This window comes from Lipophrys pholis (assembly GCF_963383615.2).
Source record: "Lipophrys pholis genome assembly, chromosome: 21".
Lineage (NCBI taxonomy): Eukaryota > Metazoa > Chordata > Actinopteri > Blenniiformes > Blenniidae > Lipophrys > Lipophrys pholis.
Window position 1 is genome coordinate 764575 of NC_137649.1, and position 72089 is coordinate 836663.

The 72089-nt window shown below is 42.7% G+C and overlaps 1 protein-coding gene across 2 annotated transcripts; it reads left to right on the forward strand.

Moving 5' to 3' along the window:
• The first annotated feature begins 4677 nt into the window (after positions 1 to 4677).
• On the forward strand, positions 4678 to 50179 carry ube2j1 (ubiquitin-conjugating enzyme E2, J1). Of its 2 annotated transcripts, XM_080490772.1 has the most exons (8): positions 4678 to 4970; positions 21506 to 21579; positions 23933 to 24064; positions 25022 to 25106; positions 28620 to 28725; positions 30957 to 31086; positions 37365 to 37469; positions 49275 to 50179. In XM_080490772.1, the coding sequence occupies exons 1-8, from the start codon at positions 4940 to 4942 to the stop codon at positions 49545 to 49547; spliced, it is 936 nt and encodes a 311-aa protein (XP_080346898.1). In that variant the 5' UTR covers positions 4678 to 4939; the 3' UTR covers positions 49548 to 50179. The 2 variants fall into 2 exon arrangements, with proteins under 2 accessions (XP_080346898.1, XP_080346899.1); XM_080490773.1 differs by lacking the exon at positions 37365 to 37469 and having other exon boundaries at positions 4685 to 4970; positions 49275 to 49953.
• Positions 50180 to 72089: the final 21910 nt, after the last annotated feature.

Consider the following 72089-nt stretch of genomic DNA (forward strand, 5'->3'; position numbering starts at 1 on the left):
GCACAGTGGGGGGTCTTCTGGAGGAACTGAGAGGGAAACATCTAATAACTGAAGAGCTGGAAGAGAATATGTCATATAATATGGAATAATAGATAAATGTGTCACAATAAATAAATATGTAATAGGTAAATATCTAACTAGTATTTTATATGTAATATTAAAGGTAACTATGTAAAAATAAGTGAAGTATAATAGGTAAATATGATATTGTGTGTAAATATGTTAAAACAAATCTAAATTTGTTACACAAGAAAGTAATAACTTTATAATGTACATGTTCATTGTACATAAATGTCCCATTGTGTGTAAATAAAGACTTTACATATTGTTGTCATGGCTCCATCATGTTGCTCTAAAAGGAGAGGACAGCGTCCCAATGTCCCGTCTGCAAACTGCTTCCATGTCCTCTCTAGACTTTCTATAAGTATGCTACATTAAATAAATAAATAAATGAAATTATTTTTAATTTAATAAATTAAAAATGAGAGCAATGATTCCTCACCGTCATGTAAATATATATTTGCCTGGTTTTCTTCAGAAAACACTTCGCTGTCACACAGACTTCTTTAGGCTGACGAGTCAGACTTGCCCCTCTCAAGATGGCGGCCGCTCTGACGTGTGGGAGCGGTGGGCGGAGACAGGCTGCGCGGCGTCGAGTGTTCATGTCTATGTTCTAGTGTTTATGTCTATGGTCTAGTGTTTATGTCTATGTTCTAGTCTTTATCTCTATGTTCTAGTGTTTATGTCAATGTTCTAGTGTTTATGTCTATGTTCTAGTGTATATGTCTATGTTCTAGTGTTTATGTCTATGTTCTAGTGTTTATGTCTATGGTCTAGTGTTTATGTCTATGTTCTAGTCTTTATCTCTATGTTCTAGTGTTTATGTCAATGTTCTAGTGTTTATGTCTATGTTCTAGTGTTTATGTCTTTGGTCTAGTGTGTATGTCTATGTTCTAGTGTTTATGTCTATGTTCTAGTGTTTATGTCTATGTTCTAGTGTTTATGTCTATGTTCTAGTGTATATGTCTATGTTCTAGTGTTTATGTCTTTGGTCTAGTGTATATGTCTATGTTCTAGTGTTTATGTCTTTGGTCTAGTGTATATGTCTATGTTCTAGTGTTTATGTCTATGTTCTAGTGTTTATGTCTTTGGTCTAGTGTTTATGTCTATGTTCTAGTGTTTATGTCTTTGGTCTAGTGTTTATGTCTATGTTCTAGTGTTTATGTCTTTGGTCTAGTGTTTATGTCTATGTTCTAGTGTTTATGTCTTTGGTCTAGTGTTTATGTCTATGTTCTAGTGTTTATGTCTTTGGTCTAGTGTATATGTCTATGTTCTAGTGTTTATGTCTATGTTCTAGTGTTTATGTCTTTGGTCTAGTGTTTATGTCTATGTTCTAGTGTTTATGTCTTTGGTCTAGTGTTTATGTCTATGTTCTAGTGTTTATGTCTTTGGTCTAGTGTTTATGTCTATGTTCTAGTGTTTATGTCTTTGGTCTAGTGTATATGTCTATGTTCTAGTGTATATGTCTTTGGTCTAGTGTTTATGTCTATGTTCTAGTGTTTATGTCTTTGGTCTAGTGTTTATGTCTATGTTCTAGTGTTTATGTCTTTGGTCTAGTGTTTATGTCTATGTTCTAGTGTTTATGTCTTTGGTCTAGTGTTTATGTCTATGTTCTAGTGTTTATGTCTTTGGTCTAGTGTTTATGTCTTTGGTCTAGTGTTTATGTCTATGTTCTAGTGTTTATGTCTTTGGTCTAGTGTTTATGTCTATGTTCTAGTGTTTATGTCTTTGGTCTAGTGTATATGTCTATGTTCTAGTGTTTATGTCTATGTTCTAGTGTTTATGTCTTTGGTCTAGTGTGTATGTCTATGTTCTAGTGTTTATGTCTATGTTCTAGTGTTTATGTCTTTGGTCTAGTGTATATGTCTATGTTCTAGTGTTTATGTCTATGTTCTAGTGTTTATGTCTTTGGTCTAGTGTGTATGTCTATGTTCTAGTGTTTATGTCTTTGGTCTAGTGTTTATGTCTATGTTCTAGTGTTTATGTCTTTGGTCTAGTGTATATGTCTATGTTCTAGTGTTTATGTCTATGTTCTAGTGTTTATGTCTTTGGTCTAGTGTTTATGTCTATGTTCTAGTGTTTATGTCTTTGGTCTAGTGTTTATGTCTATGTTCTAGTGTTTATGTCTTTGGTCTAGTGTTTATGTCTATGTTCTAGTGTTTATGTCTTTGGTCTAGTGTTTATGTCTATGTTCTAGTGTTTATGTCTTTGGTCTAGTGTTTATGTCTATGTTCTAGTGTTTATGTCTTTGGTCTAGTGTTTATGTCTATGTTCTAGTGTTTATGTCTTTGGTCTAGTGTTTATGTCTATGTTCTAGTGTTTATGTCTTTGGTCTAGTGTTTATGTCTTTGGTCTAGTGTTTATGTCTATGTTCTAGTGTTTATGTCTTTGGTCTAGTGTTTATGTCTATGTTCTAGTGTTTATGTCTTTGGTCTAGTGTTTATGTCTATGTTCTAGTGTATATGTCTATGTTCTAGTGTTTATGTCTATGTTCTAGTGTTTATGTCTTTGGTCTAGTGTGTATGTCTATGTTCTAGTGTTTATGTCTATGTTCTAGTGTTTATGTCTATGTTCTAGTGTATATGTCTATGTTCTAGTGTATATGTCTATGTTCTAGTGTTTATGTCTATGTTCTAGTGTTTATGTCTATGTTCTAGTGTATATGTCTATGTTGGAAACTCAACGGAGGCTCATAGCTGTCCTGGCGAATGCCTGTTAAGCGCATTCACAAAAAATTTTCAAAGTATATTATCTTACAAACAGTGCAAATATAACATAGATTAAATTTTTATCCACTTAAATTAACCACAAATATTTTAAATGATTAACTTATTACATTATTGCACATATGAACTGAAAATGCCTGTAAATGATCCTCCTAATTCCTTCTAAATCAATTAACTGAAATTACTGCTGTTTCAGATGAACTTAAATTGTTATTTACCCTTTTAACCAGCATCAATGAGCTGCATTTAGGCTCCTACAATTATTGTACTTCTATATTTGATCTATATCTATCCGAATTGAGGACTATATACACAGAGATTTTCAATATGCAGAATAAGGGATATGTAGAAATGTAAATTAACAGAAGAAAGACTTCCTTTATTTTATTAGAATTTGGTCAAATGTGTAGAAAATACATTTAAATGTTCAACAATTTTCTTCAAGTCAGAGACAGTTGCATTTAATCTACGTTTAGCATGATGCTATTTACATAAAGTTAAAAGATTAAATTAATGAAACAAGTTCAGACAGCCCCGCCGGCCCCTAATGACCAGTCGCCCCTGGATGTTTCCTCTTTGTTTAAAGGGGACATATCATGCTAAATCCACTTTTTTAGCCCTTAAATGCATGTTGTTGTATATTTAGAGTGTTTAGAAGTACAGAAAAGTTCAAAGTAGTCTCTTCAGGTGCTCCGTTGATATCTTTATATTCTGTTTTGGTCATATTTTGCGATCCGTTTCGATTTTTCTATTCTCTATTACGTTTTTTGAACAATGACGTCACAGTATTCGCAGCGGAACTGCCAAATTAGGACATCGACACTTCGAGCAATCCGCCATTTTTGTTTCTCGCTGCGATTTTGTAGTCCAACCTAAGTTACGAGAGGATAAGTCGAACTGTTCGGTTGTTGGATGTAGTAACCCACAAGCTTCGTTACACCGTCTCCCAGCATCAGAACCTTTTCCAAGTGCCTGGTTGAGTTTTATTTTTCACAGAAATGTACCCACATCTGTGGGTAAGGTCATTTTTGTGTGCGCGAATCACTTTAAGGACGACTGCTTCAGCAACCTCCGCCAGTATAAAGAAGGATTTGCCGAAAGACTTGGTCTGATTGAGCGGTCAGTTCCTTCTATCTATGGAGACGACGAACAGAGCACTTCGGTAAGCTGTATATAACGCTAAAAAGTGTGATGATAAGACGTCCCTGTCATTGTTTTGTTAGCATTAGCAGTTGCACCGTCTTCATATGTTAGCGCTGTGTGCTCGTTTTAGATTAGAATGTAACTTCTGTGTTAAATAGTCGTTGTAATACAGGCAGTATTGTAGTAGTGGGCATGGATGGAGAAGTTAGTGTAAATATAGTAACACACCATTGCGTTACATCCATATGAAGACGTTGTTCTTCAGGTGCATCATGGTCATTTTCATCTCGCTCCGCCGGGTCCGACTCTGGCTCCAACATGTATGGCTGGATGGACAAATCTTCCGTTGTTGACATTTTGTAAATAATGTGTGAATATAAAGTTTCTGCGCCGCTAGATAATTGTATCTGTTCTATCAAACTACAAAGATGGCCGAACAGGGTGGAGTTGAACCGAGTGTCACCTCTGCAACCTGGAGAGGAGGCGGGGTATGAAGAGACCGCCCCAAAACGAGTTGCTCTCAGAAGCACATCAGAAAAGGGGTAGAAAAGGGGCCTGTGGAGCTCTAATAATGAGGAATTCAGACCCAAGCATTGCAGTTACGCTTTATATAGACCACAACTGTATGATTTATATGTAAAAAGGAAGGATTTAAAAGCATGATATGTCTCCTTTAATGACGTGCTTAAAAAAAAATAAATAAATAAAAAAAAAAAAAGTATTGGCCTTAATGCGCACGCGCAGCGTCATTACGCAGCGTCATTTCCTGTTTACGTTCCGGGAGTGACGTCTCTCTGATAACATTTGACCAACAGTTTGAAATCGGTTTGAAAAGGATTTTAAAAGCTGGGCTAACTTGAGGAACCTCCTCCAGGTGTTCGTGGGACCCCCGCTGTCAGGCTGTCCTGTGACCGCCTCACAAGAGCCTCAGCCCGGGCTGCTAACCAGCTAACCTGTTAGCCTGTTAGCTCCAGAAAGCCCAGGAGTTACAAAGAGCGGCTTCTGTCAACATGGAGAGCAAATACAACCTGAAGAGCCCCGGTAGGACGCTTTCCCATGGTTTTCTGTCCTGCGTCCAGCTGTAAACTGTTGTTCTACTAGTCTCCAGGTCCTCGGTGTAGACATGCTGAGACCCAGCTCCCCAGGAGCTCGTGAGGAGCTGGGTCTCAGCATGTCAACACCGAGGACCTACTGAGGAGCTCCTGATGTCTGCTCAGTGTCATAAACTCATCATTAACTCATCATTAACTCGATGTCTGCTCAGTGTCATTAACTCATCAACACTTCGACCTGTTTAATCTTTAGCTCACCACACTTAGTTTTAGTATGTTTGAAACAGACTCCTCGTCCCCCAGCTGTCCCGCGCTGTGTCTTCATTAAGGACACGTGTACAAATGTCGGATCAGAGACATTTATATTATTCCGCGTTTGAATTTCCTTTTCCTAAATCTGGGGGGGGGGGGGTCTATGCATGAGCCTAACTGTAGGTCTTATTATTGTCCCATTCATACCGGAGTTCAGCACATCACTTAAATCTTCTCCTTTCTGTCTCAGCTGCACCAGAGGCTCCGTCTTCTGTCCAGGCTCGAGTCCTGGGGTCCTCACTCAGCGCCCCCCCCCCCCCCCCCCCCAGGGCCAAAATGTAACCAGCAGGCCAAACCAAGGGCCAAAACAGCTGCAGGTTTTTAGCACAATGTCAGTAAAAGATGTTTTAGCTGATATTACTATTATTATTGTTGTTAATATCATTACTATTATGAGTGCTTGTAGTCAAGGTGGTTGTAATAATAATTCAAGCCTGGGATTTTCAAAACTTCAAAACTTGTGTTGAGGATCATATAAACAAAATGAAAGATTAAGTGCAGAACCAACTATGTAATTATTTACAGACTGAGAGAGACAGAGACTGAAATACAGGAGAGATTTACAGTTTTTGACTTTTTAAATTCCATATTTGTTTCTGTTCTCATTTCATCCATTTATTGTTTTTAATTGTGTTCTGTTGCATTTGCTATCATTCCCATCATTCCTGCCACATTCCTGACATTCTTCATGTGACCCAATGCATCTGAAGATGGTTCTGGAATGGGCCTGACGTTCCTCATGTTCCTGAACATCTTTTATCAAGAACCAGCTGTACTGGTGAAGTTAGTAACTGAGCGTGTGGATTAGTAGTGATGTGTTGATGTGTTCTACAGAGTGTCAGCATTCGCTCCCTGCAGCATCCTCCTCTCTGATCAACTCCATGGAGGTTCTCTGAATGCTGAGCGCTCTGGAGTGTGTCCACTGTTCAGTAGCTGCTGGGAGAAGAACTGGGGGGGGGTGGAGTCATGGGGGGGTGGAGTCATGGGGGGGTGGAGTCATATATATATATATATATATATATATACACACCCAGTTACTGACCTGGCTTGTTTTACGCCCTGGGCGAACACCCGCACCCCCTCCAGACGCATCTGAGATCCATGTACCTTTCAGCAATTCAATTTTTCTTTTGATGTCGGAAAACAGGAAATCGGAAATCATCCGATCTTCGTTTTCCGATTTGAGACAAAAAACGTCAGACAGCTGTCCCGTTTCTCCTTTGGAAATTGAAAAACGGCAATCAGGTCGTTTGCCATTTCTTGTTATGCGTTTAAACAAAATTCGGGAACTAAAATACGACCGTAATTCTTTATTTCAAGCTTGATTTGCTGGAAAACCTGGAAGTCGAGTCTCTTCCTCTTCCTCTTCTGCTGCTGCTGCTGCAGCACCGTCCATACTCATCTGCCTTCATCAGGCTTCTCCACCTACATGGATCTCCAGCAGAGCGAGGCTTCTCCACCTACATGGATCTCCAGCAGAGCGAGGCTTCTCCACCTACATGGAGCTCCAACAGAGCTTTTCCACCTCCATGGATCTCTAGCAGAGCTTCTCCAGCTACATGGATCTCCAACAGAGCTTCTCCACCTACATGGATCTCCAGCAGAGCGAGGCTTCTCCACCTACATGGATCTCTAGCAGAGCTTCTCCAGCTACATGGATCTCCAGCAGAGCTTCTCCAGCTACATGGAGCTCCAACAGAGCGAGGCTTCTCCACCTCCATGGATCTCTAGCAGAGCTTCTCCACCTCCATGGATCTCCAGCAGAGCTTCTCCACTTCCTCGGATCTCCAGCAGAGCGAGGCTTCTCCACCTACATGGATCTCCAGCAGAGCTTCTCCAGCTACATGGAGCTCCAACAGAGTGAGGCTTCTCCACCTACATGACGGATCAACAACTCCAAGCTGAAGTTGTTCAGCTGCTGCTGAGGCCTGAGGCCTGAGGCCTGTCTCTTCTCACTGCGCCTCATCGTACTTCACAGCTTTCATTGACTGAAGTGGCCCTCGTGATGCCACCTTCACATGGGAGCCAAATGTTCTGGAAGGTGCAATAAAAGTCACTCAGACTGTAAAGGTTGTTTCCCTCTCTACCTTTCACATATTTGATGTTGCTGTTATGCAACAGTGTCTCCTCTGTCCCTTCTGGACCTGTAGTGAAACATCAGCAGTGGCAAACACTCAGATGTGTGTTATATAAGATGATTTGGGCCAGAGGGATTGTCACCCCCATTGCCCTGGGCGAGTGACTGGACCTCTGCGAACCCAGCAGAGCCCACCAGCACTTGTGTGGGAAAGGGCTTTTCCTTGTCATCTCTGTTCACCGTGAACAGGAAGGAGGAGCCAAAAATGGTCATGGGATGTGAATGTGAGCAAGGCGATGAGGACTGTGTCCATGCAGAGGTGTTAGAGGGTACTGTCATGAGAGCTGGAATCCTCCATGCTGCTGTTCAGCTCAGCATCCCAGGGAGTAACTGCCCGTCCAGGAATCTGCCCATTGCAGAGCAGAAGAAAGATAGAAGCATTGTTTCTTTGTGTTGAAGCACAAAGGGTCCACTCCACATCTTTAAAATGTGTTTTTCTCCTAAATTCACCACTTCACCATCCTGTTTGCTTCCGGATAAGATAAGGCTGAACTGCAATTTGTGTTTCTTGAAGACAACCACACAGGACTCGGCCCACTCCTGCTCAGTTGAAGTTATCGGATGGTTAATGATTAAGAACATGTGTTTATATTCATGATGGTTTAAAAATGTATCTCATATATTATAGGCTTTGTAATCACTTCATTGCAATTAATCCCATTTTAATCAGGCCTCTATTTGATATATGAGGCAACTTTTTTCCATTTAAACCTGATTTTGGAAAGAATCCTTAAATAGGCCTACATATGTATACAAATCATTTTTTAATTTCTTCAACTTGTCAGAAGTTACGTGCCATTTAATGCAGACCGGCTGAATGAGCCAGGCTCACGGCTACAGATCAGCACTGCGTTGACACCAAGGGACCGGATCCAGGTCCAGGTTGTGATGCATGCAGTTACTGTGAAACTACAACTGTAAATCATTGGAGTGACATCAAGCCTTTTGTGCTTTCTAAGATTATTGAGAGCAATAAAATCAAAATGAACTTAAAGGGGCCATGTTATACAGCTTTTACACACTTTCTTTTTTTAATTTATTTTTTATTGTTGTTTTTACAGAAAATGTAACAAATACAAACGATAATGGAAGATCGCTACGTCACGTGATTTATGTGTCACTCCCCATGTTGCAGTCGTTTACTCCACCTTCGGAGCTTCATCAACGCTGGCTGACTGAAATCAAGTTTAAAAACAGAACCTCAGCCTGCAGAGCCAGGTGAATGGAGCAAGGCGGAGGCGGTACAGTAGAACCTGTGAGGACCTGGTCAGAGCTCCACCCTGTACTGGACACGTCACTGCACCGACACATATTTACCTGTTAACACACATTAATGAGGACTATTCAGACATTGTGGTGTCAGGAGATTAGTCCAGACATCTGAATCCTCGCTGCTTCCCTGCAGCACAGTGCTGCTCTGTAAAGCTCCTCTACCTTAGTTTAACTTTCCCTTTCCAGCAGAGAACATGAGGCCCGAGGGCCAAAACCACCAGGAGGCTCCACCGTCACCCAGATCACATTGACCCATTAAGAACCTTCCTGCAGGTGGAGAGCCCACAGGAAGGTGGAGAGCCCACAGGAAGGTGGAGAGCCCACAGGAAGGTGGAGAGCCCTCAGGAAGGTGGAGAGCCCTCAGGAAGGTGGAGAGCCCTCAGGATGGTGGAGAGCCCACAGGATGGTGGAGAGCCCACAGGAAGGTGGAGAGCCCTCAGGAAGGTGGAGAGCCCACAGGAAGGTGGAGAGCCCTCAGGAAGGTGGACATGAACCCTCTACCTTGAGACTGAGAGTCTCATGCTCTACCTACTGAGCTGGACGGGGGACATGAACCCTCTACCTTGAGACAGAGTCTCATGCTCTACCTACTGAGCTGGACGGGGGACATGAACCCTCTACCTTGAGACTGAGAGTCTCATGCTCTACCTACTGAGCTGGACGGGGGACATGAACCCTCTACCTTGAGACTGAGAGTCTCATGCTCTACCTACTGAGCTGGACGGGGGACATGAACCCTCTACCTTGAGACTGAGAGTCTCATGCTCTACCTACTGAGCTGGACGGGGGACATGAACCCTCTACCTTGAGACTGAGTCTCATGCTCTACCTACTGAGCTGGACGGGGGACATGAACCCTCTACCTTGAGACTGAGTCTCATGCTCTACCTACTGAGCTGGACGGGGGATTTGCACAACAATCTGTCATTAAAATGGACTTTATGTTGAGATTGTAGTCATTGCCAGTACTAACTGTTTGATCTTTCAAAAATATAGACGATTCCATCATGTACACTGTGACCAGTGTAAAGTTAAAGGTTATTATAGTAATATCTTACCAGTCTGGTCCACTCAGGATGAAACTGGACTGTATGTGGTCCCTGAAGTACATTAAATCTTATTTGAGAATTATTTTGTATACATCTTATATACATGCGCGTGTGTGTATGTATGTATGTGTGTATATATATATATATATATATATATATATATAAAATCATTGTATTGGTTCAGTTATGTGCTTTTAAATAACCAGAACATATTTGGTGTTTGGTTCCTTCAATATCAACTGGTCCTACAATTTGAGATGTTTTTTTGTTTTTTTTTATCCGATTTCATCGATTAATCGAAAAAATAATTAAATAATTGACAGATTAATCGATTATCAAAACAATCGTTAGTTGCAGCCCTAGAAGACACATCAGTGCGGACTCCTTCATATTATGGCAGTTAGGTTACCTTTGAGAAGTGCTTCTTGTGGGGCAGCTTATGGTGGGGATCAAACGCTTTAAGCACCTTTGTAAAGGTGCTCTGCTGTGTGTCTGACGGGTGAAGACCAAACCAGTTCCACTCCACAGAGGTTGCACTTTCTTTGCAGACCAGTTCTCGTTGACCCGGGTCAGTTAATGCTCTGCGTCCGCCCTCCTCGGTCGCCGCCTTGCTTTTCTCAACATGTGCTGCAGACCAGATGAAAACAACAGCATGGCACATGCCTGATTCACCCAGAGCCTTACATGATATTTCCTTTCCATATCATCCCCTAACATTACACCTGTACTACTGTGAAACATATGATATGACCCAGCCCTCGGACGGGCACATCTGGACAGCTCAGGGTATTTACCCCTGGACAGGGCAGGTGAGGGCATATGAAGACAGGTACACTGGTGAGGAAAGGCACACTTGGACAGTGAGCAGACCCACACACACACGGAGAGAACATGCAAACTCCACACAGAAAAGTTTGGCTGGTATTTGAACCTATGGCATTCTCTCTGTGAGGCACGTGTACAAACCACTGCTCCACCAAGCAGCTTACATCTTTTTGGAAAAGTCTGCATGTCATTGTCCAAATCTGTCCTCGTGAGAGGTGGGAAGCATCACAGTACATCCAGAAGTCCAGTAACTAACTGGATCTCTGATTTTCAGAAACAGCCCAAGTTGACACAGTTTAGAGTTCTGTGTTTTAAACATTGCCCCGACAATCTGTTGTGTATATTAAGAGTAGTTATTAGCAGTAGATGTTTGTTGCAGTCAGGTGCTCCAGCACCTTGCAGTAATTAGCAGGTGAGCATTTTGGTTCTTTAAAGCGTCGGCTCAGTGGATGCAGATCTTGTGGGATCACTGTGGTGAAGAACTGTCTTATTTTGTCAGCAGGTGAACCTTAATGATGTTAAACTTATATATAAAAATAAATAAATACATTAAAAAGGTTTAAGCCGAAAACCTACAGTTGTTGCCAGGGGCGTTTTTAGACCTCCTGGGGGCCCCGGGGGGTAAGAAGGACTATGGGGGGGCCTCCCGGCCCCAGAACAATGATGAATAAAGTCCAGCACCACAGATTAGTAAAGAAATACGTAATTAAATAATTAACATATAAAATGAATAACATAACTATCTAAACCGAATGCAAACTTTGCACACAATATATAAACGCCAGAAAAACAAACAGAACTGAAATGTGCAAAATTTTAAGTACGATAAAAATGCAACCAAGCAAAAAAACGACAAATACTCAACATTTGAGATATGTATGGAATAATTGGACATTCATTTGCAGTAACAACTTTAATGCTTCATGTTAACATTTTATTTAATATAACATTTAGGCTATAGCAGAAAATGTATGTATATATTGCTATATTACTATATTACCGTTCAATTCTAAATACAAATTAGCCAGAGTGGAGACTAAACTGACAGCAGCATTGATGCTGGTATTAGTTTTAGCATTTGACAACAAATACTTTATCCTGGGAGAAAATATCATCGTCAGCAAAGGACTAAGTTATGAATTATGTACACAGCCAGTGGCAACAAGACTTCTGACAAACTGTGTGAGCAGTGCTGGACTGCTTCTTAAATAAAGCTCTTAAAACTGGTGTAAAGTAAGAATAAATATGTGCTCTAAGTTTGTCATACTGAAGAAGTGTGTTGTAAACCACACTGTCAAATCTATTTGAATGATTACTATATACATATATACACGCTTTATGAATGTGTTTAGAAGAAAATGGCTGAATTCACTTCCAGGTTTTCTGACAAATCAAACTTGAAATAAAGAATTACGGTCGTATTTTTTTCCCGATTTTTGTTATGCATATTGGAGAACCGGAAACCATATGATTTCTGTTTTTCGATTTTCAATTTCAAAATGAAAAATGGGAGATGGCTTGTCTCCCGTTTTTCGTTTCCCAATATCAAATTAAAAAACAAAAATTGGATGGTTTCCGGTTTTTCGTTCTCCGACATCAAAACGAAAATCGAATGGCCGGAAGGTACAAGGACCAGTGGGGCCCCATTAGGGAGGTTCCCGATGTGTCATTGTAATTCCCAGTTAGAGTATTTTGTTATTGAAATTGACTTGATGTCAGCCGTCCCTCGGGGCCCCCTTCTGCTCGGGACCCTAGGCAATTGCCTGTGTTGCCTACCCTGTTGCGGCGCCTCTGGTTGTCGCAGGATAATGAAACAGAAAGAGCCCGTCGCACCGGGAAGCCAGGAGGTGAAAGGCCCAGACCCATTGTGGTAAAAGTTTTAGGTATAAGGACAAAGACACCATTTTACAGAGTACCAGGAGACTGAACTGCTCCAAAATCTTCATGGAGGAGGAGGAGGAGGAGGAAAGAACTGATGCCTGAATTAAGACACGATAAACTTCTTATTAAATTATTAAAGATTAAATAAGTACGTCTTCTTCCTACTCCTTTTCGTGCATGTGAAAGACACGGGCACATATGGTGTTGACCTTCTATATTGTTTATGTAATTGGATGTTCTTGTTTTCTTTACAGTTGACAGCGTTGCTCCAAGGGAATGATTTAACCAGTTTATTTTTCTAAGAGCCTGCATGCTGCCTGCTTTTCATTTTGGAGATGAACATTCAGACTTTAATGACACAGTGCTGTGTTTAAGTTTCACTTTCCTGCAGTACTGCCATAAGTTTCACTTTCCTGCAGTACTGCCATAAGTTTCACTTTCCTGGAGTACTGCCATAAGTTTCACTTTCCTGCAGTACTGCCATAAGTTTCACTTTCCTGCAGTACTGCCATAAGTTTCACTTTCCTGGAGTACTGCCATAAGTTTCACTTTCCTGCAGTACTGCCATAAGTTTCACTTTCCTGCAGTACTGCCATAAGTTTCACTTTCCTGCAGTACTGCCATAAGTTTCACTTTCCTGCAGTACTGCCATATGGAGGCAACATTTAGATGGCATTGGAGCTCCAACTGGTGGCAGGCATGTACATGTAATATGATGGTTTAACAGCCGTGTACATGGATAAATCTCCAACCAAAACTAATATTCCTGGTATCAATTAGTTTTTAGCCTGACAGTGGCATGCAGCCATTGTCTTCCTGCTCCTGGTCATCTCCGAGTTATATCTGGGGTTTTGGACTGCAGTGAAAGTAGGCTTGATGGATGGGACTTCCTCCCTCCCCCTTGAGGTGTGTTGGTGCTGCCGCATGCTGCTAACCGCTCACTGCACAGGTAAGCAGCCTGTCTGTTATATGGTGGTAGGTAGGGTCTGCACTGGGCTACAGATCTGGCATGTTGTGGATTTCTATTGAAGAAGAACCTTTTCAGCACACTGTCAGGGATGAAGGTTCACACATGCAAGACGAGAGGTTCTGGGATTGAAGTATGTTTAAATGATGTGGACGAGATTTACCATAGAAGAGCTCTAATAATCTACTATAATAAAGGTCTCATGTGGTTTGTAGGGCTGGGAACGGTATCCAAATATTTGGTTGTTGTGGGGATTCTAGATGATGATTTTGATATTATTAAATCATTGCCCGTTCCAGCAGCTCACGAGGTCTATTAAAACATGTACTGTAAAATGACAAAAGTATCTGTTGTTAAAAAAAGAAATGAAACCCTGCACCTGTAAACATTGTAAAATACAAGCAATGCTGTTCCAGTGATGCGTGTTCTCCATGGTTAATATATGACATATTAGTTGAAGAAGCTTTTTTCCACAAATTTGCAGGAATTCATGGTCTGGATTCATATTTCATGGCAATAATTCATCCACACCTTTCTAAAATGTTATCATAAACATGTACCTGTTATTTGTGAGAGGGTTGGTGTTGCTAAAGTCAAAGTTAATAAATAAAACAAGTGAATCAAGTACCACAGAAGTTTTGTTTTTTAAATGTATACTTCCAGAGATTCTAGATTCATGGCTTGTGACAAAAACCAGCAGGATATATTGCAGAGAACTTTGAACCCAAAGTACGTACGTAAGGGTATAATCTACACAAAAATGTATGAACAAAGTAATGCCCAGACATGAGAACGCAAATAACCTTCTGGCCACTGTTTCATGGTTCACCTGATGGCCTGTTTCTCTCCCCTCCCGCCAGCAGTCACACTCTTGGTTGGTTTCCAAACCAATTCTTCCTCAGTTCCTTTTCTTTTTCACAATTACTTTCCAATTTCCGTCTCCGTCTTGTTTTCTCTAACTGATATGTGGAGTGCTGCGAGCTGCCAGCTTGATAACGGAGTGACTAAGTGGGAGATGTGATGAACATGTTAACATGTGGTTTGCTCAGTGACCTGCTGCACAGACTGCTGACCTCGACACAAATGATTATGGGAAAAGAAGCCCCCGGCCTCTGCCTTGTAGTTAGCATTATATCATGAAGTGTCCCTGTGTCCTCTGCTGCCAGGCCAGTGAGTAACCCCCCAGCCCTCTTCACCCCCTAACCCTTCGTCATCACCAGCTGGACCCCGCTCCGCTCTCCCTCAGCCTTGTTTAGTAACGCGGTCGTGCGGTGTTGAGATTAACGCGTCCTGTCCCGAGCCCTGTCCTGACACAAGGGTTAATATCAGCGGACGTTGGCGCGCTGCCTTGTCCGGAGCAGGACGCCACCAAGGGTCCTGATTGACCTTGGTTAATTCATCTCACCCATTATCTAATCACTTTCTCCAGAGGACAGATTCACTGCAGCAAAGCATTCATTTATGATGAGTCATCTATCTGACATGTAATCTCATTAATCAGCCTATCATCCAATAGTTACAAGGAGTGAAAAACAGAACATTCACATCATCAATTCAGCTTTAATTAAAGAACTGAGAGGAAATTAGACACTTAAATTCTCTTTATTAAATTATATATTATATCCATGCAAAACCATGAACAATTTCACTGGTAACCATTTCATTGTCATCTCTCAAAAATATATTCAATTCATTACATTGTTTGGAAATCTTTGGAACAATAAGGATTAAAAAACTACTAATCAACAATAAGGTGTGAGGCAGCACAACATCAGTTTTCTGTCAAAAAACTCACTTCCTTCAAATGTTTCCAGAGCTATTGTCCCTAATGGAACCAGGACCAGTACTACATTTTGGGGGAATCACTTAATGGGCAGCATATTGACCACAACAGTACATCTTAACTTGTACTTAGACTCTGATTGGAAAAAGTGTAAATTGTGCCAAAGACATGGGGAGAGCTGTGTGTCAGCCTGTTTCTTAAAACAACCTAAACACTACTGTGGTGAACGTGACGAGCAGCCTCTCAGCATGTGGTCAGCTGGTGGGATGACCTGTGGCTGCCTGTGCAGTGGCTGGTCCCAGCCTGGCTTCTCCACCCTCTGAAAACCTTCCAGTCACATCGCTGAGTCAGGATATTGACTTTGATTTTGTCTCCATTTGAAGTATGTTGAAAACACTGATCTTGGTGATAATGGGAATATTAAAGAAAATCAGGAAAAATGAGCTTCACTGTGAAATGAAACACGCAAGACTTAATTATTGAAGTAAGAACTTCATGAGAAAGCAAAACTAAGTGGTTAGTGTGACCTGATGTGACACGGCCTAAGTTAGTCCTGACAGCTGATGAGCCTGGAAGACGTGTTGAGTTTACAAAATAAAACTAAAAAGTAGTGCTTATGACATCAAAATTCAGCTTTGATTCCTCCCCTGAAGTCATAGAAGCATCTTCTCAATTAAAAACTTCCAATTGAACCGTGCTGGGTCACACAGCAAAGCTTCTGAGGGAGACTATGGACGGACGTTTGTCTTTGTGAGGAATCAGCTCAGATCAGCTCGGTGGTTTTAAACACCTCAGATTACAGGCAAACCATTGTTGTTTGAGCTTTTAACACTCGCTGTTTCACTAATTGTGACTCTCAGTGGTACTTTTAGCACTGTCCTGTCCTTCTGCAGCCAAGAAGCACATTGCGTTCCTCTGCTTCTGGAAATGCTGATCTCTTTAGACTTTACACCACAGGGGATGCTGTTTCCCATTAAATACTACCACTGGAGTGGCCCACTATATTGTAATTTGTCTACCTTAATTTTCCTATTAAACAGGAAGTATCTTCAGGTAGGTAACAAAGCACTGTCAATATATATGATATATGTAAGCCAGTCTGAATAGAGTATAACTGTCTCTGTAATTACAGATAGAGTGGTGACCCCTCATGGCATGAGCCAGAGACACTAGTGCCCGTACAACTGACAGCTTTAAAACATAGTTATTATACACACATTAGCCTACCTTAGAGGGTGACAATAGTAGTTTCTCAGAAGGTTTAAGAGCACAATTTGAAGAATTTAACCCTCAGTTGGTTTGTTTTTCTATATGTCCACACGTTCAAGTGAGTATACAGATAAACCATAATAATCCATTATATGATCAACTCTCTCGTAAAGTGGTGTCAAACTGAGAAATATTTCTCATAGCTCAATGTGCTAAAAATGTCAAAATGTCCTTTAAGATTTCAGGTTGCTGCTTTTTGATTATTACTGCCCTCCAATGTGTCATTTGCCAAAGAACTGTATATAATGGGTGTGTGTTTAAAAAGAACTGCATATAATGGGTGGGTGTTTAAAAAGAACTGCATATAATGGGTGGGTGTTTAAAAAGAAATGTATATAATGGGTGGGTGTTTAAAAAGAAATGTATATAATGGGTGGGTGTTTAAAAAGAACTGTATATAATGGGTGGGTGTTTAAAAAGAACTGTATATAATGGGTGGGTGTTTAAAAAGAACTGCAGTCACTTGCAGTTGCTTTCTGTCGACGGTGACCTCATCAAGCACAGTTTTTCTCTTGTTTTTATAGCAAAAATGATCATTGCACAAACTTTGAATATTACTTCCTCTGTACGCTTCATGGGCCAGTCTACACTAAGAAACACTACAGAAGTTAAAGCAGCAAGCAGCCTTGCTCCCTGGCCTCTGCCCCTCGGGCTCGGCCCGACCATGGCCTCTGGTCTTTCAGTCTATGTGAGTTTCGTAGCAGTCAGACGTAAACTTCCTCACGTTGGGCTACTTTTCCTCTGTGAGTTAGGGGTGCTCACGCTCTTTCAGCATGCGAGCTACTTATAAAATGACCCGGCTAAAAAGATCTGCCGACTTCAAAAATGCAGAACTTATATTAATTTATAGACATATTGAGAATTCTTTATACGCACAATGTATGTTGATGTCCCTTGCATAACTGCATGAGCCCATATTGCACAGCACATTGAACGATATACAGTTGTGCTCATAAGTTTACATACCCCGGGAGAATTTATGATTTCTTGGCCATTCTTCAGAAAATATGAATGATAACACAAAAATCTTTCTTCCACACATGGTTGATGGTTGGGTGAAGCTATTTATTGGCAAACAACGATGTTTACTCTTTTTAAATCAAAATGACAAAAGAAAGCACCCAAATGACCCGGATCAAAAGTTTACATACCCCAGTGACTTTGACCTGATAACATGCACAAAAGTTGACACAAACAGGTTTGAATGGCTAATCAAGGTTCCCACCCTCACCTTTGACCTTTTTGTTTGTAATTAGTGTGTGTGTATAAAAGGTCAGTGAGTTTCTGGGTTTCTGACAGACCATTGCATCTTTCATCCAGTGCTGCACAGACGTTTCTGGATTCTGAGTCATGGGGAAAGCAAAATAATTGTCAAAGGATCTGCGAGAATTAGCCATTGATTAGCCATTCAAACCTGTTTGTGTCAACTTTTGTGCATGTTATCAGGTCAAAGTCACTGGGGTATGTAAACTTTTGATCCGGGTCATTTGGGTGCTTTCTTTTGTCATTTTGATTTAAAAAGAGTAAACACAGTTGTTTGCCAATAAATAGCTTCACCCAACCATCAACCATGTGTGGAAGAAAGGTTTTTGTGTTATCATTCATATTTTCTGAAGAATGGCCAAGAAATCATAAATTCTCCCGGGGTATGTAAACTTATGAGCACAACTGTACGTACATTTTTTGTCATGACCTGAGTTTACTGTGATGCATAGTCCGGACAGCAGCTGCTGACCTTCAGCCTCAAGCACACTTCCATCATCAGTTCATCAGTCATGGTGGAACGGTACTTTGACTTCATGGTCTTCATGTGGGAAAAGGCCGACGCACAGAAAGAAGTGGAGCTGAATAATGCGGTGAAGGAGGAGGCAGACTTCCTCACGTTGGGCTACTTTTCCTCTGTGAGTAAATTCCAGAAGTGTCCATGAGCTCTGGACTTCAGCTCAATGTCGGCTTGTCGTGTCATAATCTCCTCTTCCACTCCAGAAGAGTTCAGGTGAAACAGTTTTGTAATTTCTGATGCGAGTGCATCAACCGCAGCCTCTCCTGAAAAGGAAAGCACATGAATGTGGCCACTGGCTCCAGCAAAGACCCGTCTGGAAAGCTTTTGTCAAACTCTGACAGACGGTTTCCAACCTGCTCTGTGGAGCGTCCACTGTCAGGGTGCACACAGGCCTTCCCTGGCATCTCCAGCTCTGACGCCAGCTTCAGGAAGTTTGCCAAATCATGGTGCTGCAGCTTTGAGGAGAGGTGTTGGAGCTTTGGTTTGAAAGCATTAACTGGACTGATCATATTGATCAGCGTTTTGTCTTTTCCTTGGAGCTCTAGATTAAGGTCATTCAACATGTTTGATTGGTTCAAAATGCCAAATCTAACAGCCACTGAGCGTCAGTTAGTTGCTTGTATTCTGCATGAAAAAACTCCTTAATCTCCAGACAGAGCTCTCCAAATCGTGGCAGGGATTTCCCCTGACTAAGTCACCTCACGTCAGTGTGCTGCAACGACTCGGAGTGGGCGCAGTCGGCCTTCTCCAGATGTGCAGGGAAGAACTGTCTTTGAAGAGATCTGGTGCAAATAGAACAGGCGATATTCGTTGTGCATAATGCTTGTTGATGGATTATACAGTTCAGGAAGTCTGGGAAAGCCTTGTCCTCCCTGCACTTGGCATTAAATCCGATCAATCGGCCAACCATTGCAGGAGCTCCACCCGTGGTGATGGACTCTGGGAGCACACTGGGAGCTGGGTTTTCTCCAGAAAGTTTCTGAATGACTGAACTATGTCCTCTCCTCGCGTCTGTCCTTTCATGGGCAGTACTCAAAAAAGTATTACTGTTCAGTACTTCATTTAGTTAGTGAAACATTTTTACACTTAGAAATTTTAAGTAGAATTTAAAGCTTTGACATTAAGTAAAACAAACCTTTATTAATGAGCAGAAGTAAGTCATACTTTCATGTCTGAATGAACAGATTCAGTAGATTTACTAACTAAGTACAGTAAGTGATCAATGGACTAACTTATCGAGCGCCTTTCCGCTGACAGCAGCACTAAAGCGCTTTACAAAGCTCATCGCATTCACCCATTCACACACCATCGGAGGCTGCAGCCGTGCGAGGTGCTGTCACTCCAATGGGGGCAGTTTGGGGTTCAGTGTCTTGCCCAAGGACACTTGGGCACACTTCGGCAGGCAGGGATGAATCGAACCTGCGACATTCCGATTGGGAGACGACCGCTCTACCAACTGAGCTATGCTTGTGTAGTCATTTTTACTCGAAGTCAAATATACCTCAAGTTTATTCAAAAAACAATCCCAGAAACACATTACAGTGTATTAATGTACTGCGTGAGATCCCTTAGGAAATGAGGTCACTTCCTAACTTACGCTCCACTAACTCCTTTATTTTGAGTTGTCCTGTCAAGTCGCCAATCATTTTAAGTTGAATTAGCAAATAATTTCACTTCTTAAAAAGGTTTTACATTCATAGTTTATTCTCACAGCTATTGTTGAAACATGCAGAAATTATTACACATATTTAAACCATTTAATCTGTCAGTCAAGTCATCATTTATTTCTAGGAAACAGACTTACTTAATATGTGTACATTTTAAACATATTTATCTTTGAATTTTACTTATGAATTTCAAAATAGTCAACCCAGATACATATTATGATATCCAGCAGTTCTATTAAGCAAGAATACCTTTATATAGCTCTTACATTTACAAAGTCCTTGAAATATTCTTGAGTGCTGTTAATAGCTCCTCTTAAGCAGTCATATCAGTAAGCACCATACCACATCTGGGCTGTGTCACTCACATCTGTAGACTCATCACACTGGCAATCGGCCAAGTCCTTCCAAAGTTGCTGGGTCAAATCCTCAGCCATGGCTTCATTGCGCCGTGTAACTGTACTTCTTGACAGCAGGAGCGATTTGATCCAAGATAATGTTTCTGCCTTGTTTTTAAAGTCTTGGAACACTGAGTCAGCCTGTTTTACCATCTCTCGGTCCTGAAAGCACTTCTTGTTCCTAACGATGAGGTGACTCACCCGGAACGATGCCTCAGTGGCGGGTTTCATTTTAGAAGTTGGCTGGGAGAAAAATGACTGCTGGCATTTTAGTTATTTCACCTTTCTCTTTCTCCACTCGGAAAGTCTGTGTTGTATGTTCTATGGACAGTCCGATAACGCCGCTCCACATTTCCCTTCTGCGCTATTGCCATGGTAACATGGCAGATGAGGCAGACGCATTTCAAAAATTTCCTTGTGAAAAACAAGTCCTCCTCCCATTCCGTATGAAAGTGACATGTTTTTGTCTTCTTACTTGGTCCAGCTTCCCCACTCATTTTTATACCCTTTTAACAGAATTTTAAGTTTAGGAGAATTTACTGAGGGCTACAAACTCACCAGTGTTTGCTCATGCGCAGTGACCTAAATGTGAGATGTCATCTGACTGGCTGGACTGTATATCAATCTAGTGACGGGATGGATGATAGGCTGACGTCTGTTTTTTTAATGCCATGCGATCTACCCACACTACCTTTGCGATTGACTGGTAGATCGTGATCGACGTAATGAGCTTTACACACTGCAAGGATCAGTTTGACGTAAACGCACGATTTTGCGCCATCTGATTAGATGATAAATTGCAGGATGAAAAAAGATGACAGCATTCTTCTCTCTCATCAAAAAGGTCATGTTTTATGGAATTATCCCCACATGTGTTACATTGTCGTGTTCGGCAGCTTCTTGTCGTGATTCTGATCTGCTCACTTTGACGATCAGAGTCACGGTTTAGCCACAGTCGCTACTTGTTCGAGATGTTTTATCACGGCCTTTTTTGAGGAGATATTTTTGTTTTCCCATGTATTTAAATAAAAGGAGGGAGGCACCGGGATTCGGCCTTTGGAGCTTTGACGGCTAATAAAACCGTCTTCTCAGAGACCAGTTTTTTGCACGCTCCAACGTCTCTCAATGTTTTTTTGTCAATCTCTGAATATGTTTTTGTCTCTTTGTTTCATTGAAATGACCAGCGGTGAAGAGACTGATGAAAGAAGCTGCTGAACTGAGAGATCCCACAGAGCACTACCACGCACAGCCACTGGAGGTAAGTTTACTACAAAACAGCAGTAACCCACGATCCTTCTCTCTTCTATACCCATTCTTTCCAGCCGAGGGACGCCTGAGGCGATTCCAGTTAACAGTGGCTGACACACACTCTCTTTACAATTCATGTGTTTGGTCTGTAGTAGAAAACCCCCAGATACAGAGGGAGAACATGCAAATCATGCACAGAAAGGCTAGGCCCAAAGCTAACAACTACACCACCACATAGTGCTGTAGTAACCTGTCCTAAATCTCTACCTTCAAAATGTCACTTTGTCTACTCAATGTTTTTGGTAAGCCAACCATGTTGAAAAACTTAAGTAACTTAATAATAAATGTCACAGAATGCAAATGCTTATGTTTGTAGTTGATCTAACATTTTTTAGAAAGACCTGAAACATCTTATAATAATAATAATAATAATAATAATAATAATAAAAAAAACTGCAAGCAGCCTTGATCGGGACCTTGCACTTTGGCCTCTGGCCCGTCGGGGTCGGTCCAATCATGGCCTCTGACCACCACCTAAACCCAACCCTAAATTGTTCTGGTTTCCAGAGATAAGGATCTACAATAGTGGGCATGGATGGTTGCGGATGGTTTTTAGATGAAGCAAAGCAAGCCACTTTAAGCTAGGGTTGGTCCTATAACCCTAACCCTAGGGTGGGGTCAAAAGTGGGCGTGACCCAGCTAATTAGCTTGTGATTCATAACCCGAGAACCCCCTTCAGGCCATCCCCATAATATCAGCTCAATTGAACAAACTTTGTGAGCATGCTAACTAGCATGCTAGGCTAGGACCTGCTATCTATCTGAAAATTACACAGGTTACTTGTCAGGTGTCCCTGACCTGGAATTTGGTCTTAGCTCACATGCTAATATGCTAAGCTGACTAGCCTAGCATTAGCCTTCAAAACCATTGAAAGCATTAGCATTAAACTAACCAACTAACCTCTAATCTATCTAATCCCTAACTATCAATTATTTTAGGGTTGTGGTGTCATTTTTAAAAAAGGACTTTTATTTTGAAGGAGTTTGGGGCTTTGACATTTTGCATGTTAGCAAGTCCAGAGACCCCATGTTAGCTCTTCCACTAACCGCATGTTAGCTAGTCCACTAACTGCATGCAGGCAAGTCCACAAAGTGCACATTAGCATGTTAGCTAGTCCACAAAACGCACATTAGCTTGTTAGCTAGTCCACAAAGTGCATGTTAGGATGGTAGCTAGTCCTCAAACCAGACATTAGCATATGAGCTTCTTTATGTAGCACAGATTAACATGTTAGCTTGTTTATGTAGCACATGATAGCAGGTTAGCTCATAAACAAGGACTTTCATGACGTAATCCTGGTGTGCATGATAGGACGTCCAACCTGTCTGCTGTCCGCTTTCGGCAGGTTGTCCTCATTAAGGTGTGTTAACAGTTAAATATGTGTCGGTGCACAGTGACGTGTCTGCCCGGTACAGGGTGTCCGGTCTTTCCGGGTCCGCTCCTCACAGGTTCTACTATAATCCCAAACACACAGCCAAGGAAACTCTCAGTTGGTTTCAGAGAAGGAAAATAAAGCTGCTTGGCCCAGACAATCACTTGACTAAAGTTGAGAGTTCATAGAAGAGGCCAAGCACCTTCAAGATCTGGAGACTGTTTGTCTGGAAGAATTGGCCAAAATCACACATGAGCAATGCATGCGATTAGTTTTTCCATCCAGGAGGCATCTTGAAGCTGTTATTGCCAAGAAAGGCTTTGGTACCAAGTATTAAATCAATTTCAGTAAGCGTGTTCAATAGTTTTTACCTGAGTCATGTTATTACACATAACTTAATTTATGGACGTCTCTGGTCTGATTTTTGTTTTGCATATATCAAAGACTTGGGTTGTTACCAACATCTGGTGAAACTTTTATGTCAATAGCACCTTGAGAAATATATTTGCTGGGAAAAATGGTGTTATGTTCAATTGTACCCGCTCTATGTTTAATATTTCTGTATAGTTTGAGATTTCTTTATTCATATTTTTGAAAATGTTTGGCTAACATTTGTTGTTTTCCTCCAACGGTTGTACAAGTCAGTTTATATCATTATGACTCCAGAATGTTTTGAACATCATTCAGCAAATCTGTATTTTTCACATTTCACGTATGTTCTTGACTTGAAGTCTTTGGTTTTCTGCCTCAATGTGACACAAATACACAAAGTAAGTTGCATCTTAAAGTTTCCTTATACAAACTGTATGATCAATAATAGAATAGTGTTATTTCTATCAAAGACTTGAAGCACTCTGTTGTAATGGAGCTTCTCTGAAGTCTCTATACTTCATCAACTCGTGTTCAAAGTGATTGCTTCCTCCTTCCACAGGACAACCTCTTTGAATGGCACTTCTCGGTCCGCGGGCCCCCAGACTCCGATTTCGACGGTGGGGTCTACCACGGCAGGATCGTGCTCCCCCCAGAGTACCCAATGAAGCCCCCCAGCATCATTCTCCTCACAGTAAGTCACGTCTCATCACAAGACGGCCTCAGATCAGATGATTACAGGATCACATGTTCTTCAACCCTCGGCTATCGCTGGTTCTGTCAGGTCTGGCGGGCCGAGGTCAAGCCCATTGGAGCAAAGTCTGTCGGCCCGTTGGCGTGAGGTCTGGTCTGTTGGTGTGAGGTCCTTTGGCCTGTCGGTGTGAGGCCCGGCCCGTCGGGGGGAGGTCTGGCCTGTCGGTGTGAGGCCCGGCCCGTCGGGGGGAGGTCTGGCCTGTCGGTGTGAGGCCCGGCCCGTCGGGGGGAGGTCTGGCCTGTCGGTGTGAGGCCCGGCCCGTCGGGGGGAGGTCTGGCCTGTCGGTGTGAGGCCCGGCCCGTTGGGGCGAGGTCTGGCCTGTCGGTGTGAGGCCCGGCCCGTCGGGGTGAGGTCTGGCCTGTCGGTGTGAGGCCCGGCCCGTTTGGGGGAGGTCTGGCCTGTCGGTGTGAGGCCCGGCCCGTCGGGGTGAGGTCTGGCCTGTCGGTGTGAGGCCCGGCCCGTTGGGGGGAGGTCTGACCTGTCGGTGTGAGGCCCGGCCCGTTGGGGGGAGGTCTGACCTGTCGGTGTGAGGCCCGGCCCGTCGGGGGGAGGTCTGGCCTGTCGGTGTGAGGCCCGGCCCGTCGGGGTGAGGTCTGGCCTGTCGGTGTGAGGCCCGGCCCGTTGGGGCGAGGTCTGGCCTGTCGGTGTGAGGCCCGGCCCGTTGGGGCGAGGTCTGGCCTGTCGGTGTGAGGCCCGGCCCGTCGGGGTGAGGTCTGGCCTGTCGGTGTGAGGCCCGGGCAGCTTTATGACACCTTCGCTCATGATGGTCTGAGGAAACTCACCACCTCACGTCAGCCATTGTGCCAGAACTTTTGTTTGTTTTTATAAATGTATCTCCACCAACACCTTCTATCTATGCCATGTCTATAATAACATCTGTGCCTTTCCTCTTTTCAGCCCAACGGAAGGTTCGAAGTTGGGAAGAAGATTTGCTTGAGCATCTCAGGCCATCACCCAGAGACCTGGCAGCCATCTTGGAGCAGTGAGTATTTTCAAACACTCTCTCTTGGGGCTTTTCCACCGGAAAGAACCCGGTGATAGTTCGGGGCCAGGACCAGACTTGGCACCAGTTCTTTGTCTTTCCTCTGCCAAAGCCCGGCCTATCAGGGGCTAAACGGGTGCTTCGCTGGCCGCACATCGTTGCTGGACCAGAGCGGGGCCTGACACGTCATCAGCTGGGGCTGGAGTTATGGCTGGAGTTATCTCTACCGACAAGGCGGAAGAGATGCTGAACCGGAATTTGCAATCTACAGTGAACACGGAGCCCTGGAGTGGTTATAGAGAAAAAGTATAAATAACTCATGTGAACGATATAATGTCGCTCCCTCAAGTTAATAGTATCAGGGAACGAGATCATTTAATCTGCGATTGGCGGAGCCGTGGCTCTGGAGTTGTAGAGCTCCTCCTGTCAGTCAGCTGGTTGGATAGAATCTAGAAGCAGTTTTCCATTGTTGTTGTTTTCAGGCTTTTCATGGTGACATCATTGTAATAACTTCACTTTCATGTCTTGTATGGAGTTCTGACCGCAGGCTGAGGTCTGCATGAGGCAGCAGGGGGCGCTCCGCTATGGCACGCCCTGCTATTATTTTCCACCCAAAGAACTTCTTTATAATGAAACGATACTTTTTCTTCATCAGCAACTAAAAAACAAACTACAAACTACTGTAAATGAAAACTTGGAGTTGTTAGAGCTAAAATGAGCTTTTTAATGACTTCATGTGAAAGAGAACTTTAATCAGAGTGGTTACCTAGGTTACCATGGAAACGGCTGTAGAGCAGCGTTCTATCATTCTACACCTCCATTCCTCCATGTTGAAGCTTTTGATTCAGACACGTCCAGAAATAAAGTGAAAGGAGCAGAAAGTCACTATGGAATGTTGGAATGGTGGAAAATAAGACCCAAACTCATTCAGGTTGTTGTTGTTATTATTTTCTCTATGTCCACTCCAGGGCTCTGGACTAAAACAAGACTGACGTGATAAAACACCAATAGAGCACCAAGGAGACTCAATGTTTTCATCAGAGGTTCAGGTCACCTAGATGGAACGACCCGGACCAAACCACTGGTACAGTCCGTCTCCTGGTTCTTGTATGAGCGCTGTCAGCGTGAAATTGGTGAAATCAGTTAGGGACGTCCCGATCACACTTTTTCCGATTTTTCAGAATTCAGTATCGGCCGAAATCAATACTTTCCCAATCCGATACTTACATTGTTATTGCGAATATACTCAATAGTGTATTTTTGGATCAACTAAGATGTCTGAAGCTAAAAGCACTATTGGCAGAAGCTTTGTTTACCTAGAAATTATTGTAAAACTCACTTATTGAATCAAAATTCTTCTCAGAACGACTTAAGAACTTATTTAACCTTTATTCAGTCAGAACAACAAAAACCCAGTTACACTCTGCAGTCTTGTTTCTCTTATTTATCTTAACTTAAACTACTTCACCTGGATTTTGTGGCAAATAAAAAAAAATAAAAAATGAAACCCAGTGAATCAGTTTGACTAACATATAAAGTATAAAAACTACTACATAAACAGTATTCAGTAAAACCAATCAGAAGAACCCAATTCTACTTCAAAGTGTCTTTGGCTGGTTGGGTTCATATAAATACTCTCAGGCTCTAATGTAACTTCTTTGTGTATTAAATTCCAGTTTACCTTAAAGCAGTATGAGAGGTTTGACCTGAATGTCACTAAACATTTACATTTCAATGTGAAGTATAAACACTTCATTCTACTTCAAAGTGATAAAACCTGTTTGACTAAAGTATTCTGAACATAGTACTCTCAAAAACTTATTCAGAATATCCCAGTCTCCCTTCAAACTAGAGGAACCTTCTGGGTTCTTGTTTCACCATATCGCTGCCCTGTGGGGACTGATCCTTTATTTAGAGTGGAGAGTTTGCTGCTTCAGTGCGGCTTTTTCTTTAGTTGTTGTTGTAAACTGAGCGTCCTGTTTACTCTTTAGATGTCTCATCAGATTAGTTGTGTTAAACGAAGCTCTGGTGCTCCACCTCTCGGGACTGTGGTGAAGCTCTGGCGCGCTGGACACGAGGGCACGCTGGACACGGGTGTGCGCTGGACAGGGGTGCGCGCTGGACAGGGGTGCGCGCTGGACAGGGGTGCGCGCTGGACAGGGGGGTGTGCTGGACAGGGGTGCGTGCTGGACAGGGGTGCGTGCTGGACACGGGTGTGCACTGGACACGGGTGCGCGCTGGACAGGGGTGCGCGCTGGACAGGGGTGCGCGCCGGACAGGGGTGCGCGCCGGACAGGGGTGCGCGCTGGACACGGGTGTGCGCTGGACAGGGGTGCGCGCTGGACAGGGGTGCGTGCCAGACACAGGTGCGCGCCGGACACGGGTGTGCGCTGGACGCATGTCCACGTGCGCATTAGTAGAAAAGAGAGAGAGAGAAAGGAGGAAAGTTGTAGTGAGAAAGCGTGTGGACACGAGTCCCCCGTTCCTTCACTCAGAGAGCGCAGGGCTGTTTAGTAGATGAGATCACCGTGTTAGATGGCGTTTGCTACTAAGGGGTGTTGGTTTATGAAATAATTCGTGAAATGATTTGTGAATTATTGCATTTTTGTTAATTAACTGCTGTTAGCTAAATTGAGCAACTCTTGGTGATTATTGTGTATTTATTGTTGGCCTGTGTTCTAATCTCACACCTTCCCTTTTATTTAGGTTTCATTATATTTTGCAAAGAACTTAAATAAATCCTTTTCAAACAAGACTGATAGTTTGGTAATTATTCATTTCTGTATTCAGCCGCGATGCCCCCTTTAATTATTAATGAATAAATATCCAATTTTTTCAAATTAATAATTGGAAATTAATACATTATTTTTAATAATTTATTAACGTTAAGTAATCAGTTACTTTAGGAATTCTTCCTGAGTTTTCTTAAATTGATAATTTCAATGTTTCATAAATTACTTCCAATGATTTATTACTTTTAGTAATCTATCAGAGTAATTTAATGTTATTGACCAAACCTAAATCCCAACAGCACCAAACTAGGATTTTTGTTTAAATATGATCAACTGGAACACATCAATTGTACAATCAATCCTGCACTCTGAAGCCACTGCAGTACTGCAGGGACTTGCTTCTAGTACAAACAGCCACCTTGCACTCTGAGGACGACCCCTTCTGCCACCTGAACAAGTGACCCCTCCCCGATGTGTGTAATCTTTAAAGTGGAGTTATTTCCTGAAAACGGAGCTTTCCTCACTGCTGGATGGACTGGAGCGCAGACCAAACAGGCCCAGTCACAATACAACACAGACACCATCACATCCCTGACCTGGACCCATTGTAGAGACCAGCTGGGGGTCTGTGGGTACTGATGTCCTCACAGGGGCTTTCTGCTCTGAAAACCAATGATGAGTCCTTCTTATGTAACACAGCCACATGTGTAATTTAACCTCGGTTTCATCAAAGTTGAACCATGCTCATGTTTATTCTTTGTTTCTCTCCTCTCTCCTCTAGTCCGCACCGCCCTCATAGCCATCATCGGATTCATGCCAACAAAAGGAGAGGGGGCAATTGGTTCACTTGATTATACCCCAGAGGAGAGGAGGGCCCTGGCCAAAAAGTGAGATTTGTTTGATGAAAATATTTTCCTGCTGCTCAGTGTTATTAATATCACCACTGGTCCTTTAAAGGTCTTGAGCTCACTCTCCATGACTGATTTAATCACTGTTAGTATTAGTGGCTTTACAGTAAGTATTGCATTACAACATGGACAACATAGGTTCATGAACTTACACCGACTCACACACACATATGTATGTATATATATATATATATATATATATATATATAGTAAAACCTCTGATGTAGGGACACCCTAAAATCCAAAGGCAAGTGTCCCCTGATGTCCTCTCTTCGGATGGATATGCCACGAGGACATATCGTAGGACCAGTTGATGTTGAACGAATCAAACACCAAATATGTTCTGGTCATTTAAAAGCACATAACTGAACCAATACAAAGATGTTTACTGATGCTGGGCATCTGAACGCTCTGGTCGGCCTGAGAAATGGCGGCGCACACGAGTGCTGCCGCGTTTGGCTCGCCCTTTGTGTGCTTTCTTTTGTGCTTTCCTCCTTGTCTTGCCTTTTTAACGAGACAACATGGATTGTTGTCGGGTCTGGCCGGCGCCGCAGGCGGCGGAGGGAGCGCAAACAGAGGAGGGGCTTTAGAGCTGGGCTAATGGCTAGGCTAGTGATGTGGCAGGGAATCCAGACCATCACTAACTTCAGAGACCGTGTCATGACATCAGCAGATCCAGATGCAGGACTTGCAGAAGAGCTCAACAGTTTTTTGTACGCTTTCAGTCTCCAACACCCCACCCTGCCACTCCACTGCAGCCCCTCCCAGCTACCAGCCCCCCCCCCCCCCCCCATTGACTCTAAATGTACAGGAGGTCACTCGTGTGCTTCGGTCAGTGAACCCTAGGAGGGCTACAGGTCCGGATGGAGTTCCCGGGAAAGTGCTGAAAGCCTGCGCCCTACAGCTTTCTCAGGTCTTTACAGATATATTCAATCTGTCTCTGGCCCAAGCTGCTACTCCGACCTGCCTGAAGACCGCAACCATCATCCCGGTCCCCAGAAAGTCCTCCAGTACCAGCCTCAACGACTATCGCCCCATAGCATTGACCCCCATCATCACCAAGTGCCTCCAGAGACTGGTCCTGCATCACATTAAAGACTGCCTCCCCCCTAACCTGGATCCCCATCAGTTTGCTTACCGGGCAAACAGATCAACACCATAGCCACCACCCTCCATCTAATCAGCATGACACATCTAGTTAGCAAACCCCTGGATGATCCCTGACTGGATGCACGTGTGTTTGTTGATATGAGCTCAGCTTTCATCAACATGCAGCCGCATGAGGATCAGGAACCCTCCTCTCCTCCGGATGCTCTATCAGCAGTCCATCGCCAGACATGCACAGAACATGATGTGTGACCCTACTCACATCTTACACCATGGGTTCCTGCTCCGGCCTTCTGGCAGGAGATTCAGGGTCTAAAACCAGGCGGAGCTACTATAAAAACATATTCCTGCCAACATTCATCAAACTGATAAACAACCAACAAACAATAACTTTCATGGGTGGGCGGGCGGGCGGGCGGGCGGGTGTCGTTTGATTCCTTTTCTCATTGTTTTCTATCTTATCTCATCCTAATCTTTATAATGGTTTATGGTCAATGGGGAAATTTACTGGGGAGGTCTGCGTTTTAGTTTTAATAATGCAGTAGTCAAATCCAACATCCTGTAAGGGTTTAAACTTAAAAACTTTCTGCTCGAATGCTTCATAACATTTTTTTCTTATTTCTTTTTCCATTTGCATTTCACTGCACTTTGAACCAGGAGGCCTCAAAATTGAAATAATGCTCTGGTAAAATTCAATGTAATTAAATGTGAATTTAAAAGATATATAATAAAATTCAATAACAAATAAAGGAAATGTGAAATTTGTTTCACCAACATTTCTTTGTAGTAGTAGCTTGACTCTACTGTCACCACACAGAAACACAAAACATTGTGATTTCAGTTCTGCAGTATTTATTAAGTGCTGAAACTGCATATTAACTGGTAGTTTCCATGTGCTGCAGCTCAGTGTGTTCTACTCAGTACTCAGCCTTTTGGTTCATCCTTCCTCTGAAATCAGCTGGAACAGCTTCCACCTCTTTAAGGTCGCCTGATCTGAAGGCCAAGCTTCTGTAGATTCTTCCATTAGGTCATTTCTTCTGTAATTCAACTTGTGATTAAAACCAATAAAGTGGACCTGATGTTCCTCCTCTGTTCATTGGCAGGTCCCAGGACTTCTGCTGCGAGACGTGCGGCTGCTCCATGCACACCGCCCTTATGGCCCTCACCCCCAATAGCAACCCCAGCGCCGAGGACCACCAGGCCAAAGAACTGGCTCAGCAAATCAACTTCAAGGTACACACACTGTCTGCTGCGTGAGGCGAAGGGTTCAGGAAGCTGTTCAACTGTGCAGAGTCTGTTTACGCTCACCGCCTCGCTCTCCAAAAGATGGACACTCATTTCACTTTTTACAGGATTCTGCAAATGCTATGTAATTCACCAGACTAGACTGTGAGACATTAGATATGACTGCAGTCACAACCAGGCTGCAACCGCGGTTTCTTCTTATGGCATCATCACTGTCCCCAGACACCATATTGAACCAATCAATTCACTTTGAGGAGTTCAACTACCTTCAATTACTTATGTCTTTAGTTTGTCCCAACACAGCCCCACCATGCTAAACACCATATCAGAAAAATATTCTTATTTTCATGCAGAATTATTTCACATCTGTTCATCATGAAGTTCAGTGGTACACCAAGCTGTGGATGAAATGAGGATTTGTGTGTGTTTACGTCACGGAGCTCCAGTCAGCAGTAGGGAAAACAGACATAAAGCAGATGTGGACAGACACAGCTCATTAGCAATTAAAGGTACAGACACCGTTCCCAGTAGAGCTCACTAGAGGGACTTTAAAGCCTCTTTTCCACTACAAATTATGTGCCAGTAAAGGGCGATTTTCATCCGTTTCCACTGACAAAAGTACCCAACTGCAACCATTTATCGTAACCCCTCTGTCAAGGTATCTAATGCCATGGTCCCACTGCGCAGTACGAGCGGAAGGTTATGGTACAAAGGAAGACAAACCATGGAGCAGGTTTAAAGCCCTTCGTTAGGGCATTTATTGATACAACTCATCTGCTGTGTAGCTTTTTATTCTTATTCTTATTGTGTGCTGTGGGTACATGTTGCGGGTGTTGTCAGTAGGATGATGGGTGTAATGGAATAAAGTGTTGTAGTGCAGGAAGGTGCAAAATCAAAAAGCTGGCAGCGGCAACCCCGGGGTGTTGGCTGCATCCCGGAGTCGCGGATTGAAGGAGCCACACACCACCAACAAACACGCCACAGTGGAAGCTGCCTTTTGCAGTCGCTCCTTGCGCCTCATTTGCATAAAGTTGGTTGGATTCAGCTTCATGCAAATGAGCAGGGGGAGCTCCGGGGCAATGCAACTCAGCTGGAAACGCACCACACCACACCCAGCGTGCACCACAGTGCCTTTCACACTGATAATAAATGGGAAACGGTAAATTGACAGATCCTGTGGACCTGTACCTTCATTTTGCACTGCAGAAAGATTATTTGCAATTTTAATTGGCTGATGAATTAATTCAATTCAATTCAATTCAATTCAATTCAATTTTATTTGTAAAGCGCTAAATCACATCAACAAACATCTCAAAGCGCTCTTACAATGATAGAGTACAACAGGACCCAACTAAACCCTTCCAAAGCAAGCAGGTGTAACAAGCAACAGTGGCCAGGAAAAACTCCCTCGCATGGAGAGAAGTTCATAAGAACTCCCTCTTCAGGAAGAAACCGTGGGGCGGACCCTAGACTCTGGAAGGACGGCCATCCGCCTTGACCGGTTGGGGGGAGAAGTACATGGGATAGGACAGGGAGAGAGAGGAAAAGAAGAGGGAGAGAGAGAGAGAGGCAGACAGGCCAGATAAGTACAAATACTAAGAAAAGTCTATGATGAGCGTTGGTCTGATGATGAGCCAATCTCAGTCTGGAGTTTAAGGGCCGTGCCGTTGCGGTGGGGTCCCGGTGCTGTGGGGGGGTCCCGGTGCTGTGGTGGGGTCCCGGTGCTGTGGGGGGGTCCCGGTGCTGTGGGGGGGTCGGGTAGTAGGACCGTCGTAACTCCACTCTGTGAGTCTTGGGTCTGATCCCCTGGATCCTGCTCCCCTCCTGTCAGGATCTGGTGGCTCCAGTAATGTTGTTACACAGAGAGAAAGAAAGAAAGACAAGAAACAGAAGCTCCAAATGTAGAGTTCCTCCCTTTAACGGGAGAGAAAAAATCCCCTCAGCAGTCTAGGCCTAGAGCAGCTCAACTTAGTGCTCCTATTTTATTCCTAATGAGAAGCTCTATCAAAGAGGAATGTTTTTAGTCTCCTCTTAAATAAACTAATGGTGTGGGCCCTTCGGACCGAGGCTGCTAGTTGATTCCAGAGTAAAGGAGCCATATGGCTGAAACTCCTGCCTCCTCTTTTACTTTGAAGGACTTTAGGGATTACCAACAGTCCTGCATCCTCAGAGCCAAGGGCTCGTGGAGGGTGAGACACTTCTAGAAGTTTCTCCATATAGGACGGAGCCTGGTGATGAAGAGTTTTAGATGTGATCAGAAGGATGTTGAATTCTATTCTAGATTTGATGTGAAGCCAGTGTAAGGATGCTAAGACTGGGGAGATGTGCTCTCTTCTTCCAGTTCTGGTTAGTAAACCTGCTGCAGCGTTCTGCTCTAGCTGGAAGATCCTAAAAGAGGAGTTTGGACATCCTGACATTAGGGAGTTACAATAATCTAATCTTGAAGTCACAAAGGCATGAATAATTTTTTCTGCATCTTTGAAGGACAAGAAGTTTCTAATTTTTGCAATATTCCTTAGATGGAAGAAGGCTGTCCTGGAGACATGTTTAACATGGGACATAAAGGACAGATCCTGATCAAAAATAACACCCAGGTTCCTAATATCACTGTTAGAGGTTAAGGTAATATTATCTAAGGTAATCAGACTATCTGAAAAGTAATCCCTGAGCTTTTTAGGACCTAGGATTAGAACCTCAGTCTTGGATGTGTTGAGCATTAAGAAGTTGATAGACATCCAGGACTTAACGTCCCTGAGGCAGGACTCTAGTTTAACAAGTTGGTCGGCCTGATTGGCTTTAATTGATAAATACAGCTGAGTATCATCTGCATAACAATGAAAGTTAATGTTGTGTTTCCTAATAATATTTCCGAGTGGCAACATCTAGAGATTAAACAATATGGGTCCGAGGACGGAGCCTTGTGGTACTCCACACAGGACCCCTTCATGTATTGAAGATTTGTTATTTACATGAACAAATTGAAACCGGTCAGATAAATATGATTTAAACCAGTTTAAGGCTAAGTTTTTAATGCCGACGGCATCTTCTAATCTCCTTAAAAGTATATTATGATCGACAGTATCAAATGCGGCACTAAGGTCCAGAAGAAGTAAAGCAGATAGAAGAGCTCTATCTGAGGCCATTAGAAGGTCATTAGTAACTTTTAGCAGAGCAGTCTCTGTACTGTGGTTCATTCTGAAGCCGGACTGAAGGTCCTCTAACAGATTATTCTCCTGCAGATAATCCTGGAGTTGTTTAGCCACTACTTGCTCCAGAACCTTTGACAGGAAAGGAAGGTTGGAGATGGGCCTGTAGTTTGAGAGAAGGCTTGTGTCTAAGTTTGGCTTCTTAATGAGTGGTTTAATAACTGCTAGTTTAAAGGATTGGGGCACATAGCCTATTGTTAGAGACTGGTTAATAATTGCCAGTATAGAATTATTGAATAGTGGCAGTGCCTCTTTCAGAATTCTAGTAGGAATTGGGTCCAACAGGCTAGTAGTTGGTTTAGCAGAAGAAATAAGGGAGTTTAGTTGGACTAGTTGTATTTGCTGAAAGCATTCCAGATGACTGTTAGGTTTAACCAGTTCCTCTGTTATGGGGCTAACGGACGGTAGGGTTTGATGGATGTTATCCCTAAGCGTTGTAATTTTATTTTGAAAGAACTTCATGAAGTCCTCACTACATATATTGTTAGGAATGGTGGGCTCAACGCTATTTTGGTTCTTGGTCAGTTTGGCTACAGTACTGAAAAGAAAGCGAGGGTTGTTTTTGTTTTCCTCTATTAAGGATGAGTAGTAATTAGTTCTACTTCTACTCAGAGCTTTCTTATAAGCTTTGAAGCTATCCTTCCAGGCTATATAATCTAGGTCTGTTTTTGTTGAACGCCAAGTTCTTTCTAATCTACGGGAGCGTTGTTTAAGCTCGCGGGTTGATGAGTTAAACCATGGGGATGACTTTTCCTGTTTTTTCATTTTCATTTTTTGAGGAGCTATGTCGTCTAGCGTTGTTTTTAGCATATGTCAGACTGTTTGTTAGGTATTCAATGTCTGAGCTAGCAACAGTATACGGGTCAGGAAGATCCACTACTGATTCTATAGCAGAGGGAATTCTTTCCTTGAATTTAGTTACTATGTTATCAGAGAGAGACCTGGTTAACACGGCTTTAACCGGAGGGTTAGAACTATTTAGAACAAAGTCAAAGGTTATTAAGAAGTGATCTGACAGGAAATCATTGTGAGGAGAGATGGTCAGATGCTCTATATTCAAACCATAAGTTAGAATAAGGTCTAAGGTGTGTAGATGTTTATGGGTAGGCCCGTCTACTACCTGAGAGAAACCTAGAGAGTCAAGTGTCGATCTAAAGCTGCACTGAAACTATCATTTTCTAGGTCAACATGAACATTGAAGTCTCCTACCATGATACCCTTATCTTTAGTCAGGGCTACATCTGACAACAATTCAGAGAATTCAGTTAGAAAAGTTGAAGAAGGTCCAGGAGGACGAGAAATGATTACAGATTCTACAGAATTTACTATTTTATTTGACGGGTGTCGCATGGTCATGCTCAGACTCTCAAAAGAACTAAAGTTGGGTTTTGGGTTCATGTTAATTAGTAACTGAGAGTTCTAGATGGCTGCCACGCCCCCTCCTCGACCACTTTCACGAGCTATTTGAGTGTTAATATGACTTGGAGGGGAGGCTTCATTTAGACTAACATACTCATCTTTACGTAGCAGGTTTCTGTTCATCCAAAGAGATCAATGTTGTGTTCACTTATCAGATCATTGACTAGAAGAGCTTTGGATGATAAAGATCTCATGTTTAGGAAACCACATCTCATTTGTTTGTCTTGATTTTGTCTAGTTTCACACTTGATACGGATGAAGTTTTTGTAGTCATTAGAAGTAGTTTTCCTAGGTTTAGATAGTTTTATACTTGTGGTGGTCCGAGGGATAGACACAGTCTCTATGGGATGTTTAACTAAGTTAGCTATGGTTGGTGACTGCCCAGAGGGAAACTCAGAGAGGCGTGTAGGACTGCCACTCTGTTGCCTGGTCCCCACTCTGGTGCGTCAGGATGGAGGAGCTAAGCTTTTAACTCTGTTTCTAGATAAGAGGTACGCTCCATCCAACGTGGGATGGATGCTGTCCCTCCTGATGAGACCAGGCTTGCCCCAGAAGGACTTCCAATTATTAATGAAGCCTACCGAGTTACTGGGACACCACCCTGACAGCCAGCGGTTAAAAGATGAGGCTAAACATCTGGTCCCTGATGAGGTTTGGGAGGGGGGGGCCAGAGAAAACTACTTCGTCTGAAATGGTCCGCGCGTATGTGCACACTGACTCTACGTTAGCTTTGAGGACCTCAGACTTCTTCAGGCGAACGTCGTTTCCACCGCAGTGGATTACAATCCGTTTAAATCTCCGTTTATTCTTGGTCATTAGCTTTAGCTGGGACTCAATGTCGCCTGCTCTGGCCCCAGGCAGGCAGCTAACTGTGGCCGCTGGTTGTCCTAGGTTAACGTGTCTCACTATTGAGGAGCCAATAACCAGCGTGTCCTTCTCAACCAGCGTGCTGCTGAGTGGGGCAAACATATTGGAGACACTGACGGAGGCCTGCGGGGTGTAGCGGGGGTGTCCGGTAGACTCCTTGCTGCTACGTTTACCCCTGGCAGTCACCCAACCGCCCTGTTCCCCCGGCTGCTCGGGGGCCACTGAGGGGGGGTTAAAGTTAGCAGCTACCTGCGCTGCTAAGCTAGAACGCTCCCCTCCAGCTAAACCTGGCGGCTGTTTACTAGCTACAGGGCTAACCCTAAGCTCGACAGAGAGGAGACGTTCCTCAAGCTGACTCAGCCTCGCCTCAAGTGCTACAATAAAGCTACACTTTTCACAGGTCCCTGTGTCAGTAACTGAGGTCGAGGTGTAGCTAAACATCTGACATTTGGAGCAGGAAAAAATAGGAGGAGAGGAGGGGGAAGCCATGGCTAAACAGGTGCTAATAGGAGCTAAAACAGCTAAAACAAAGCAAAAACAGAGAGAAACTGGAAGGCAATCACCTTTTCGGTTTAGGAATCCGGTTCTTTCCGTGCGGTTCTTTTCGTCCAGTAGTTGGGTTAAGCAGCTCACCTGCTCTGAGCTCACCTGCATTAACTGTTCAATTTTGACAGCTAATTATTATTATTATTATTGTTGTTCATCCAGATAATCCCCCTCAGGGCTCTGATGATTAGCAGTTTGTGGTTTATGATGGCAGTTGTTTTCCTTCAGGCGGAGTCCAGCTCTTCCAGACATGCCAGTGAGAGCGGATCTGCAGAGAGCGAGCCGTCCTCAGCTGCAGTCCAGGAGGACACTGAGCAGCCCCGGGTTGAGCAGGTCAGTGCAGCGACTGCCATCCACCACCCACCAGCCCCCCCACACTGCAAACCTATGGACAGTTTAGAGTCTCAGATTAACTTGAAACCAGTTCTGTCAAAAATAACACGTTCATTTAATTAATTGATTTGAAACGTTTAATTCTGTAAAAAAAAATTATGTAATTGGCATAGTTTTGTTTACTTCTGGGTTTTTTTTTCTTTTGTTTTTAACTCCCTTACCGGAGCAGCAGCATGAGCAGCGTCTCTGGCTGCAGCACTGTGACTCCAGAGCAGCAAAGTATCGAGTGGAAAAATATTAAGGCAGAAAGTTTCACTTTAAAAAGTTTCCTGACGGCTGATTGAGAAAGTAAAAGTTATTAGTTTTACTTTGTAAAGCTGAATTTAATGACCACAGAAGTAATTCTGCAGTAAAACAGTAGGTTGCCATGTTGGCTGACCAGGAGCCACCAAACTGCTAAAGCTGGAGGAAATACTGCTAAAATATTAATTTATCCTCTTTCTCTCTTTCCCTGGCTCTCCTGTACACTGTGTGTGTGTGTGTGTGTGTGTGTGTGTGTGTGTGTGTGTGTGTGTGTGTGTGTGTGTGTGTGTGTGTGTGTGTGTGTGTGTGTGTGTGTGTGTGTGTGTGTGTGTGTGTGTGTGTGTGTGTGTGTGTGTGTGTGTGTGTTGCGCGTGCGTGCACTACAGTATATTATTGTCACTTTGTTCATGTAATAAGTTTACAACTTTGTTTCTAGAAAAATTAATATTCCCAAAGTGGTGGAGCTGCACTCTAACATAACCCAGACTGATGTTAGATGATTATTAATTAATTTATGTTTTTATTATTTTGCTGATCTTGGAGAGAAACAGTTAGGACGTTATAAAATAGTCTTTGAATTTAAATACAGTCTCTGTGTGCTGAGTCACCAATAATTCTGTGGTTTTCCTTGAATAAATATCCATTACAAGCTTCAGTATTCAGTAGAAAAACGATGCGATTAATCACAATTAATTACGCAAAATTTTGCAATTAATTAGTAACTTTTTTTAATCGATTGACAGCACTTCTTGAAACACAGGAAACTGAAGTACTGAAGAGAAAGTCCATGCTGGATAGCATGCAAACTCCACATTGATGTGATGGTAATGAGCCTCTCATACTAAATATATTGCTTAGAACTCCAAATAGCACCCACAAACTTTCAAAGAAACTCCTCAACACTTCAGTTAGAGCGTTAAATAGTTTTTCATCTCCTACCAGCTGCTTTTCACTGCGGGTGACACACATTAGGTTTGTCTTTAACTGCACCTATCAAAAGCTTTCTGTAGCATGTATTGATATGTTTTGATGCAGGTTGACTGATCTGATATACGGAGAGAAATGAGCAGAGAGCAAAGCTGTGATGAAAGACGCCACTGAAAGCAGATAAAGATTAACAGAAGCATCATAAAATAATAAAACAGCTTAAACCACCAAGTTAAACTGCTAAAATAGCCGAGGCTAATAAAGTTAAATTATTACAGTTTAAAATCTTTTTCTTAATTTTGATAATTTCTGATGGAACTTGTCTTTTAACTATAAATAGCAGATTGCTGAGTGAGTTTAGTGGTGAAGATGTACAACGCTAGATTCAGGCCTAACAGGAAGATAAACAGGTTCAGATTCATGACATCATTTTAACTGAAGCTGTACATTTTATGTTAACCTTCGCACCTGTAGCATTTTAGCATTTTGATGTTTTCTCCAACATGAACAGTTCAGGTCACAGCACGGTGAGGAGGAGGACAGTCTCAGTACATGTAGTTTCAGCTGTGAATTAATGCTGCATGCATATGGCTCAGCCAAAGAGAGATATGCTGATAACACGGCAGTACATTTAACTTCAAAATGAAAGATGTGCAGTGTCGTCGTGTTCTTGATCCCTGCACCTATTTCAAATTACAAAGTCACACCTGAGTTATTCTTCTCATCACACACTCTTTCATATCACTAAGCATCCAACAGTAAGACTTAATTAACCAAAGCTTAATGTTATCATACCTCCCTGCCACACGGATGCTTTCCTATTGAGTGCTAAAACCACTCATTGTGCCTCCAAAACAGGAACCGCCAAACAGGATCCAAATAAGCTGAGGCTCTTCACAGAGAGCAGGAAATCTTCCTGTTAAGTTGCTTTCTGCATGTGTCTCCTCCAGTTGTGTCTGTCCTTTGGACACAGAGCTTTCATCAATGTGGTGGTCTGCTAAGATTAACACTGTAGGGATTTCTTACCTCTTAATACTCACTAGTTACCATGTTTCTACTTAGTGCAGTCGGCCCACGGGGCACCATTTATGTTGTGTTTTGGCAGTTTGGCTATCGATAATGATTAATAATGATCAAAGATAGTTATTACTTATGGTATTGAAAATTTAATCTGATCTGTATCAGATTCCTCGACAGCACCACCCGTGTAACAGGAAATGATAGCTAATTCAGTTCTATCAGTCTCATGATATACTAAAGAGACATTTCATTCACCTTTGTGCTCATTAATAAGACAGCAAGTATGATTCCAAAAATTATATTTATTTCCAATGAAAACTAATAAAACACAGATTCTAACTACCTATATACAGCTTGGTGTGTGTGTGTGTGTGTGTGTGTGTGCGCGTGTGTGCGTGTGTGCGCGTGTGCGCGTGTGCGCGCGTGCGCGCATCTAGAGAGAGAGAGGTGGCGGGAGTGTGTGTGTGACATGTGATGGAACTACAAAACAAGATGTCGGATCACAATCAGCTCCATTCAGAATGGAGGTTACCAGAGAGCAGGAGGACTGTCCTCGGTCTCCACCAGGTGATGGAGAACAATCAGCTCCATTCAGAATGGAGGTTACCAGAGAGCAGGAGGACTGTCCTATGTCTCCACCAGGTGATGGAGAACAATCAGCTCCATTTCCTAAATGAGTTGACGGTCAGACGGTGTTCAGTTACTGAGGGCGTCAGAGGGCGCTACTCTGCATGAGCATAGTGACTAAATACTAGGAAAAAGAACAAAGGCAGCACTAAAGGCAGCAGTGGTCTGTGAGGCTGTTACAGTGTGAGATTGACAGTGTATAATATGAATGAGTGAATGTGACTATGTAAAGCTGCTGAAGCAGTAGAAAAGCATTTTAGAAGTAGAATCCATTCACCATTTACACCTGTAAAGTGAGCAGACGTTATTTCTTAATGTGTCTTCAACCTTTGGTCTTATGTCCTTTAGTGACCAGGGTTCACAGTGGGGATCAGAGACAGTGGAGATTGTCACTTTACTGCTACTAAGAACAACTACAGCATACAATGACCTCACAATCAAAGCTACACCAGCCCGGTACCCAAACAGGTTTTCAGTTTCACATTCAGTCTCAGTCAATTCTCTCCTGAACTGTTTCCTTCTCATGAACACACAGCAAATGTTGGTGAGTGTGTGTAAAGTAATCAAAACCAAAGACTTTGAAGAGATTCTTCATTCAGTGGACACGATAATGTGATTCACATTTCAACATGTGTGATACATGAACAAACTGAATGAGCCTGGACGTGTGCTGGGTGGTCCTGGAGTCTGACAGTAAAGCTTTAAAACAGTGCGGTGAAGGGAAACATTCTCTCAGGTCTACCAGCTTCAGGTAGTTCTTCTGTTAACTTCACAGCTGATCTCAGCTGGCAAAATACAATTGGTGTAACAGCAGTAGAACGTACTTAATACAAACTTATAAAGGCACTGAACCAGATCACTAAACTCTTTATTGGGAAAATAATCTGAAACTTCCACACGTCTTGTTTCTTCCAAACCAACAATGTTGAATCCAAGCAAACAGATTCATAAACACTGCTTATGTTTTCTCTCACTGTTGATGTTGAGAATGGTGGTGCGCACAGCCGCTCACCGCTCTCCACTCCTGATACACATGTGGATATGAGTTTATTGTTTAGAAGCTACTTTTTGCAGGGCAAAGTCTACGTACTGTTGTCAGGATCTACTGAGATTGGGATCTTGCTGTGTAATTACCATTACATCCAGAGGATATAGCCAGGGCTCCAGGTCTTCCTGGAGGATCTTCCCTAGCAGGAAGTGAAAACAAAGGAAGTAAAAGCAAGGCTTCAGGGCCGCCCAGCCCACATGGCTAAAGAGACAACCATTCAAGCTGCCACTTCCAGGCATCTTCCTCTCCAACCACAAAAGCTGCAGATTGCCTCTCTGTGCTGATCACAGAGACTTGGCTGCACCCCTCAATACCCAGGCATAGCTACCGAGTCAGCAGGCTGCACGGTCCACCACGAAGGCAGGAACCTCATCTCCGGTGAGAGCAGAGGATTGGGGCTATGCTGCTGAACAAAGGCAAAGACTAGACGGCCATTGTTCCTCGGACTTGGAACCTCGGAGGTTCGTCCTTGGAATGGTAATGGTTGTATACATACCACCTGATGCTCGTGATGACATAGCCATAAAGGAAGTGCACAAAGCAACAAACAGCCAACAGAACTTTGGTCTCCTGCACATCATAGCTGGGGAAGTCAACCATGCTGATCTGAAGACAGTATTCCCCAGATTGGATCAGCATATTTAATGTGCAACCAGTGGTGCAAACCCACTGGAACAAGCCTGACAACAGCAAGTCCAGTGACACCACGATGGCTGAGGGAGAGGTTGCGCTCATGGAGGAGCTGAATCACTTTTTCATCAGTGGTACGAACCAGGCAGGAACTGTGATTATATTGTAGCGGCCGCTGTGGGGGGAGCAGCCCAAGGGATTGTGGGAAATGCTCCCCCTATCTTTGTTTCTGTGTTGTCATCCCTTACGCAAAGAAAATATATTCTCAAATATATTTCATTTCAATATATTGAAATATTTAGTATTCTGATTTATTTGTTAATTAAAAAGATTTGATAATGTTAATGTCTGTCTTGGCATTTGAACTTGATTCAGAATTACAAGTAACTAAAAAATAAAAATAACAAGCCTGCATCTAAAAAAATCTGTTGTAAATATATGTAATTATATATTTTAATAATATTAGTGCCGTCATTCGCTTTAAAACAATTAACTAATTAATTGCACAATCTTCTCTAATTAATTGTGATTAATCACATCGTTTGTTCTACTGAATACTGAAGCTTGTAATGGATATTTATTCAGGGAAAATCACAGAATTAATGTCGACTCAACACACAGACTATATTTAAATTCAAAGACTATTTTTATAACCTCCTTTTAGCTTTACATGAAACTGTTTCTCTCTAAGATCAGCAAAATATAAAAACAAATGAATTAATTAATAATCATCTAACATCATTCTGGGTTATGTTAGAGTGCAGCTCCACCACTTTGAGAATTTAATATTTCTAGAAACAAAGTTCGAAACTTATTACATTAACAAAATGGCAATAATATATTGGAATACACGCACACACACACACACACACACACACACACACACACACACACACACACACACACACACACACACACACACACACAGGAGAGCCAGGGAAAGTGGAGACATTAGTTTGAAAAAAAAAAAATGGACGCAAACAAAACTCTGTTAATTACTTAAGATTTTATTGACTAATTAAACGTTTCATATCAATTAAATTAACACGTTATTTTTGACAGCACTAAATAATATATAACAATATTTTGAAAATTCTGTAAGGAATTTCCGCTTTTTGTATTTTGAAAAATATATGAAAATATATTTGCTTTTATAATAAAATATATGTAATATTTTCAATACAATGTTGTATATATGGATGAATATATTGACATATATTGGAATATCTGTAATGATATAATTAATATATTACATTTCAGAATATATATTTATATATTTGTTTATATTGAAATAGATGTAATAAAGTACTTAATACACTTCAGAATATAGATATGAGCATATGCAAATAAATATCCCAAATTTTGATTGCAACATAGATATTCCGCATATTTAGAATCAAGTCAATCATATGGGGGTGCTGCAGCGCCCCCTAGGATAGCCGAAGCACCGCTTAGCACCCCAAAGAAATAATAAATAATAAATAAAAAAAATTTCAGGGGTATATTTAGATCTTTTTTGTGTGTGAAGATTATAATTTGTTGCCTGGTTAATTAACAAATACACCAATAAAACATGTATTGTAACTTTGGAAGTATTTGTAACTAAAAAGCAGAGTAATGTGATTCAGCCAATCGCTGCAGCACATGCATTCACCTTTGAACTTACTACTTCCTGTTATTACGCGCGCATTTTTCCTGGCATAGTGGTGGAGGCAGCGCAGTGTTTATATCTGCTCTATTAAACTACCATAAACCATGAGAAACTACGCTGCTGCCAGGTTATTAAAGTGGAAGATGAAAACTGAGCTGGACGATCGGAGGCATCATGTTGCCTCTTCTTTTTTTAATTTGGACCAGAGAGAACCACATAGAAAGTGGATTGTACGTAGCCCCGGAGTGGCCAGAGAGAAAAATAATAACGTGTGGGAACGAGCTAATAAGTCGTTACCTCAAATTGATAAAGTGAGGGAACGAGATCATTTAATCTCTGGCCGCCAGATTCTTTACTTGCGGCCATGAATGAATGACCTGGAGTAATATAGTAGTGATAGTGGGGCCACTATCACCACCACTTTTGCTGTCACACAGTCAGCTGGTGGATCTAGAACCTAGAACCAGTTCTTTTCAGGCTTTTCATGGTGACATCATTGTGACTAACTTCACTTCCAGGTCTTGTTCCACGTTCTGAGTGCAGGCTGAGGTCTGCATGAGGCTGTGTTCTGCTCCGCTAAGCCCCAATATGATCTTCTACCCACAGAACTTCTTTCTAATGAAGCCAGACTTCTGGTTCCTCAGGAACGACTAAACAAACTACAAACTACTGGAAATGAAACTTGGAGTTTTTAGAGCTAAAATTTGCCTTTTAACGGCTTCATGTGAAAGAGAACTTTAATCAGAGTGTTTACCTAGGTTACCATGGAAACGGCTGTAGAGCAGCGTTCTATCATTCTACACCTCCATTCCTCCATGTTGAAGCTTTTGATTCAGACACGTCCAGAAATAAAGTGAAAGGAGCAGAAAGTCACTATGGAATGTTGGAATGGTGGAAAATAAGACCAAACTCATTTATTAATGATAAAGAGGAGAGACATGAGAATGAGATCTTCTATTTCTGGACCAAGGAGAGTTTAACTCGTCTGGACTTCACAGGTTTAGTTAGAAAACACCAAGATCTAATGAGCTCCGTGGAAACGAGGCTCTTAAAGCTGCAGAGCAGCAAATATGAGGGGATGGAGGCGACATTGGTGAAAAATATAATACGAGGGAAGGAGAGAGTAACTCTGTGTCCAGTTAGTAATCTGAGGTTACTAGTTAGTATCTCATTCCCACCTGTTATTATTATTATTATTCCTCTATGTCCACTCCGGGGCTCCATAGAGGAGCAACTCTTCATTCCAGGATCGACTCTATCAAAGTTCAGTCCTCCACCCTGTCCTTCCTTTGTCCTGCTATCATCAACACCATGGTGAGAGTTAACCACTGGTAAACAGCTAGTGGAGGTTAACTTTAACGTCAAGATAACTAACCTGGTTAAAGTTAACCCAGTTTAGAACTGCCGGGCCCTGGGCCAGGCAGATATGGAAAAAAGATGTTCACTTCTGGAAGAAAGCCTGAAATTTGTGTATCGGGGTTTTTGAGTACGCTGAATATGGATTTAATGAGATCCATGTTGGCAAATCAAGCATGCTGCCTAATTTGGGTTCCCACACTAAATGGAGAAATCCACTACGTGGATTACAAATGTAGATATCTTGCCAGAACTTTGGTTCTGTTTGACATAGAAACATGATCTTGGTGGTTTTTTGGAGTCATGGAATGCAATGAAATGGTTAAATATACCATCAATTGCATTAAGAACAACAAAGCCAACAAGATAATCTGCTTCAGCTGAGACTGAACTTCCTCACTGAGATGAGGAACTGCTGTGTCTTTCTGCTCACTGAGACCCGGCGGAGCCACAACAGGCCCGACTCCACCTATCACCTGGACAGACCAGCCGATGTGGAAGGGATGAGTGGGCGGAGCCACAACAGGCCCGACTCCACCTATCACCTGGACAGACCAGCCGATGTGGAAGGGATGAGTGGGCGGAGCCACAACAGGCCCGACTCCACCTATCACCTGGACAGACCAGCCGATGTGGAAGGGATGAGTGGGCGGAGCCACAACAGTGATCCAACATTACCTCCATGAGGAGGGCTTTTGTGCAGCAGGCTAATAATGAATAAGGCGTTTTCAGGTTGTACAGAAAGTAAAACTGTCTTCTAGGGCTGCAACTAACTATTATTTTGATAATCGATTAATCGGTTGATTATTCTTTCGATAAATCGATTGAATCAAACAAAAAAACATCTCAAATTGTAGGACCAGTTGATATTGAAGGAACCAAGCATCAAATATGTTCTGGTCATTTAAAAGCACATAACTGAACCAATACAATGATTTTATATATATATATATATATATATATATATATATATATATATATATATATATATATATATATATACACACATACATACATACACACACGCGCATGTATATAAGATGTATACAAAATAATTCTCAAATAAGATTTAATGTACTTCAGGGACCACATACAGTCCAGTTTCATCCTGAGTGGACCAGACTGGTAAGATATTACTATAATAACCTTTAACTTTACACTGGTCACAGTGTACATGATGGAATCGTCTATATTTTTGAAAGATCAAACAGTTAGTACTGGCAATGACTACAATCTCAACATAAAGTCCATTTTAATGACAGATTGTTGTGCAAATCCCCCGTCCAGCTCAGTAGGTAGAGCATGAGACTCAGTCTCAAGGTAGAGGGTTCATGTCCCCCGTCCAGCTCAGTAGGTAGAGCATGAGACTCAGTCTCAAGGTAGAGGGTTCATGTCCCCCGTCCAGCTCAGTAGGTAGAGCATGAGACTCAGTCTCAAGGTAGAGGGTTCATGTCCCCCGTCCAGCTCAGTAGGTAGAGCATGAGACTCTCAGTCTCAAGGTAGAGGGTTCATGTCCCCCGTCCAGCTCAGTAGGTAGAGCATGAGACTCTCAGTCTCAAGGTAGAGGGTTCATGTCCCCCGTCCAGCTCAGTAGGTAGAGCATGAGACTCAGTCTCAAGGTAGAGGGTTCATGTCCCCCGTCCAGCTCAGTAGGTAGAGCATGAGACTCTGTCTCAAGGTAGAGGGTTCATGTCCCCCGTCCAGCTCAGTAGGTAGAGCATGAGACTCTCAGTCTCAAGGTAGAGGGTTCATGTCCCCCGTCCAGCTCAGTAGGTAGAGCATGAGACTCTCAGTCTCAAGGTAGAGGGTTCATGTCCACCTTCCTGAGGGCTCTCCACCTTCCTGTGGGCTCTCCACCTTCCTGAGGGCTCTCCACCTTCCTGAGGGCTCTCCACCTTCCTGTGGGCTCTCCACCTTCCTGTGGGCTCTCCACCTTCCTGAGGGCTCTCCACCTTCCTGTGGGCTCTCCACCTTCCTGTGGGCTCTCCACCTGCAGGAAGGTTCTTAATGGGTCAATGTGATCTGGGTGACGGTGGAGCCTCCTGGTGGTTTTGGCCCTCGGGCCTCATGTTCTCTGCTGGAAAGGGAAAGTTAAACTAAGGTAGAGGAGCTTTACAGAGCAGCACTGTGCTGCAGGGAAGCAGCGAGGATTCAGATGTCTGGACTAATCTCCTGACACCACAATGTCTGAATAGTCCTCATTAATGTGTGTTAACAGGTAAATATGTGTCGGTGCAGTGACGTGTCCAGTACAGGGTGGAGCTCTGACCAGGTCCTCACAGGTTCTACTGTACCGCCTCCGCCTTGCTCCATTCACCTGGCTCTGCAGGCTGAGGTTCTGTTTTTAAACTTGATTTCAGTCAGCCAGCGTTGATGAAGCTCCGAAGGTGGAGTAAACGACTGCAACATGGGGAGTGACACATAAATCACGTGACGTAGAGAATCCATAATGAAATCCATTGCCAACACCTTTAATAATCACATTGTATGGATTGGTGGCTGCAGCCCTACTGTCTCCGGCCCGCCACTCTTTTGGACTAATTCTTGTTTTAGTATTTTATGTGTACTGTAACCAGTGACACATCTTCATGCAGTTCTTTTCAGTCATTAGACAGAAAGTAGTGCCACTGTTCATGACATTGGACTAAGTTATGGATTTTTTGTTTAGTTTTTCTGTGTTTTATTTATTCATTCGGGCTGAATATTGCACTTTTAAGTTCAAGAACTATTATTTTTCTTTGACCAAGTCAGGGTTTTTCCCTTGCATAATTTTTTTTTTTAAATTGACTTAATGAAGAGATACTAATTTTTAAAGTTTTGCACTTTGAGGTACATCTTTAGTTTCCCACCTCAGATGGTTTTGGTGTTAGTACAAGAATTATGTCAACACTTCTTCTGGGCTTTGTTAACAGTATACTGCAGTTTAGAATGGTCTCCTTGAGATTATACTAATAATAATCTCAAGTTGTAATTTGTGTTATTGAACCTGCATGCAAGGACGTTTCTAGACCTCCTGGGGGCCCGGGGGGGTAAGAAGGACTATGGGGGGGCCTCCCGGCCCCAGAACAATGATGAATAAAGTCCAGCACCACAGATTAGTAAAGAAATACAGAATTAAATTATTAACATATAAAATAATTCATAAATAACATAACTATCTAAACTGAATGCAAACTTTGAACACAATATATGAAAGCCAGAAAAACAAACGGAACTGAAATGTGCAAAATTTTAAAAGAAAATATCATCGTCAGCAAAGGACTAAGTTATGAATTATGTACACAGCCAGTGACAACAAGACTTCTGACAAACTGTGTGAGCAGTGCTGGACTGCTTCTTAAATAAAGCTCTTAAAACTGGTGTAAAGTAAGAATAAATATGTGCTCTAAGTTTGTCATACTGAAGAAGTGTGTTGTAAACCACACTGTCAAATCTATTTGAATGATTACTATATACATATATACATATATACACGCTTTATGAATGTGTTTAGAAGAAAATGGCTGAATTCACTTTACACAGATTTAAATGTGCAGGTAACTTTTCTGGTGATGATGGTGGAAGACTGGGAGTTTAGGACAAAGTGTCTGGGACTAACTGGGACTAACTTTTTAAAAATGTATCACACACAGCGTACACACTCTCACTTACCACAGTCACGTTATTTCTTTTCATCCTCTTGGTTTTTCTTTTCATGTCATGTGTCCTGAGGGGTTTGTCCGCTTCATTTGTTCGGTGTGTTTGACAACAAGGACTGCACCTTATGCAGGGTAGTAGTGGGGCCCCATTAGGGAGGTTCCTGATGTGTCATTGTAAGGTGTCCTGGGGGTTTCAAGTTGTGTCACTGATATCTGCTGTCTGTCGGGGGCCCCCTACTAGCACCAAGCCAGGACTACTGGGAAAGGGCCCCGTGCGGGGGGTTTTGTCATTGAAATTGACTGATGTCAGCCGTCCCTCGGGGCCCCCTTCAGCTCGGGACCCTAGGCAATTGCCTGTGTTGCCTACTGTGTTGTGGCGCCTCTGCCTGCATGATATATATTTCCAGTGTTGCTTTCTTTATTTTCCTTTGTTTGGTGGACTGAACTGGAATTTGGTGTGAAGCGTTTGGAAAATGACTGAAATGGAAAATGAACCGATGTTTGACTCTCAGGACCGCTGTTCAGTATTTGGTGTGTATTTGGTACAAGTCGTCCTTTAAAAGACCATTTCAAGAAAAGCTTCTCATCTTTTTTCTGTTTTACAGACAGAAACACCTCAAGCCACCAGAGCAGATGGACTCCGTACCCCCGGTCAACCCCTCAGCCCCCGTCAGCGCCGTGCTCAGCAGCGTGGTGAGAATATGGTGAGGGAGCCACCCTCCAACAGACCAGCTTTGGCCCCGGCCCCCCAGCCCCCCCAGGATGAAAGCCACGCTGGCTCTGCAGCCCTCATTGTGCTGCTCACGCTGGCCCTGGCTGCGCTCATCTTCCGTCGGATCTACCTGGCCAACGAGTACAGGTTTGACTACGACTTGTGACCTGCCCCCGCCCAAGCGCCCCACCTGCTAACCCCCCCGCGGCCCCCCACCCACCACCCCTCACCCGAGTCGCCCCTCCTGCATACTGCCACCCCCGACAGCACTGCGGAGCGAGGCAGTGGCCCACATTGACTCTGTTCCTCCCTTCTCGTCAGTCCACTGAGGGGGAACTTCATTCCAGCAGAGGAGGCGCTCCACCCTCCACCCTCCACCCTCCACAGCACCTCAAGGGGGCTTTTAATCCATGTGAATTTTGCTCTGCAGAGCGTCTTGCATTTTTAAAGAAGGGGAAGCTTTGTTGTTTGTAATCAGCTCAGCACACACATACTCTCCACAGAACTGTCATCCACCCCCGGCTGCTGCTTGTTCCCATTATTTAATTAAACTGTAATATAACATGTCAACCAAATAGAGTTGTTTGCCATTGTTGCCTCAGATTAATTATTTACAAGATGAAGACTAAAGTCTTCATCTTTTATTACCGGTGCTTGATAAACCCACAATGTGTTCACTCTTCTTGGGATTAGAAACCGGAGTGGGTTTAGTGCTCTTGCTCTCTTACCTGCAGTGAACCAGGGTGAAATATATCCTATATGATTCTGTTTATTAAAACCCCACAGTGGTGGCTCCAGAAGCTTCTTCCTGAAGGTTCAGTTGATCTTTTAGAGGGACTGTGGACTACATCTGTCTCCAATTCATCAAAACATACCAGTGAAGCCAAATGTCAGCGGTGCACACCGGTTCCCCAAAGCACTTCAGGATACATTCCTCTTTAGAATATACTGAAGAACATTGACTGGCCACTTTATTAGGTCCACCAGCACATAAACACAACAATCTGTGATCATCCAGTCTCCTGTCAGCAGCAGTGTCTCTACATGATGAAGCTCAGACTGAGCATGAGGATTCTGAAGAAAGGTGATTGATCTGCTCTACTTTCACACACAACCGTCTCCAGGCTGTCCAGAGAACGGAGAGACACACTGAGCAGCAGTTCTCTGGTCAGTGGACAGAATGGGTGGAGGTGGTGGAACATCTACAGGAACTCAAAGAACCTGGTTCCAACCTGCAGTGAGCAGAAGAACATCTGTGAGCTTCTCTAACAGCTGATGAAGACCACACCGGGAGTCCCCGATGAAGACCACACCGGGAGACCCCGATGAAGACCACACCGGGAGTCCCCGATGAAGACCACACCGGGAGACCCCGATGAAGACCACACCGGGAGTCCCCGATGAAGACCACACCGGGAGTCCCCGATGAAGACCACACCGGGAGCTCCACTTCACACTGGACAACCAGAACTGGACCAGACAAGTTCTGAATCTCCATTTCTGCAGAATTTGGTGTAAACACCATGAAAGCTTCGAACCATCCTGCCTGGTATCAACGGTTCAACTGCTGCGGTTCTGATGGTTTCGGGGCACACTTTGGGCTCTTTAGTATTCCCTTCAATTCAATCTTTATCGCCATTGTCAGAAATACAAGAAAATTCCGTAGGAGCAACTGAATCTAACATACAGTACATACAGTAGTATGATGTAGGAAAAGAAAGGAGGAAAAAAGTAAAGTGCATTAATGGTGCAGAATCCCATGAATACCCTAAATACAGGCACAACATATAAACAGTCTTATTTTTAGCAGCAACAGGCATAAACACAATATGTAAAGGGGGCACCAGAAACAGAGCACATGGTCAGATTGTAGAGTAATGATGTTGCAGCAATGCAAAGTCCAGTTCAGTTATTGTATTGGATGGGGTAAGGTTTACTGTCCATAGGAGAGGGGGGGGGGGGGGGGGGGCACTGTTCAGCAGCCTCACTGCCATTCTGGTGCTTCTGGCTGGTAAGGCCTTCTACCTTCTGCCTGAGGGCAGCAGGTAAAACAGGTGATGGCTGAGTGATGTTAGTCACGCAGGATGTTATACACTCTCTTCAGACAGTGGTCTGGGTCTCTGGAAGAGTAGTCCCCATGATTGTCTTCGGACCCGCCAACTTGAGTCCCTTGCAGAGGACATAGAGCGGTTCGACCCTAACAAGCCAGAGGTCAGTATAGAGGACTACCTCCAGGAGGTTGAACGCTGCCTCCTCGACCTGCCTCATCCTTCATCACGGGAGAAGCTGAAGCTTCTCTGGAAGACGACATCCAGGAGCGTCCATGTTTACATGGAGTCCCTCCCTCCTGCCATCAGAGACCATTACTCTGCCCTCTGTCATGCACTGAGGGAAGAGTATTCTCTGTACAATGATCCTGCCTCTGCAACTTTTGGTGCACTTGCAATCACTCAGAAGGGGGCGGAGCCTCCCAGAGAGTATTACAGGCGCCTAAGGGCCGCCTACTTCCAAGGCCACAATGCACCGGGGTTGGACGAAGACCAGACTTTCAAGTCCCTCTTCGTTAACAACCTCCACCACACTGTGCGGTTCGATGTCGCCCTGTTCTGCAGGACCACAAACCCCACCATGAAAGACCTCCGCAAACACGCGCAGATGGTGTTGGAGCTGCGCCACCGTTCATGTGAAAACCATGATGGTGACGATGGGATCCTGAGAACGCAGGCGACTGGAAACACGAACTAGGCACCTGTAGGTCACGATGTCCCCTCCCCCGCACCTGCTGTGGATGGGGGGCCCGTTAGATGTCCACAACCTTGACCACGAGGTGGACAATTCAATTCAATTCAATTCAATTTTATTTGTAAAGCTCTAAATCACATCAACAAACATCTCAAAGCCTCTTACAATGATAGAGAACAACAGAACCCAACTAAACCTTCCAGAACCTCTTACAATGATAGAGAACAACAGAACCCAACTAAACCTTCCAGAACCTCTTACAATGATAGAGAACAACAGAACCCAACTAAACCTTCCAGAGCAGCAGATGGAACAAGCAACAGTGGAAACCAGGAAGAACTCCCTCTCAGGAAGAACAGTTCATAAGAAGTCCCTCTTCAGGAAGAAACCGTGGGGCGGAGCCTAGACTCTGGAAGGGGGGGGGGGGGGGGGGGGGGGGCCTTGACCGGTTGGGGGGAGAAGTACATGGGATAGGACAGGGAGAGAGAGGAATAGAAGAGGGGGAGAGAGGAATAGAAGAGGGAGAGAGAGAGAGGAATAGAAGAGGGAGAGAGAGGAATAGAAGAGGGAGAGAGAGGAATAGAAGAGGGAAGAGGGAGAGAGAGGAATAGAAGAGGGAAGAGGGAGAGAGGAATAGAAGAGGGAGAGAGAGAGAGGAATAGAAGAGGGAGAGAGAGGAATAGAAGAGGGAGAGAGAGAGAGGAATAGAAGAGGGAGAGAGAGGAATAGAAGAGGGAGAGAGAGAGGAATAGAAGAGGGAAGAGGGAGAGAGAGGAATAGAAGAGGGAGAGAGAGAGAGGAATAGAAGAGAGAGAGAGAGAGAGGAATAGAAGAGAGAGAGAGAGAGAGGAATAGAAGAGGGAGAGAGAGAGGAATAGAAGAGAGAGAGAGAGAGAGGAATAGAAGAGAGAGAGAGAGAGAGGAATAGAAGAGAGAGAGAGAGAGAGGAATAGAAGAGGGAGAGAGAGAGGAATAGAAGAGAGAGAGAGAGAGAGGAATAGAAGAGGGAGAGAGAGAGGAATAGAAGAGGGAGAGAGGCAGACAGGCCAGAGAAGTACAAATACTAAGAAAAGTCTCTGATGAGCGTTGGTCTGATGATGAACCAATCTCAGTCTGGAGTTTAAGGGCCGTGCCGTTGCGGTGGGGTCCCGGTGCTGTGGTGGGGTCCCGGTGCTGTGGGGGGGTCCCGGTGCTGTGGGGGGGTCCTGGTGCTGTGGGGGGGTCCCGGTGCTGTGGGGGGGTCGGGTAGTAGGACCGTGGTAACTCCACTCTGGGAGTCTTGGGTCTGATCCCCTGGATCCTGCTCCCCTCCTGTCAGGATCTGGTGGATCCAGTAATGTTGTTACACAGAGAGAAAGAAAGAAAGACAAGAAACAGAAGCTCCAAATGTAGAGTTCCTCCCTTTAACGGGAGAGAGGAAATCCCCTCAGCAGTCTAGGCCTAGAGCAGCTCAACTTAGTGCTCCTATTTTATTCCTAATGAGAAGCTCTATCAAAGAGGAAGCTTTTTAGTCTACTCTTAAAACAACCGCACAGAGGTAAGAGATCAGGTAGGCCAAGACCTCACCACTCCCAACGGAGATGTAAGTCCAGAAACCATGGGGACGTAGACGTCCCACAGTGGATTAAAACCTGAATCAAAGAGGTGGTGCAGGACCTGAACCCGCCTGGTCAGAAGGGACCCGGCTCCTCAGAGGAACCGGACTCCCAGCCCCTGACCTCATGACTAGGCCGCATGCCCCTCCCCTCCGCACACAAAGTCCACTTTGTAAGGAGGAGAAGGAGGAGATCCAGGAAGTCAAAGAGACCCCCAGAACCAACAGAGAGGACCCCTTTGACCTTCTTGGGTAATCTGGTGAGCGATGGCTATGCCAACCGCTTATACACCTCAGTGGTGGTAGGGGGTGTCGACACCCTCGCCCTGCTTGATTCTGGGTCAGGAATCACCCTCATGTGTTCAGCCACCTTCACACAGGTTGCTAGAACCATGCGGGACCTAGGAAAGCCACTTCAGGTGGAAGAGTGTAGCATGAACATCAGAAGCTTCACTCAGGACGAGTCCCCCATCACTAAACCTGTCTGGGTCCACGTCGCTTTCCAGGACATGCCAGTGACGCACCCCATCTACGAACCGGCTACTTAGACCCACCATCGGGGTCTACCATCCTTCTCCACACAACGATGAGCAACACTGCCGCTCACGGTAATCTCATCTATGTGGACGACTTCCTCATGCGTCACTGCACCTTTGAGGAACATTTAGCTGAAACACGACACGTCCTTTATCAACTCCTGGTAGCTGGAACCAGACTTGCTCTCAGCAGAGTTCAGGGGTGCCGCACCAGAGTTGAACACATGGCGCTGATGGGACTGAACCCCTAGCAGGGAGAGTTCACACCATTCAAAACCTCAGAGCCCCGACTACCCTGTCAGGACTTAGGAGCCTCCATGTGGTCTGCAGCCAGTCCTCACAGTCCACCAGGTACTGTGCAGTGAGTGCTGGACCCCCCAGAGAACCCCTTAGTGAAGACAAGCCCTTGGAGTGGGAAACTCCTGCAGAAACATCTTTCTGCCTCACAAAAGAGAAACTCTGCTCAGCATCCTGTCTGGCCCACCTAGACCAGGACCCAGAGTCCCTCCTCCAGACAGACTTCCCCACTCATAGTCTCAGTGCCGCCCCAGCGCAGTCACATGACACAGACAAAGTTGTGGCTTACACTAGCAGACCTCTTAACAGCGTGGAGGTACAGACCTCCCACTGTGAGGAAGCCTTCGCCACGACTCAGACCGTTCCACCCAGTCATCATGAACATGATGAAAATGTCTGTCAGGGTTCGCTTAACCTTTATGTTGACAACTTCCAGCTCCACCTTGACACAGCCACCATGGCTGCTGTCCTCCGTCTGAACCCAGCGTTCAGCCACTGGAGCCTCCCACCTTCCGTCGACTCAGACAGAAGCACACATGTCACATCCAGTGTCATGGCTGCTCTGTACGACATGTTGGTAATGGAGACCAACCTCCATTTACCAAACCACTCCCAGTCATCTTCTCAGGTTGACCAAGTCAACCACAGCACCACCCACATACTCAGGTATGGCAACAGCAGTGGTACAGATGGAGAGGTGAACCTCCAACAGGTGCTGGTGACCATTCGGTCCAGCGTGCACCACCCCACAGGTTTCACTCCCATCAGAAGAATGACTGGTAGAGAAACGACCCTTCACTGCACCTTCCAGACCAACCAGAAGAGGGCAGTGTTGTCACGACCTGCACCGCAGAGCCACTCAATCCATTTATTCCCTCGGAGTATGGTTAACTCCTCCCCTAGCGAGGGGGGAGAACCTCCACCCCAGGAGCAGAGGAGATTCTTTATCAGTAGGGTTTAGTGACAGCATGCTCAGATCCCATCAGGTGCATATACTAATAATAATAATAATGGCTTGGATTTATAGAGCTTTTCTCGCACTGACTCAGCGCGTCCAGAGACCACGATTCATTCACACCAGTCCCGCCAGTGATGGTAAACTACGTTGTAGTCACAGCTGCCCTGGGGCTGCTGACGGAGGCCTGGCTGCCATTTTGGGCCAACGGCCCCTCCGACCACCACCAACATTCATGCACCATTCATACAAGGCAAAGTGGGTAAAGTGCCTTGCCCAAGGACACAACGACAATGACTTTGATAGAGTGGGATTCGAACTGCCACCGGTTATTGGAAGACCGACTGTACCACTGAGCCATGATCATGTTAGTACACCCTGCCACCTTCAGAAATCTAACTCCGCCTCCTCAGACAACCTGAGCAGTTACAAAGCTTGAGTTGAGCCGTTCAGGGAAATCTAGTCACTGTAAAGTCATCTCCAGCTCTACTAACACCACTTAGCATGCCTTAGCCTCTGTCGAGTATTGTTTAGGAGAAATAACCCCTGTGTGTAGTCAGAGATCTCACAGGAGATCGTAGGGAGATGAGCTCCTCCGTTAGCAGCTTCAGTACAGGTAGAACCACCTTACTTAGCTCCACTAACCCGGGTTGAGCAACTTCTCAAGACTAACACCCCCACGGTTATAAACCTTCACAGATACATCTGACATAGTCTCTGCAGTGCTATTTTAACCTCTGTGGACCCACAGAGCCAAGAGTTGTGATTTCTTCAGAACCTAATGTGTACAGTTGAAATCTCTGTAGTGAAGGTTGGGTTTTGGAAGGGAACACACACGTACACCTCCACACACCACACTTCACTCTCTCACTCCTAGCCGGAGCAGGTGCACCAAGACCCCCCAGAGGGCTGGTGGCTCTTGGACGCCTGCTCACTGGTGAACCATCGCCGATGTCGTTGCACACGCCAAGTGCAACCACCTCCAAATGTTTCAGATCAGACTCGACTCCCTGCATCCGGTACCTCCGCTTTTGTAAACTGGTCCACAAACATGTCGCGAGCTAATCCCTATCCTCCGGGAGGTGTGGGAGGAGCCTACTAACTGTTTTCTAACCACCTGTCCCCCTTTCCCTTTCCTTTCTTCAACTCTGGTACTTCATTTTCATTCATGTTTGGGAAACTGTACGAAATGAGTCTTGTGGTAGTAGGTAGTTAGAAAAGAAGTTAAAGGTCTGCCCAGACTAGTCTCTCTGTCTGCCCAGACATTAGTCTCACACATGAACTGTATGAACTGTTGGACTGTTGTGGACATGATGTTTTCCAGGACATCCGGACGTTCACATGGACTCCACGATCACATGGACTATATGGCCCAGGTTTGCTCCAAAGACTGTGAGCAGTATCCCACTCTTCGGAACAAAGGGGGGATGTTGGGCTGAAGATTCCAGTGAACTGCTCCAAGCAGTTCTGTGACAGAGGTGAACCACCAGGGACAATGGACAGGACATAAAACAGCAGGGAGCCGGCCAGAGATAACCAATGAGGATGGTCGAACCCGACCCAAACCCCACAGGGGTCCAAAATTCAAACTTGGTCAAACTGCCTTCCAACCAACTGTCCCCTGCTTCTCATCCCAGCCACCAAGAGGGACACACGTCCCCGCTGCCTCGGGACGGTAAAGAGAGCACCAAGTGGACCCACGGAACTGAACCAGTTAGATTAGCGTGAAGCGAACATGCAATGTGTTTCAATGTGTCATTACCGCTGCAGCTCCTCACGAATCTGCAGCGGGTAGTGTACGTGTTCACGTGCACCATCGCAGTACGGACTCGGGTTTTCCACCTCAGAACCAGAGGTCCAAGTGAGCTCCAGGCCCACTGGGAGCTCTGTGGAGAACTGGGTTGCAGAACCGAACCTCGCCAGAACTCTGTCTTTCTCCTCTCTGTCCCCTCCCCCCCTTCACTGACTTGCTGCTCGTCTTATCTGATCAAGATAAGCTCTCACACACACACACACACACACACACACACACACACACACACACACACACACACACACACACACACACACACACACACACACACACACACACACAGCCACATTTAGCAGCCAAACTGCTATCTGCTGCCGCTAAGCCATCACCATAGTTCTTGCTGCTTGTTCCGAAATGTAGTCAGAACTCCAGCGCTCAGAACCGGGCCAACGAACCCGCCGGTCGTATTGGGAGTAGGTGATAGTGCTTCGCTCCGAGACCGCCCTCGCGCATGCGCGCACGACAGGCGTCTTGTTTATCTGGTCGCTAAGCAACCGCCGCTTCCCCAGAAAGAGCGAGTCAAACGCCCCTAGTGGTCGCGTGGGTCATCGCAATCCCTCTTGACGTCCACCTGGTGGACGCATCAGGTCATTGCGCTCTGCCTCTGCGCGCCGCCGCACGCCCCTAGTGGTCGTCACGGTCACCACGCTTCACCCGACGTCTGCCTCCACCTGGTGGACGTTCAAGGTCGCTACACCAATTCACACCCATCGGGGTCATTACACCCACATCACTCCAGACCCCACACACACACACACACACACACACACACACTCTTTGTACATAGTGTTGCTGTTTAATAGATTAGATCTCCGTGTTAGATGTCGTTTGCTACTTGAATGTGTTGATTTATGAGATGATTTCAGAATTATTGATGAATTAATACATTTTGTTAATAAACGCCTGTTAGCTGAACTGAACGCTTCTTGGTGATTATTGTGTATTTATTGTTGACAATTCACTGGTTTGTAACAGTCTGTGCTCGGATCTCACACCTTCCCTTTTATTTAAGATTGTTATATTTTACAGAAATATTAATTAACTTAAACAAACCTTTTACAAACGAGACTGATATTTTGGTATTAGCTATTTCCAGTTTATCTGGTGGTGCCCCGATTTATTATTAATATATAAATAACACATTTATGCAAATTAATAATTATTAATTATTTTTGATAGGCCAGAAACAGCTGGTTTAGGAAAACCGGGTTCCTGGTGTGGACGTCTCATGAGCGTACTCCACCACATGTTTACTTTTTAGATGTCTTATCAGATTAGCTGTGTTAAACGAAGCTCTGGTGCTCCACCTCTCAGGACTGTGGTGAAGCTCTGGTGCTCCACCTCTCAGGACTGTGGTGAAGCTCTGGTGCTCCACCTCTCAGGACTCCTCTGCTCGTTGATCAAATTAATAACGATGCATCTGGCGTGTTTTGCTCGTATCTTCACCATGTGTGTTTATCTGCAGTGGTCACAGGGTGAACACAACGGAGCGCTCGCAGAGCGGTCTAATTCTGGGGGACTTCTTGGGATTGGCTAAAACCCCCGATGACCTGACAGAGGGTTTCTGACTGGCTCGTTGGAGCACACAACATTAAACCAGTCAGAGAGAGAGCGAGACGCCAGGTGTCATTCGCAGGTATGGGGACGCATATTACTGCTGGAAAACCGTTAGATTGTGAATCTTGCTCCCTTTAAGTCAGATAAAGACAAATGACAAAATGTTTTTGGTAAGTTATGTGTTTCTGGCCATGACAAGCCCTTTTCATTCAGTTTGCCAGCTGCATCTCGGGTGGTGTTCCTCCCACCTTTAACATTAATATCAATGAAATAAGACACCAGATTGCGGTCGGACTTCTCAAGAGCACAGGTGTCTTTTAAAAAGATTCTACATATACACAGCACGTCATTTTAGAGTGGATGGAAGCATGTTTTCTGCTGTACAAATCTTCTAAAGTATTTGCTTAGTGAATGACTTACTCTAACACTTTGTACACAGTCTTATATTCAACCTGTATTTTAATTGAAATACATTTTGTTTGAAGGACGACGACTGTGTACAGAATGCTTGACATTCGGTGTTCAGATATGTACACGTAGTACAGGAGAAATAATTTACCTGGATTGAGAGACATTAGACACAGGACCAACACGTTTATATTAGGGGTGATTAGGAAAGTACTTTGTTTTATCTGGCGAAAAAAAGAATGAAGAGTCTTTAAAATGTAGATAAAAGTTTCCTATGAATGCTGGGAAGTCCTTTTGGTGCTAAAACAAAATGCTACAAACACAACGAAGGAGATAGAATCACTAATTGGAAAGGACTGGACGAGTTATAGCAGCACTTTAACCTGATAACTTAACTATAACACTTTAACCTGATAACTTAACATTAACACTTTAACCTGATAACTTAACTATAACACTTTAACCTGATAACTTAACATTAACACTTTAACCTGATAACTTAACTATAACACTTTAACCTGATAACTTTAATTTTAACTATAACACTTTAACCTGATAACTTAACTATAACACTTTAACCTGATAACTTAACTATAACACTTTAACCTGATCACTTAACTTTAACTTTAACCTGATAACTTTAACTTTCACACTTTAACCTGATAACTTAACTATAACACTTGAACCTGATAACTTTAACTTTAACACTTTAACCTGATAACTTAATTATAACACTTTAACCTGATAACTTTAACTTTAACACTTTAACCTGATCACTTAACTTTAACTTTAACCTGATAACTTTAACTTTCACACTTTAACCTGATAACTTAACTTTTAACGGCACGGCCCTTAAACTCCAGACTGAGATTGGTTCATCATCAGACCAACGCTCATAGTAGACTTTTCTTAGTATTTGTACTTCTCTGGCCTGTCTGCCTCTCTCTCTCTCTCTCTCTCTCTCTCTTCTATTCCTCTCTCTCTCCCTCTTCTATTCCTCTCTCTCTCCCTCTTCTATTCCTCTCTCTCTCCCTCTTCTATTCCTCTCTCTCTCTCTCCCTCTTCTATTCCTCTCTCTCTCCCTCTTCTATTCCTCTCTCTGTCTCTCCCTCTTCTTTTTCTCTCTCTCTCCCTCTTCTATTCCTCTCTCTCCCTCTTCTATTCCTCTCTCTCTCCCTCTTCTATTCCTCTCTCTCTCTCTCTCCCTCTTCTTTTCCTCTCTCTCTCCCTCTTCTATTCCTCTCTCTCTCCCTCTTCTATTCCTCTCTCTCCCTCTTCTATTCCTCTCTCTCTCCCTCTTCTATTCCTCTCTCTCTCTCTCTCCCTCTTCTATTCATCTCTCTCTCTCCCTCTTCTATTCCTCTCTCTCTCCCTCTTCTATTCCTCTCTCTCTCTCTTCTATTCCTCTCTCTCTCCCTCTTCTATTCCTCTCTCTCTCCCTCTTCTATTCCTCTCTCTCTCTCTCCCTCTTCTATTCCTCTCTCTCTCTCTCCCTCTTCTATTCCTCTCTCTCTCTCTCTTCTATTCCTCTCTCTCTCTCTTCTATTCCTCTCTCTCTCCCTCTTCTATTCCTCTCTCTCTCTCTTCTATTCCTCTCTCTCTCCCTCTTCTATTCCTCTCTCTATCTCTTCTATTCCTCTCTCTCTCTCTCTTCTATTCCTCTCTCTCTCTCTCCCTCTTCTATTCCTCTCTCTCTCTCTCTCTTCTATTCCTCTCTCTCTCTCTTCTATTCCTCTCTCTCTCCCTCTTCTATTCCTCTCTCTCTCCCTCTTCTATTCCTCTCTCTCTCCCTCTTCTATTCCTCTCTCTCTCTCTCCCTCTTCTATTCCTCTCTCTCTCCCTCTTCTATTCCTCTCTCTCTCTCTCCCTCTTCTTTTTCTCTCTCTCTCCCTCTTCTATTCCTCTCTCTCCCTCTTCTATTCCTCTCTCTCTCCCTCTTCTATTCCTCTCTCTCTCTCTCTCCCTCTTCTTTTCCTCTCTCTCTCCCTCTTCTATTCCTCTCTCTCTCCCTCTTCTATTCCTCTCTCTCCCTCTTCTATTCCTCTCTCTCTCCCTCTTCTATTCCTCTCTCTCTCCCTCTTCTATTCCTCTCTCTCTCTCTCCCTCTTCTATTCATCTCTCTCTCTCCCTCTTCTATTCCTCTCTCTCTCCCTCTTCTATTCCTCTCTCTCTCTCTTCTATTCCTCTCTCTCTCCCTCTTCTATTCCTCTCTCTCTCTCTCCCTCTTCTATTCCTCTCTCTCTCTCTCCCTCTTCTATTCCTCTCTCTCTCTCTCTTCTATTCCTCTCTCTCTCTCTTCTATTCCTCTCTCTCTCCCTCTTCTATTCCTCTCTCTCTCTCTTCTATTCCTCTCTCTCCCTCTTCTATTCCTCTCTCTATCTCTTCTATTCCTCTCTCTCTCTCTCTTCTATTCTCTCTCTCTCTCTCCCTCTTCTATTCCCTCTCTCTCTCTCTCTCTTCTATTCCTCTCTCTCTCTCTTCTATTCCTCTCTCTCTCCCTCTTCTATTCCTCTCTCTCTCTCTCTTCTATTCCTCTCTCTCTCTCTTCTATTCCTCTCTCTCTCCCTCTTCTATTCCTCTCTCTCTCCCTCTTCTATTCCTCCCTCTCTCCCTCTTCTATTCCTCTCTCTCTCTCTTCTATTCCTCTCTCTCTCCCTCTTCTATTCCTCTCTCTCTCTCTCTTCTATTCCTCTCTCTCTCTCTTCTATTCCTCTCTCTCTCCCTCTTCTATTCCTCTCTCTCCCTCTTCTATTCCTCTCTCTCTCTCTCTCTTCTATTCCTCTCTCTCTCTCTTCTATTCCTCTCTCTCTCCCTCTTCTATTCCTCTCTCTCTCTCTCTTCTATTCCTCTCTCTCTCTCTTCTATTCCTCTCTCTCTCCCTCTTCTATTCCTCTCTCTCTCTCTCTTCTATTCCTCTCTCTCTCTCTTCTATTCCTCTCTCTCTCCCTCTTCTATTCCTCTCTCTCTCCCTCTTCTATTCCTCCCTCTCTCCCTCTTCTATTCCTCTCTCTCTCTCTTCTATTCCTCTCTCTCTCCCTCTTCTATTCCTCTCTCTCTCCCTCTTCTATTCCTCTCTCTCTCCCTCTTCTATTCCTCTCTCTCTCTCTCTTCTATTCCTCTCTCTCTCTCCCTCTTCTATTCCTCTCTCTCTCCTCTTCTATTCCTCTCTCTCTCCCTCTTCTTTTCCTCTCTCTCTCCCTCTTCTATTCCTCTCTCTCTCCCTCTTCTATTCCTCTCTCTCCCTCTTCTATTCCTCTCTCTCTCCCTCTTCTATTCCTCTCTCTCTCTCTCCCTCTTCTATTCCTCTCTCTCTCTCTCTTCTATTCCTCTCTCTCTCCCTCTTCTATTCCTCTCTCTCTCCCTCTTCTATTCCTCTCTCTCTCCCTCTTCTATTCCTCTCTCTCTCCCTCTTCTATTCCTCTCTCTCTCCCTCTTCTATTCCTCTCTCTCTCCCTCTTCTATTCCTCTCTCTCTCTCTCTTCTATTCCTCTCTCTCTCTCCCTCTTCTATTCCTCTCTCTCTCCCTCTTCTATTCCTCTCTCTCTCTCTCTCTTCTATTCCTCTCTCTCCCTCTTCTATTCCTCTCTCTCTCCCTCTTCTATTCCTCTCTCTCTCTCTTCTATTCCTCTCTCTCTCCCTCTTCTATTCCTCTCTCTCTCCCTCTTCTATTCCTCTCTCTCTCTCTCCCTCTTCTATTCCTCTCTCTCTCTCTCTTCTATTCCTCTCTCTCTCTCTTCTATTCCTCTCTCTCTCCCTCTTCTATTCCTCTCTCTCTCTCTTCTATTCCTCTCTCTCTCCCTCTTCTATTCCTCTCTCTATCTCTTCTATTCCTCTCTCTCTCTCTCTTCTATTCCTCTCTCTCTCTCTCTCTTCTATTCCTCTCTCTCTCTCTTCTATTCCTCTCTCTCTCCCTCTTCTATTCCTCTCTCTCTCTCTCTTCTATTCCTCTCTCTCTCTCTTCTATTCCTCTCTCTCTCCCTCTTCTATTCCTCTCTCTCCCTCTTCTATTCCTCTCTCTCTCTCTCTCTTCTATTCCTCTCTCTCTCTCTTCTATTCCTCTCTCTCTCTCTTCTATTCCTCTCTCTCTCTCTTCTATTCCTCTCTCTCTCCCTCTTCTATTCCTCTCTCTCTCTCTCTTCTATTCCTCTCTCTCTCTCTTCTATTCCTCTCTCTCTCCCTCTTCTATTCCTCTCTCTCTCCCTCTTCTATTCCTCCCTCTCTCCCTCTTCTATTCCTCTCTCTCTCTCTTCTATTCCTCTCTCTCTCCCTCTTCTATTCCTCTCTCTCTCCCTCTTCTATTCCTCTCTCTCTCTCTCTTCTATTCCTCTCTCTCTCTCCCTCTTCTATTCCTCTCTCTCTCCCTCTTCTATTCCTCTCTCTCTCTCTCTTCTATTCCTCTCTCTCTCCCTCTTCTATTCCTCTCTCTCTCCCTCTTCTATTCCTCTCTCTCTCTCTCTCTCTTCTATTCCTCTCTCTCTCCCTCTTCTATTCCTCTCTCTCCCACTCTTCTATTCCTCTCTCTCTCCCTCTTCTATTCCTCTCTCTCTCTCTCTTCTATTCCTCTCTCTCTCCCTCTTCTATTCCTCTCTCTCTCTCTTCTATTCCTCTCTCTCTCCCTCTTCTATTCCTCTCTCTCCCTCTTCTATTCCTCTCTCTCTCTCTCTTCTATTCCTCTCTCTCTCCCTCTTCTATTCCTCTCTCTCTCTTCTATTCCTCTCTCTCTCTCTTCTATTCCTCTCTCTCCCTCTTCTATTCCTCTCTCTCTCTCTTCTATTCCTCTCTCTCTCTCTTCTATTCCTCTCTCTCTCCCTCTTCTATTCCTCTCTCTCTCCCTCTTCTATTCCTCTCTCTCCCTGTCCTATCCATGTACTTCTCCCCCCAACCGGTCAAGGCGGATGCCCCCCCCCCCCCCCCCTTCCAGAGTCTAGGCTCCGCCCCCTTTCTTCCTGAAGAGGGACTTCTTATGAACTGTTCTTCCTGAGAGGGAGTTCTTCCTGGTTTCCTCTGTTGCTTGTTCCTTCTGCTGCTCTGGAAGGTTTAGTTGGGTTCTGTTGTTCTCTATCATTGTAAGAGGTTCTGGAAGGTTTAGTTGGGTTCTGTTGTTCTCTATCATTGTAAGAGGTTCTGGAAGGTTTAGTTGGGTTCTGTTGTTCTCTATCATTGTAAGAGGTTCTGGAAGGTTTAGTTGGGTTCTGTTGTTCTCTATCATTGTAAGAGGTTCTGGAAGGTTTAGTTGGGTTCTGTTGTTCTCTATCATTGTAAGAGGTTCTGGAAGGTTTAGTTGGGTTCTGTTGTTCTCTATCATTGTAAGAGGTTCTGGAAGGTTTAGTTGGGTTCTGTTGTTCTCTATCATTGTAAGAGGTTCTGAGATGTTTGTTGATGTGATTTAGAGCTTTACAAATAAAATTGAATTGAATTGAACTTTAACTATAACACTTTAACCTGATAACTTAACTTTAACACTTTAACCTGGTAACTTTAACTTTAACATTTTAACCTGATAACTTAACTTTAACTTTAACCTGATAACTTTAACACTTTAACCTGGTAACTTAACTTTAACTTTAACCTGATAACTTTAACTTTAACACTTTAACCTGGTAACTTTAACATTAACACTTTAACCTGATAACTTTAATCTTAACACTTTAAGCTGATAACTTAACTTTAACCTGATAACTTTAACTTTAACACTTTAACCTGATGACTTTAATCTTAACACTTTAAGCTGATAACTTAACTTTAACCTGATAACTTTAACTTTAACTTTAACCTGATGACTTTAACTGTAACACTTTAACCTGGTAACTTTGATTTTAACACTTTAACCTGATAACTTAACTTTAACTTTAACCTGATAACTTTAACTGTAACACTTTAACCTGGTAACTTTAACACTTTAACCTGATAACTTAACTCTAACACTTTAACCTGGTAACTTTAACTTTAACACTTTAAACTGATAACTTAACTATAACACTTTAACCTGATAACTTAACTTTAACACTTTAAACTGATAACTTTGACTATAACACTTTAACCTGATAACTTTAACTTTAACTATAACACTTTAACCTGATAACTTAACTTTAACTATAACACTTTAACCTGATAACTTTAACTTTAACTATAACACTTTAACTTGATAACTTTAACTGAAACACTTTAACCTGATAACTTAACTTTAACTTTAACACTTTAACCTGATAACTTTATCTTTAACACTTTAACCTGATAACTTAACTTCAACTTTAACCTGATAACTTAACTTTAACACTTTAACCTGGTAACTTTAACTTTAACTATAACACTTTAACCTGATAACTTTAACTTTAACACTTTAACCTGATAACTTAACTTTAACACTTTAAACTGATAACTTTATCACTTTAACCTGATTACTTTAACACTTTAACCTGATAACTTTAACTTTAACTTTAAACTGATAACTTAACTTTAACTTTAACCTGATAACTTTAACTTGAACACTTTAACCTGGTAACTTTAACTATAACACTTTAACCTGATAACTTTAACACTTTAACCTGATAACTTAACTTTAACACTTTAACCTGGTAACTTTAACTTTAACTATAACACTTTAACCTGGTAACTTTAACTTTAACACTTTAACCTGATAACTTCAACTTTAACACTTTAACCTGATAACTTTAACTTTAACACTTTAACCTGATAACTTAACTTTAACTATTACACTTTAACCTGATAACTTTAACTTTAACTATAACACTTTAACCTGATAACTTAACTATAACACTTTAACCTGATAACTTAACTTTAACTATAACACTTTAACCTGATAACTTAACTTTAACTATAACACTTTAACCTGATAACTTTAACTTTAACACTTTAACCTGATAACTTAACTATGACACTTTAACCTGATAACCTTAACTTTAACACTTTAACCTGATAACTTAACTTTAACTTTAACACTTTAACCTGATAACTTTAACTTTAACTATAACACTTTAACCTGATAACTTTAACTTTAACTATAACACTTTAACCTGATAACTTAACTTTAACTTTAACACTTTAATCTGATAACTTTAACTTTAACTATAACACTTTAACCTGATAACTTTAACTTTAACACTTTAACCTGATAACTTTAACTATAACACTTTAACCTGATAACTTTAACTTTAACACTTTAACCTGATAACTTTAACTTTAACTATAACACTTTAACCTGATAACTTAACTTTAACTTTAACACTTTAACCTGATAACTTTAACTTTAACACTTTAACCTGATAACTTTAACTATAACACTTTAACCTGATAACTTTAACTTTAACACTTTAACCTGATAACTTTAACTTTAACTATAACACTTTAACCTGATAACTTAACTTTAACTTTAACACTTTAACCTGATAACTTTAACTATAACACTTTAACCTGATAACTTTAACTTTAACACTTTAACCTGATAACTTTAACTTTAACTATAACACTTTAACCTGATAACCTAACTTTAACTTTAACACTTTAACCTGATAACTTTAACTTTAACTATAACACTTTAACCTGATAACTTTAACTTTAACTATAACACTTTAACCTGATAACTTAACTTTAACTTTAACACTTTAACCTGATAACTTTAACTTTAACACTTTAACCTGATAACCTAACTTTAACTTTAACACTTTAACCTGATAACTTTAACTTTAACTATAACACTTTAACCTGATAACTTTAACTATAACACTTTAACCTGATAACTTAACTTTAACTATGACACTTTAAGCTGATAACCTAACTTTAACTATAACACTTTAACCTGATAACTTTAACTTTAACGATAACACTTTAACCTGATAACTTTAACTATAACACTTTAACCTGATAACTTAACTTTAACTATGACACTTTAACCTGATAACTTTAACTTTAACACTTTAACCTGATAACTTTAACTATGACACTTTAACCTGATAACTTTAACAATAACGCTTTAACCTGATAACTTTAACTATAACACTTTAACCTGATAACTTAACTTTAACTATGACACTTTAACCTGATAACTTTAACTTTAACACTTTAACCTGATAACCTAACTTTAACTTTAACACTTTAACCTGATAACTTTAACTATAACACTTTAACCTGATAACTTAACTTTAACTATAACACTTTAACCTGATAACTTTAACTTTAACACTGTAACCTGATAACTTTAACTATAACACTTTAACCTGATAACTTAACTTTAACTTTAACACTTTAAGCTGATAACCTAACTTTAACTTTAACACTTTAACCCGATAACTTTAACTATAACACTTTAACCTGATAACTTAACTTTAACTTTAACACTTTAACCTGATAACTTTAACTATAACACTTTAACCTGATAACTTTAACTTTAACACTTTAACCTGATAACTTTAACTTTAACTATAACACTTTAACCTGATAACCTAACTTTAACTTTAACACTTTAACCTGATAACTTTAACTTTAACTATAACACTTTAACCTGATAACTTTAACTTTAACTATAACACTTTAACCTGATAACTTAACTTTAACTTTAACACTTTAACCTGATAACTTTAACTTTAACACTTTAACCTGATAACCTAACTTTAACTTTAACACTTTAACCTGATAACTTTAACTTTAACTATAACACTTTAACCTGATAACTTTAACTATAACACTTTAACCTGATAACTTAACTTTAACTATGACACTTTAAGCTGATAACCTAACTTTAACTATAACACTTTAACCTGATAACTTTAACTTTAACGATAACACTTTAACCTGATAACTTTAACTATAACACTTTAACCTGATAACTTAACTTAAATTATGACACTTTAACCTGATAACTTTAACTTTAACACTTTAACCTGATAACTTTAACTATGACACTTTAACCTGATAACTTTAACAATAACGCTTTAACCTGATAACTTTAACTATAACACTTTAACCTGATAACTTAACTTTAACTATGACACTTTAACCTGATAACTTTAACTTTAACACTTTAACCTGATAACCTAACTTTAACTTTAACACTTTAACCTGATAACTTTAACTATAACACTTTAACCTGATAACTTAACTTTAACTATAACACTTTAACCTGATAACTTTAACTTTAACACTGTAACCTGATAACTTTAACTATAACACTTTAACCTGATAACTTAACTTTAACTTTAACACTTTAAGCTGATAACCTAACTTTAACTTTAACACTTTAACCCGATAACTTTAACTATAACACTTTAACCTGATAACTTAACTTTAACTATGACACTTTAACCTGATAACTTTAACTATAACACTTTAACCTGATAACTTAACTTTAACTATGACACTTTAACCTGATAACTTTAACTTTAACTATAACACTTTAACCTGATAACTTAACTTTAACTATAACACTTTAACCTGATAACTTTAACGTTAACACTTTAACCTGATAACTTAACTTTAACTTTAACACTTTAAGCTGATAACCTAACTTTAACTTTAACACTTTAACCTGATAACTTTAACTTTAACGATAACACTTTAACCTGATAACTTTAACTATAACACTTTAACCTGATAACTTAACTTTAACTATGACACTTTAAGCTGATAACCTAACTTTAACTATAACACTTTAACCTGATAACTTTAACTTTAACGATAACACTTTAACCTGATAACTTTAACTATAACACTTTAACCTGATAACTTTAACTATGACACTTTAACCTGATAACTTTAACAATAACACTTTAACCTGATAACTTTAACTATAACACTTTAACCTGATAACTTAACTTTAACTATGACACTTTAAGCTGATAACCTAACTTTAACTATAACACTTTAACCTGATAACTTTAACTTTAACGATAACACTTTAACCTGATAACTTTAACTATGACACTTTAACCTGATAACTTAACTTTAACTATGACACTTTAAGCTGATAACCTAACTTTAACTATAACACTTTAACCTGATAACTTTAACTTTAACGATAACACTTTAACCTGATAACTTTAACTATAACACTTTAACCTGATAACTTAACTTTAACTATGACACTTTAACCTGATAACTTTAACTTTAACACTTTAACCTGATAACTTTAACTATGACACTTTAACCTGATAACTTTAACAATAACACTTTAACCTGATAACTTTAACTATAACACTTTAACCTGATAACTTAACTTTAACTATGACACTTTAAGCTGATAACCTAACTTTAACTATAACACTTTAACCTGATAACTTTAACTTTAACGATAACACTTTAACCTGATAACTTTAACTATGACACTTTAACCTGATAACTTTAACAATAACACTTTAACCTGATAACTTTAACTATAACACTTTAACCTGATAACTTAACTTTAACTATAACACTTTAACCTGATAACTTTAACTTTAACGATAACACTTTAACCTGATAACTTTAACTATAACACTTTAACCTGATAACTTAACTTTAACTATGACACTTTAACCTGATAACTTTAACTTTAACACTTTAACCTGATAACTTTAACTATGACACTTTAACCTGATAACTTTTACTATAACACTTTAACCTGATAACTTTAACTATAACACTTTAACCTGTTGAAAGCCGCTCTGGTTGGGTCACTTGGTTCTGATGGGTGTTCAGGGCAGCAGTGAATGGAGGTCCAAAGCTCAGCGGTCTTTGGGTTTTACAATCCATGAGTTATTTTCCACGGTTGATGCTTCTCATCTTCTCCTCATCAGCCTCATACTGAGTTCATATGATCCCATTATTACCAATAACGCTGCATTTGATGCTCAGCCAATCTGACACTGACCTGTTCCCTGACATGACCAGAGAACTGTGTGCTCTCCAGGTCCAACTCACCTGGCAACACCTCTACAGCTCCAGGTGGAGGCTGTATAACCTCCACCCTTTGCCCCAGCGCCACCGAGCAGGCCAACATGGAACCGACACACACGGCCAGTCAACAGGCGCACACACAGAAACACCGATTAACAATAAACCCACCAAACCAAACATGGCTCCAACATGAGTAGTCCTTATGTATACTTCACCTGGAAAAGACAGGTTAGGGGCCTTGGATCTAGTAAATACGTTTCCCATGAATGACGGCAACTCATTCTGATGCCCAAAGTGTTTCAGACACAAGGTAGACGGCAATTAATGCTTTGTTGGCAGGACACTGCACGATGTGAGTTTTATCTGCGATTAAACGTTTTCTCAACGAGCGTAAATGTCTGAGGAAACTAATATCTTCAAAATAAAACACTCCCTACATGAATCAAGTCTTTCCTGTATATAAATAACTGGCATCAAATATCATGTGGCTGCAAGTCTGTGGCAGAGAGACAGGAAACAATACAGCCATGGAAAATCAATCATTTCTTTATTTTACATGTAACCCATCGATAAATCCTCTTCGTTCAAGTGCAACTCCTTCCTTGTTAAATCTTAATTTTCTTCATCCAGGTAACGTGACACGTTCCCAGAGAAGCGTCTGGGAAGTGTCTCCCCCGTCTGTCCACAGGTAAACTCTGTGAAAAGGATTTTATTAAGCCAAACGGAGTCCAAACGTTAGTCTGACCAGAGCTGGGATATTTCTGAAGCTGCAGGTGTGTGTTGTCCCTCTGCTCACCACAGTGCACTTCAGACACCATCGACTGTCTGGGACGGATCTGGTCCCCAAACCAAAGACCCGTCAACAAGTCCAGCAGCCGACGTCTCACTGGGCTGGGGAGACGTGGCCTGGGAGGTGGGTGTGATGCGCCGGGCGGCCAATGTTTACCCGGATTCCAAACATCTGGTAAGTCTCTCTTTAGTTCAGTGCAAAATCCCATGAGACCAAAGTTCACAATCATCAGAAAAGGAAACACGAGCATGTCCCCGCCACAGTGGTGAAAAACCTGCACCCTTCCAGGATAAACACCCGTTTGCATCTTGTCCCCGAATATCTGCATTTGATGGCAGCGTCACTCCTAGTACACACAGGTCAAAGCAAATATCCAACTAGTAACACCAGATATCCAACTAGTAACACCAAATATCCAACTAGTAACACCAGATATCCAACTAGTAACACCAGATATCCAACTAGTAACACCAGATATCCAACTAGTAACACCAAATATCCAACTAGTAACACCAGATATCCAACTAGTAACACCAAATATCCAACTAGTAACACCAGATATCCAACTAGTAACACCAAATATCCAACTAGTAACACCAGATATCCAACTAGTAACACCAGATATCCAACTAGTAACACCAGATGTGGCTCCTACAACAATAATAATACAAAAACAATAGAGAATAGAGGCGGCGTTTATCCCCTCACTAAACTAAGATAGGGCATTCTTCAGCCTGGAGAGCCTCTAATACACATGGAGAGCCTACTACATATGGAGAGCCTACTACATATGGAGAGCCTCTAATACACATGGAGAGCCTACTACATATGGAGAGCCTCTAACAACCATGGAGAGCCTACTACACATGGAGGGCCTCTAATACACATGGAGAGCCTCTAACACACATGGAGAGCCTACTACAAATGGAGAGCCTCTAACAACCATGGAGAGCCTACTACACATGGAGAGCCTCGAATAACCATGGAGAGCCTACTACATATAGAGAGCCTCTAATAAAGATGGAGAGCCTCTAATTCACATGGAGAGCCTACTACACATGGAGAGCCTACTACATTTGGAGAGCCTCTAATACACATGGAGAGCCTCTAATACAAATGGAGAGCCTAC

Excerpts from the sequence above, each read along its gene's own strand:
- ube2j1 (XM_080490772.1), top strand. The coding sequence starts at position 4,940 with ATGGAGAGCAAATACAACCTGAAGAGCCCCG. Across the intron at positions 4,971-21,505 it reads ATACAACCTGAAGAGCCCCG|CGGTGAAGAGACTGATGAAA; the intron begins GTAGGACGCTTT and ends TGAAATGACCAG. Across the intron at positions 25,107-28,619 it reads CTGGCAGCCATCTTGGAGCA|TCCGCACCGCCCTCATAGCC; the intron begins GTGAGTATTTTC and ends TCTCTCCTCTAG.